At 38.6% G+C, this 72,089-nt stretch overlaps 1 pseudogene; it reads right to left on the bottom strand.

Moving 5' to 3' along the window:
• Positions 1-16,893: 16,893 nt before the first annotated feature.
• On the bottom strand, positions 16,894-34,476 carry LOC145795696 (TNF receptor-associated factor homolog 1a-like; annotated as a pseudogene).
• Between the last annotated feature and the right edge of the window lie 37,613 nt (positions 34,477-72,089).

The following is a 72,089-nucleotide window of genomic DNA, read 5'->3' as shown; positions in this document are numbered from 1 at the left end:
TAACTTGTAAATTTCAACGAGTGTCAAGCATATTCCTTATTCCTGCTTCCTGTCCCCTAATGTGAACCTAAGTATCATTTATGTTCACATTAAGCATGCAACTTCAATTTTTCCGAAGTCTAGTTCAAACAAAGACTAGCCGAGGTGTTCGACCTTGGTTTCTCTATTAATCAAAGTAAAGCGGGCTTAGTTCCATTCTAAGTTTAACTCTATCGATATAGCAAGCCTAGGTTAATTCAACTTAGTTCAACTCTATTATATGCAAGTATAATTCAACTCTGCCATATAATAAGTCTAAGTTACTCGTCATGTTTCATTCAGAAACATCGCCAACTTAGTTCAACTCTATTATATGCAAGTATAATTCAACTCTGTCATATAATAAGTCTAAGTTATTTGTCATGTTTCAATCAGAAACATCGCTAACTTAGTTCAACTTTATTATATGCAAGTATAATTCGACTCTGCTATATAATAAGTCTAAGTTATTCGTTATGTTTCAATCAGAAACATCGCCAACTTAATTCAACTCTATTATATGCAAGTATAATTCAACTTTGCTATATGATAAGTCTAAGTTATTTGTCATGTTTCAATCAAAAACATCATCATAGGACTGGTCAGCCTTATCGCACAAATTTCAAATTCATAAAAATCAAACTAGCACTTTATTATTACTTCGGTTAATAAAATCATGACATAATCTTCAAAAAACAAAAGACTAACGATAAAAAAACTTCAAATTGCAAGTGTTCCAAGGTCCTGGCAACTCCTTGCCATTAGTGTCTTCAAGTCGATATGCCCCATTGTCGGCAATCAGGATGATTCTATAAGGCCTCTCCCAGTTTGGGCCAAGTTTGCCCTTCCTAGGATCCTTCTTGTTGTCGACAACTTTCCTCTGGACAAGGTCTCCACTTTTGAACTCTCTTGGGTTGACCTTCTTGTTGTAAGCTCTAGCAAGCTGCAGTTAGTATGCCCCCAGCCGAATTGCTACTCTCTCTCTTCTCTCCTCCAACAGGTCCAGATCTCGGGCCAGGAATGCCTCGTTAGTCCCATTCTTTACTCCTTCGGTTCTGATTCCAATTGATCTTCCCGGCGTAGTCCGATATGCCCAGAGCACATTGGGCAACTCCTTCACCCACTTCACTTTTACTGCTTCCAACCTCTTCTTGATCCCATCCAAGATAGTCTTATTGGATGCTTCTGCTTGACCATTGCTCTGAGGGAAACTTGGAGTGGAGTAGTTGTTCTTGATTTTGTACTTTTCACAGAAGTTTTTGATTAGCTTATTGTCAAACTATATACCATTATCTACTATTATTACCCTTGGGATCCCAAACTTGATGATGATGTTTTTCCATATGAAGTTCTTCACATCAATATCTCGAATCTTTGCAAGGGATTCAGCCTCTACCCACTTCGTGACGTAGTCAGTTGCTACCAGTAGACACTTCTTTTGCCCAATTACTTGGGGTAGTTATCCAACAAGATCCATGCCCCACTGGGCAAATGGCCAAGGGCTAGAGACTTGGTTCAAATATGATGCTGGTTGATGTATCAAAAGTGCAAACCTTTGACACTTCTCGCATTTGCTGACGTAGGCTTCAGCATCTTTCTGCATGTATAGCCCTATGAGCAAGTGATCTGCCTCCAGCATGGCTTCCACAGACTCCTTCATTAATCTCATACAGAAAGTCCTCAACCTAGGAGGGATGTACACATCTCAAAAGGGGTCCAGTGAAGGATCTCTTGTAGAGATGGCCATCTACTATTAGGCTGAACCTGGCCGACTTCAATCTGGTCTTGTGTGCCTCTTTTCGTTTGTCTGGAAACTTGCCATCTCTGAGGAACATCACTATTACATCCATCCAACTTGGACCCATCTCCACACATATTGCCTTATACTCTATTATTAGAGGTTCCACGCTTGGCCCTGTCAAGTAATCAATCATGATTGTCCTTGGCTCCCCCGACTTTATTGCACTAGCCAGGTTGGCCAAGGCATCGGCGTGACTGTTGTCATCTCGGCTAACTTGCTATAGCCAGCAATCTTGGAACAAGGAAAGCAATCTGACAACCTCTTTAACATAGGCTATCATTCGTTCATCTTGGGCTGCATACTCATCGGTTGCCTGATTCACAATAAGTTGGGAGTCATGGAAGACTACCACATCATCAGCTTCTATTACTGCTGCCAACTTTAACCCTACAATCAGTGCCTCATACTCTGCTTCATTGTTTGAGGCCTTGAATCCTAAATGAATAGACTACTCTATCATTCGCCCATCTAGCAATGCTAACACTAATCCTACCCCCGCTCCTTGACGGTTTGAACTTCCATCAACAAACAAGAGGAAGGAGTCGCCGATATAGAAATCGCAGGGCTTTGGTTTCTCAACTTTCTTCTGTTTTGCTAGAGTGGGGTTCTTGGGCCCTAGTTGGGTTTCTTCTAGCTTCTCTAGGCATCCCAAGTCTCGGCTCACCAGAGTCCGACGCGGGATGACTGTAGACACCCCATTTTTGATCGCCCTTATGACTTGGACGTCATCGCTTGGACACCCAATGATGAGTGTATATGCTTGTTAAATGCTCGAAGTCCTCAGCGGAATGTTACAGCTTTGAGCCTTCAAACCCTACACATCTCTTGCCTTATTTTTGGACCAAAACCAGAGATTTTCAAGCCTATAACCCCTTGTAGCCTGCCAGCCCCCTTTATTGGCTACCGACCATTACTGACAACTGATGTGGCCTGCCGGCCACAAGTGTGTTTTGCAGATATTTTTTTGCCAATTGTGCCAGCTGTTGGCACAGATGCATGCACCTTCTTATACGTGTATGTATTGATATTTCTGAGGGATTTCTTGGTTTTCTATATATAGGAGGCCTCCCCTTCCATTTTTAAGGTTGGAATTTTTAGAGCAAAAATTCTCTCTCTCTCTCTCTCTCTCTCTCTCTCTCTCTCTTACAATTTTGCCTATACACTCTTAACCAAACCTCTCCATCTTTGAGCTGGGGTACCTTTGAGCCTTGTTTGAGCTCTTGAGGGTGTGTTTGCCTTGATTTGTTGCCTAGAATTGATTCTCCTCTTCAAAAGGTATAAAGCTTTGCTTCTCTTCTTGCTTTAATTACTCTTTTTCTTACTGTTTTTTCACTATTTTTGGGCTATATAAACTCTGTATTTTTGGGCTAAAACTTGTGGTTTAAGGCCAATAAGGGTTGAGGGGTGGTTCACCCTTCTTTACACCTTACTTTCAAGGCCTTTACCCTTGTGTTTCCCACCTTTACACTATCTTTTTTTTAGCTTTTAAAAACTGATTTTTAGAGTTATTTCAGTGGCTAAAATCATATTTTGAAGTCCAAAATTGGAGGGGTTAGCCTTCTCTCCTTGTGTCTTGCTTACTAGCCTAGCATGTTCTATGTTTTAGCTTATTGTTTTAGCTATTTTTGTCTTAATTCCAGCATATTTTAGGACTTATTTAGCACTATTTTAGAACGGTTCTTAAGTGGTCATTGCATTTGAGCCTTGTATTGCATGCTTATAGTGTAATTGCCCTCATAGGTTTGGTGGTCTAGGCCTTAGCCACCATCCTGTTTGAGTTGATAATGTTTATTTATGGCTTTCCATACTTGTGATTACTTTTAATCACCTCTGTAACCTCCCCCTTTTCTTGGCTTTTGTTTTACTTTGAGAGTTGTTTCAAACCTGTTGTTCTTTTAAGCTTGAGATTGAGGTTATCATGCTTAATGATTTAATCCCTTTTGGGGGTTCATTATCAACGGCACGACATCTCTCTCATGCCTTAAACTAACTCTTGGTTTGACACTTCTTTCTATTAGAGGACTTAACTCACTTTTGGACTCAATTGATTAAAGAATTAAAAGGTAACTAAAATGGTGTAATAAAATTGGTGATTAAAAAATGATGCAAGATAATAATTTGGTTTGGGTTCATTCGGACGTTAATTGAATCCTTGAGTCTTGGATCGTTTCATACTCGTTAGTGATGTAAACGACTCAAGATTCATTATCAACTATTTCCCTTGATCATTCATGATAGGGAGGTGCTTTTCAGACTCTTATTTGTTGCATTTTTTGAACTTGCACACTTTGGTTCATAGGCCATCATACAATGAAATTGCATCCATTGATGGTTTGTGAACCATGTTTATTACTCCTTTGAGTTGTTTGATGATAAGAATGGGTGAGTTGTGCAAATAAACCCTTGAGAATACCTTGTTCCTACTCTATTTGCTCTCTGGTACAGCAAGAAAATCCAGTCATCAATGGCCAGCAGGCCACTATTGGTAGCCGGCAAGCCACCATTGGTGGACGGAAGGTCATCACTTCTAGCCTACCGGCCACCTGTGCAAAATCCAGCAGAGTACTTTTGAAACAGAACATAATTAGTCTTGAGGTGGAAAAACAGTATAAGTGTTCTACTATGTAATAGAGGCATTTAGCAGCAGAAACAGTGGCTTTTTCAGGTGGAAAGTCCACGCATGCATGAGCATTCCCCGTTTCCCGAAGAGAAGTAATTAGAAGTAGTTAATTTAGTTACTTCGTGTTGTAATTAATTAGTTAGTTAATTAGAATTTTGTAATTAATTAATTAGTGTAATTAATTAGTTAGATTATGATGTTGTAATAACTAACTAGAATAGTTAGCTTCATTTGGGTTTGTAACAGTTAATTAATTAGCTTAGCTTTAATTAGTTAGCTATTTTATTCATTCGGACCCTCTTGTGCGAGGGCAGTCAATGTTATAATGTGTATGTCTTCCAACCCCACGTCTTTCTCCCTTTTATTTACCTGCTGATGTTGGTTAGTTTAAGGCATCATGTTTTGTTTAGCATCTCTAATACCTTGCATCTACTTATTTTGCATGTATTAGGCTCGGTTCATCATTCTAACTTGTATTGATAGTTTACTGCTTCTTTGAATACATGCTTAGACCGCATGCTATCAAAATTCATCTATATGCCATATTAGTAGCTGAGCCTAATAATTGCATATCGTATGTGTTGCATTAGTCATGTTATATAGTTAGGATCATGCATTTTTCCTAACTCCTTCATCCTTTTTGGCTTGGAGTACTACGTGAGCTCTTTTATTGTTTTAGCATATCGCATGCGTGTGATTGTTGCCTTGTCTAGCATGCTTGTCATAAGGCTAAATGCTTAATTGGTAAACTGCTTGAATGTCTATGGATGAAGGCTAGTTGCTTGAATTAGAATAATTTGAATAAAGTTTATATGCGATCACTTTTTCAAGTGGTATATATTCGAAATAATTTTTGCAAACGAACATGAGCCAAATGTTCTAATTCTTACAAGTTAGTCTATATTTGTGTGCGCACTACATAGCAATGCTAGCCTAATAATCTGAATAAGAGCATATAACGTAAATAAGATTCATATCATGATTAGTAGAGGCCGATCTTTGATCGGACAAGCGGGGGTGCTCAATTCATGACCTTCCCCTCTCGTACCTAAGTTCCCGAGTTGAGACAATCTTGATGATGACGGACACGTGGCCTTTGGCACGAGTCATGGGTTTTCTAAATTTTTCAAAAATATTTAGGTGGCGACTTTGTATTTGGCAAAGCAGTCCATTTTTTGCAATTTAATTCAAAATCGATTTTTCTATAGATTTGCCGGATTTGGACTTTTTTGGTGTTTATCTATTTCACATTGCACTTGTGAGTTCGGATTCAAAACCGCGGGAGTCCAATATTGTAGGGCTTATTCATCTTCCGAAAGGAGCACGAAAAGTTGAACTACAATGGCACCAGGGGTGAACTCAGCCACGAAGTCGGCCAGAACTTGGCCTTTAATTGCTGTTCTGAGCTTAAATTCCAAGTCATATTGGCCCAGTACTACTGTACATCTGGCTACCTTGCCTGTCACATCTCCTTGCTGCAACAGGGACTTCAGGGGATGCTCGGTCAACACCACAATCTTGTGGGCTTAAAAGTAGTGATTCAGTTTTTTCGAAGTCATCACCAGGGCTAGTGTCAATTTCTCCAAGGGCAGGTACCTGGTTTTTGCACCTGCTAAGGTCTTACTTACATAGTATACCACCTTTTGTTCTCCCTCCTCTTCTCAAATTACTATCGCGCTTACTGCGTGTTCTAAAATTGCCAAGTATAGGAACAATTCTTCTCCAAGTACTAGATTTGACAGAACTGGAGCTGTTGTCAGGTACTTTTTCAAGTCGGCCAAGACGACTTCGCACTCTTCTGTCCATAAAAAAATTATGGCCTTCTTGAACAAACTAAAAAATGGTTTACATTTATCAAAACTTCGGCTAATAAACCTGTTCAGGACTGCTGCCTTGCCGGTCAAAATCTGGACCTGTTTGGTTGACATCGGGCTCTCAAAGTCAAGAATGGCCTTGATTTGATTTGGGCTTGCCTCAATGTCCCTTCTGGTAACCAAGTAACCTAGGAACCTACCGGATCTGACTCCAAATGCACATTTCGAAGCATTGAGTCGGAGCTGATATGTTCTCAGGATATCAAAATATGTCTTCAAGTTAGCCAGATGATTCCCAGGTTCTTTATTCTTTACAACCATGTCATCAATGTATACTTCTACTGTTTTTCCAATCAGATGTCTGAACATCTTGGTCACCAACCTCTGGTAGGTTGCTTCTGTATTTTTCAACCCGAAAAACATCACACTGTAGCAATACAGCCTTTTGGGGTGATAAATGCAGTCTTCTCTTCATCTGTGGGATACATCGCTATCTAGTGGTATCCCTTGTAAGTATCTAGGAAGCTCATCTTCCCATGCCCTGAAGTGGCATCCACCAACTGATCAATTATAGGTAAAGGGAAGCTATGTTTGGAACAAGCCTTATTCAAGCTGGTGAAGTCTATGCAGACCCTCCACTTGACATTCTTCTTTTTCATAACCACTGTGTTTGATAGCCAAGTAGGATAGTTCACCTCGCGAATGGCTTTGGCTTCCAGTAGTTTGTCCACTTCCTCCTTAATTGCATCAATATGCATTAATGTCGGCCTCCTTGCTCGTTGGATGACTGGTTTAGCCGGCCTGTCTACATCGAACATGTAGCATGTGACCTTGAGGTCAATGCCAGGCATCTCATATGGTGTCTAGGAAAATACTTCTATGTTGGCCCGTAAGAAAGTCTCTAACTCTTTTTCCTCCTTGTCGGCCAAGCCTAAGCCGAGAAGGAAAAAGCGATCTTCATCCCCGTTATGGACCAGAATTTTCTTCAAGGCTTCCTCGCTCTTCTCGGCTGGTTCTTTGCCGACATCATCTAGGATGTTCATGCCCTCGTCATCAATTTTAACTTTTTCTACCTCTCGCACATTGCAGATGGATTTCGTTATTGCCATGGAGCAATTCTTTGCCTGCACTTGATCCCCTCTGACTTCTTCAATCCCCTGCTCAGTTAGAAATCATAACAACTAGTGCAGCGTTGAGGGAACATCCCTCATTGCATGTAGCCACGGTCTTCCCAATATAGCATTGTAAGGGGAAGCGGTATCAATTATCGTAAATTCTACGCTAACATTCCTGGTGCCTACCCGTACCTCCAAATTTATTGCTCCTAGAGCCCATGTCGACATTCCATTGAACCTGACCATTGGGCTATTGGACTACTCCAAATCATCTCGGTGAAGGCCAAGCTCCTTGTAACATCTGACATACATGATGTCACAAAAGTTGCCTTGGTCGATCAGAATACGCCTTACCTGGTATTCTCCAACCTTGAGGGTCACTACCAGAGCATTGTTGTGTGGATGCTGCACCATATTTAGGTCTGCTTCAGTAAATGACACCATCAGTCCTTGGTACTTGTTTGTCCTAGGCCTGTTTTGCTGGACCTGATATACATGCTGGGAATACCTCAGCTTTTGTGTCTCTCCTCGCATATCATTCTCATTAACCCTCGAATGAATCACATTGATCACCCGAGGTTCTGCTTGTTGTGGTTGTGGCGGTGGTGGCGCCGTTGGTGCTGGGGAAAGCCTTGCATGCTCTTCCCTTATTGTGGCCTCATCTCTAGGTCCCTCAAGTGACCCTGTCTGACCAAATCTTCCAAGTGCGTCTTTAGGGCTCTGTACTCCTGAGTCAAGTGCCCATCTTCATTGTGGTAGGCACAGTACTTCCCAAGGCTCTTTCCTATAAACTCACTAGGAATCTTCTTCGGTGCTATATAATACGGCTGGTTCCTAATCCTTTCTATAACTTTATAAACCGGGATCCGGAACACAGTGGTAACTGCCTATGCAGCCCTTAGCCCTGTTTCTTGCCTGTTAAAATCAGTATTACCTCGGCCTCATTTCGGCGAGCCGTTTCTCTTCTCCTACTTCGACACCTTCGTTCCAGGCATATCCTCTTCTGCTCTTGCATATTTCTCGATCCGTGCCATATGAGGCTTCTCCATACTTTTTGGTAGAGTTTTTGCCAGTGACTTCTGAAGCAGGCATTCATCCTCCAAGCTGTTCTTAAAAGACACGACCGCCAACTCTTGGTTGCACCCCGGTATTCGATTAAACACCTCATAACACCTTTTGGGATAAGCCCTGAGGCATTCACCCTTGCCAATTTTCAGAGCCTAGTGGCTGCGACTTGTTTGTAACAAACCTGGCCACGAACATCTCGGTTAGGCCTTCCTAACTCTTCACAATTCCTTTCGGCAACTTGTGAAACCAATCCGATGTGATTTCCCCAAAGGATGAGGGGAACACCTTGCATAGGAACTGTTTGTTCCCGGTATACAAAGTCATTGAATTCAGATATAAGCCGACATAAAAGTTCGGATCAGACTTACCTTCATAAATTTGGAACCTCAGCATATGGAACCTTTTTGATGCCTCAAACCTATCCAACTCTATTGGGAAAGGCATTCTCGGCTTGACGGGTGATGTGACCTCGGTATTCTGCCGCTTCCTGTGGAGGTAGTCCCTCAAATCCTCCTTAGTTCGACTAGGAGCTCGACTGTCAATAGATTTCAGTCTTTTTGGTGCGCTACTTCTGGTGTCGTTGTGTGTCCTTTTGGACTTCTTTTCATTCACCGTATCAAAACACAGGCCCTTCCCCTAAATATGACCGGGTTCTTTGATATAAGTTCCCCTAGTTCGAGGCGTCCTCTGCGAGTCACCTCTGATCGACTCTCCTTGCTCGATATCTTGTGAAGGCCGATTTGAAGGCTCATTTTCCTTGCCAAGCTGCGGGACTATTAGGATTGTTTTCTGCCCCCTTTTCTGGACATCAGTTATGGTCCCTGGCATCGACGTGTCATGCAATGGAAATGGTGGTTGCATGACGTTGTTCTGCATCATGAAGTCGACAACCGATTGTAGATCTACCAACTTGTTGGTCATTCCCTTCATGTCAACGTCCCTTCTCAGGCACCTATCATTCCATACCTGGAGGTCGCTTTCGTTGTAATACTCATCTCGGCCTGGTTTCTTCGAGACGTCTCCCTTTTTGCCGACGTCCTTATCCCCGGGATTCTGATCCCGTGTTCCTTCATTATGGTTTTTTTCCTTGACATTAAAATCGGCATGTTTACCACTCCCACTAGGGATGTTGTCCCCAACCTTTTCTCCTTGCCCATTATTGGCCATCTATTCTCCCTACGTTTCCATAGACGATGCCAAATTGTGGGTGTTGATTTTTGACCACACAACCAAACAGGGAACTCAGTTGGAGAGCACCGGTAGAATAAATTAAGCCCAACAACTTGCACGAGAAGATGAGAATCCGGCGGTGGTTCATCTACCTAGGGGCACTCTGACAATCAAGTCAGTGACCTATATCTCTCACAGATAACAAATAGTGTTTAAACTCACAGAACTTATTGCTCACAGTATATCACACATACTTAAGACCCACGGGGATGCCCTATTTTTATAACCAACACTGACCTGATCCTTGTAGAAGCCTCGCTTTAGTGGACTCAGGCTCAATGCTCATCCTGAACTCTCACACTACAAGAAAAAGCACTATTGGCGACTAAAAAATCGCATTTCATCGTTGAAAGTATAGCATTTGGCGACTAAAAATGCATTAGTAGCCAACAGTATAGGTTTTTAGCGACTCAAAAAATTTAGTAGCCAAAAGTATAGGTCTTGGCGACTAAAAATATGTTTGGTCGTCAATATATGGCTTTTAGCAACTAAGAAAATTTTAGTAGCCAAAAGTAAGGCCTTTTGGTGACTAAAAATAATTTAGTAGCCAAAAGTGAGGCATTCGGCGACTAAAAATCTGTTTGGTCGCCAAAAGTGAGGCTTTTACCGACTAAAAAAATTTTAGTAGCCAAAAGTAAGGCCCTTTGGCGACTAAAAAAAAAATTAGTAGCCGAAAGTGAAGCATTCAGCGATTAAAAACATGTTTAGTAGCCAAAAGTAAAGCTTTTTGGTGACCAAAAAGAAGTTTAGTCTTCAAAAGTGGTAATTTTAGCGCGGGAATTTTTTTTTTAACAACTAAAAAATAATTAATAGCCAAAAGTATAGAATTGGCGACTAAAATTATGTTTAGTCGCCAAAAATAGTCTCCTTTTTTTCTACTAAATAATTTATTTTTACATAAATTATGTTCAATAAAAAATAATTATGTTTATATATATACTTTTATATTAATACGGGTTTAAGTACTATATAAATAATATATGTTGCATATATAACTATATGATGTTATGGAGGCGTAGTAGAAGGAGTGTGTTGTATAAGGTTTATGGTATAGAAGGTTGATGGTTCGAATCTACACAAGAGCAGGGTGTAACTTTTTTTTTTTCGGAATGAGCTTTTGGCGACTAAATCTGTTTGGTCGCCAATTCCTTAAGTATTGACGACTAAAACATTAGTCGGTAAATGTATAATTTAAAAAAATATAATTGACTATTGGCGACTAAAAATTTAGTCGCCAAATGTATAATTTAAAAAATATAATTGACTATTGACGACCAAAGTTTTAGTCGCTAAAGACCTACTTTTTGGCGACTAAAAGTTTTTTAGTCGACAATACCTTTCCCGACCGTTTTCCAATTACCAAACCGGCGACTAAAAAATTTGGTCTGGGAAACTTAAAAATCGACTTTTGGTGACTAAAAATTTAGTCGCCAAATGTGTTTTTTCTTGTAGTGTCAGCTAGATAATGATAAACTTCCTAAGAGTTTTATCTTTCACCAAGGATCCTCTAGAGTGAAATTTTTTTAAAGTTTCCTAGAGTGCTACATTGTGTGGCTGAGATTTACTGGCAAGTCATATCAGAAAAATTGATGTGACTTGCCAGTAAATCACAACCACACAATGTAGTACTCGAGGAAACTTTAGGAAAAAATCACTCTAGAGGATCCTTGCTCCTTATCTTTATCCAAACTGAGATTCTCTCATGTTCTAGGACTCTTGTCCCTTATCCGCTCATCTCGGATTCTGGTATCTCTGCAAATAACCTCGACCTAGCCAAGATCATCTCGGCACATGACCAGGCCATGTGGCATCTCGGCTGACACTCCGACTTGGTCGCGTGCTGTCATTCACAAAATTTGTTCCTACAATGAGTATCCAACTGACACTACAATAAATATGAGTTTTAGAAACCAAATATTTTGGTCTCTAAAAGTGAAAATTTTGTTACAAAAGACATTTAGAGATCAATTTCTATCGTCATGAAGATAATCGCTAAAAGGTCATCCCAAAAAGTCTAAAACAAGGCTTTTAGTGACAAAATTTTGAAAATGCCACTAATAAATAGGCTTTTAGGGACAAAATAATTTGGTCTCAAAATAGTTTATTTTTTGAGACAAAATTTGATTCCAAAGGCATAATAATTCATCACTAATATTTAATTTTTGTTGCTAAAAAATAATTACGGCACTTTTCGCAACAAAAATATTTGGTTCCTAAAAATAATTTTATTCCTAAATTTTGGTTTCTAAAATTTTAATTTTTTTGTAGTGTGAACTAATTTTTTTTTTTTATCAACAAAGATTTTTTTATTAATAATAATCAAAACAAAGGAATAGACATCAATAAAAAACCATGGGAAATAAAATATATTGTAAGTTTTACCATGAATATAATATGAGCATACCAGAATTGACTAGGCTAGCTATATGTGGTCAGAGAATATAATAATATATCCACCAAATGTTGCATGGTCAATTTTAAAGCAATAGTGTTTTCCTTCTCTTTTACCAAACTCAAACCATCTCAGTTTTAATACGCAATTTATACTTATCTTAAAAAATAATAGTTAGTAGCCATCTCATGAATTAGAATCCACTAAAGCTGTATTTCAATTATAGATTTATATAGTATAATTTGAAAATAGAAGAGGAAAAGAAAAGGAAAAGGGAAAAGATGAGAATAATACGAAAGAAACATAAGTTAAATTTTTCTTCTTTTTTTTTTTTCTTTTTCTAAACTCCCATATAAATTTATGATCTAAATACAACATAAAAATAAATATTTGAAAACTTTGAATTCAAATTCCTCGCTATCTAATGGGCAGAACCCATTTCCCAAACAGAGAATTGCCAACAAAATTGTTAATCATGAGTCATAACATATGATTTTTTCTCTATTATGATCTTCCATTTTCTCAGCAACCAAACGGAGAAAATGAGATAAGCAACATATGCCAAACAGCAATGTTAGGTATCATGAAAAACCTTTCATGAAAATAATCATGAAAGTTTTGTGACCCTTGGATTACACTTAGAATAAAGCACCACACACTAATCAAGGTAATCTAAGGATTATAAATTTTTCATGATCATTTTCATGAAATTTTTGTCATGATCCCTAACTTTTTCCTATGCCAAAACTCAACTGAATTAAGAGTTTATATACTCCTAATCATACAATGTTATGAGAATTTCAAAAAAATGAAATAAGGAACAACGAAACAATAATTTTGAAGATAGAAAAATATCTTATTATGGTCTCTCACACCGTAAACAGACGGTCCAATAGGCAAGCCAGTGAATCAAAGAGAGAATTTTCATATTGTAATCCAAAAATGATTGAAAAATTAGATTTATTCTCATAAACTTAGAATAAATGTATATATACAAAATCAACAAACAAATATTGATGAACGAATTACAAAAAGAAAAAAGAAAAGAAAAGAAAGAAAGACTAAACTAAAGGTTGAGTAAACCCTAGTTTCAAGCTTCTGACATCAAAGTTTCGTCATCGTCATCGTCTTTTTCAATGGCGATTGAGCTTTATTTTCACTAAGTAGCAACACCAAATCGAGCCATGAGACGTGGGTAAGTGCTGGCATGAGGCAAGGCATCACCGGCAAAGTTCTTCTCTTGAAACGGACAGGGTGGTCCATTGCTGCCGGGGATGTGGGTGCAACCAGATGGCCCTGAAGGAGGGACAGGTACCCTATTAAGTGATGCCATTACCATGGTGTCTCTATTTTTCCCCACCCCTTTGTGTTCTTCATGCAATACCCTACTAGCTATGCTTGGTTGGAAAAGTAGAAGAACAACAAGCATGGATATTACAACACTACTAAGAACCCTCATTTTTGTGTTAATTTTGAACAAATATGAGAAGAAACAATAATGGTGAATGCATGAAGGAAAGAGAGAGAGAGAGGATGTTTATATAGAAAGATTGAGAGTTTCCTTCTTCTTTTAAAAAAAAATAAAAAAAATTTGAGGTTTTGACTGTTGACTATGAGGTTTCTTGGGTGATATAAATTCTATTGAATAGGTCATGAGGAATAGAGATTTTTGTTCAAGTTGAATCCCTAGTTTTTGTTCTCATTTCTTACCAACTTCCTTTGTATTAAAGTATATCTATGTGTAGGATGATGTAGCATGTGATTTAAATATTGAAATGGTCTTTTTACAGATCAAAGAGTTGAAAAATCATGTTATTACAAAATTTAAGACCAAATGATGTGGAGTGACATTTTTTAAAATACAAGTCACTTTTTGATGAATTTTTCTCTTTTAATTGATAAAATTAAGAAATTTCACATCATTCTGCATTAATTTTACGTATAATTTTTACTGTTTTCATAACACTAGCAAAAAATTACTTACCAAAAAAAAAAAACACTAGTCAGAGTTTGATTATTTCTTATCCTTTGTCGATTGGTTTGATGGAAAATTGGTCCTAGTTAGAGGAAGTTCTTAATACTTTATGGTTACTTGGGCTTGAATAGATTTGAAGTCTGATTTGAAGTGTTGGTGAGTTTGTTAAGTTTTTAAGGAGATTTTATATATAAATTAATGTAAAGAATTGGTAAATATAAGGAGATGAGGTCACCACACAAGTCATTATCGGAGTCATTGCCTTCTCCAAACGGAACTCTCTCTCTCCCTCTCCCTCTCTGGCACATTTTAATAGGATAGGAATAGATTTAAGGTTGGAAATGGAGAATCTAACTAGGTTTGGAATGGGGTGAAGAAAGCTAATATACTAGATTCACTACAAAATATAAGAGTTTTAGAGGTCAAATTTTTTAGTCTTTAAAGGTTAAAATCTTGTTGCAAAAAATATTTAGAAATCAATTTCTATCGTCGTGAGGATAGTCGCTAAAAGTTTATCCCGAAAAGTAAAAAATAAGGCTTTTAGCGACAAAATTTTGAAAATATCATTAATAAATACATTTTTATAGACAAATTAATTTGGTCTCAAAATGGTTTATTTTTTGAGACAAAATTTGGTCCCAAAAAGATAATAATTCATTACTAATATCTAATTTTTGTGGCTAAAAATATAATGACACTTTTCGCAACAAAAATATTTAGTTCTTAAAAATAATTTTATCCCTAAATTTTAGTCTCTAAATTCTTAATTTTTTTTATAGTAATTTGACCAGATTACATGTATTATTTTTGAAACATTCATACCCCTTTATCTCTTTACTTTACAAATTCACTAAAGATCAATGTCGATAAACTTTTCAAGTTTGTTTGCTCTGACTTTTATTAGTCATGTGAAATTCATCGTCGAAAATGTACATTCTAAAACTAAACAGAAGAGGGTGAGGGCAAGGTGGAGGGGGTGGAGGGTGGATAAGCAAGCAAATATTCAGTAGTGCGATTTGAAATTTAGCTTTTTTTTTAGTAATTTTTTTATGAAATGAAAAAAGTTAATGTGTTTGGGAATAAATTTTTAGTGAGTTTTCTAGTTATATGAAAAAACTTGATTGCCTATGCATAAAACTTACTTTTTGTCTTAAATTCTCATTCTCTTAAGACCATTGAGCACATAGTGATCTTTTTACACTGATACTTGATAGGCTTTGACAATCCATACCAAACACAAGTTTTTGTGTTTAATTTTTAACTAACTTTTCAAATGAGAATGAATGCTCGGGTCATTCTATTTGCACACCACGCATTTTCTCACTATCCACCATTTTTCAATTTTTTTTAATTGCCATTTTGTCCCTCAACAAAATTATCAAAGAGGACTTGAATACAATAGTCAACAACATCTACCAATTCACAACTCCTCTTCGTCACCTCTTCCACCTACCCTTCTCATTCCCCTCCGCAACCCCCAACTGCTGTAGGGTGAGTAAAAGAGAGAGAGAGAGAGAGAGAGCACAGGGCAGCGCTACTGCAGCTTGACGACAATGACCCATCCTTACACATTTGCAGCGCCACCGCCAACAAGGTCGTGATTGAGAGAGACAAAGATCGCAGATTGTGATCACGATTGTAAGAGAGAAGCAAAAGTAATAACTGACGAGGATAATGGTTGCAGTAATGCTGACAGCAACGGTGGCTAAGGTTTGTGGTTGGGGAAGATGAGGGTCTTGTATTAATTGAGAGGCAAGGGAGGGGTGGTGAGAGTCTCCGAAGAAGAAGAATGAGGAAACTGGGGAGGGGGACGACGATGGGAGGGATAGTAGTCGCCGATGGTGGACGATCAAAGGGTGAAAGAGTTGGGTAAGGGAGTGGACAACAGTTGCAGTGGAGATAGTTAGGGTTAGGATTTGCAAGAGAAGATAAGGATAATTTGGTATTATTTGAAAATTAGCGGGGTGTGTTGAGACAACATCAAAATATTCATGTTGTGTGATGTGTGAACCAAGCAAATGATGTGTAATGAAGCAATCAGTGGTGTGAAAATAAAATCTCCCTGAATGCTCACCCCCTTGCCATACCTACCCCTACGGAAACAACCAATCTACCATTTTTGTTCTACATTTGTCTCCTCCCTATCACTTACAGATGATTGTTGATTAGGTCAATTGTCTTCACCAACAGTCTTAACTGAACGCCCACTCCATACCCTCTCGGACTGTCTACCATAGACGACCATCAATAACCCCTTTTTTATTTTTTTGCTTGACAACTATTCAATGTCAAACACTAATCAAATTAATCTCAATTATTTATTTTATAAGAATTTTATAAAAATAAATAATTCAAATCTATTTGTGATATAATCACGGCAATCCCGTGTGCAACACTGAATAAAAGCAAGTAGGACCAATAAATCTATTTTTTAACTCCTTGAAACATTAATGAAATCTGTGTCCCCCTGTCCCCATAAAATTTGGTGGGATTCTCAAGTCACTAAACCAACGAAAAGCATATTTTGTAATCAACCAAAAAAACAAATCTATTTAGACATAAAATGCTTTCTACTTTTAAAAAATATAAAATATTTTCTGAATTAAAATCTTACCCATAACACCATACAACTGCCACTACCACCACACCCACCATCGTTGCTACCACCACCACCACCACACTTTCTCCACCTCTACCCCGCCATTGCAGCCACCATCCCACCACCACTAATACAACAACTAGTACATTAATTCAAGGACACAACCAAACATAATAAAATGTTTTCTCCAAAAAATATTTTCTGAAAAAAGTATTGAAACCAATGGAGAGCATAAAATGGTAGGGGAAGTAGAAATCAACAAAGCAAACCTAAAAATGTGGTTCAGATTAAATGAAATTTAAAAAGTTATGAGCTTAGGGGTCGGCTTTCCAAACTCAGAACCCTCCAAGACAAAGAAACACCGCAAAGCCACTTTTTGCAACAGCTAAGGCTGGAAACAAAATAACAAAGAAATAAAAAAAAAAGGCAGAATCACTCTTTACAAAATGTTTTTTTACCCAAATGGTTACAACCTCACTCCAAATCTAAACAGCAACAACTTCCCTGAAATGCAATTATTACACCGGATTATAGCCTCAATCGACTAATTCACAGCCAGTCACCGTCAATAGTTTCTTCTCAATGACCACTCGCAGGCCGGAATACAGTATAACCATTATCACTGCACGCCAGGTTTGAATAGTCTGGAATATGATATCTGTAGCCATCACCCCCATCTGTGTTCCTCATGCTAAGATAGGATAGATCAGAACCACCCATCTGCCACTGGTTCGGAATCAATCCATCGATCTGCCCGTTTGCATAAAACCGTTGATTTACTTGGGGAATCATATCCCGTAGCGGATCATAGTGGCTGCCTAACGAGCTGTACCCACGTTGGAACCCATGATCATGATAACTTCGTGTTCGCTCAATATTGCTAGAGCTCGTTGAGGGGGCCATGTCATTCGACATACCAATATTCCTAGGGAAAGTGAACTGCCGATTCAGATGGTGAGGTCCATTGCCAAAATTTTGAAAGTTCATGTTCGCCCTAGCCCCAAGCGCCATTCCATGTTCATCGTCAAGTAGGTCATTGATTATGTCGAGGTGCGGAAACTCATCAGCGAATAAACCTTGGCTCTGACGTCCTGATGATATAGATGCCGGAAACTCAGTCGGGAAGTGATCCTGGGATCGGCTGTGTACGGGCTTGTAGAAATCAAGGCTATGACGGTTATGAATGTCGTCGTGCATCGAGGAACCATAGTGTATGCTTCGGCTTCCGTCCCTTTGAGGGGGTCACTCCATCTATTGTGCAACATATCATGATTCACCATTCCGAATGAAAGGCTTGGTTTAACCAAGTTCGGTTCGATCCTTTCAGAACTGTGGGGTAAAAACACTGGTGCCGACTTCATGTTGGACGGTTGTGGATACGACTGTAACGGGTTTACTGCAGAACTTGGAGACTGAGGTTGAGTGAAACCGGTGGAACTCTCCGAAACAGGAGTTCCCATTATAGCATTTCGATAAGACTGAGGAACGTAATTCTGTGTCGCGGGTGATGGGTCCGGACCCAACCGCCCGGTTGCAGTCACTGAACGCGCTAAAAGTGGGGTGTTTGAACCACGGAAACAACAGGAGTGGGTGGCTTAGGTCCCGGAATAATCGGAGCACGTAAGGGCCGTGACATGGTGGGCACTTGTTGCACTGAGGGCTTTTCGGTTGGTTTTGGAGCGGCATTTTTACGTGTATCAGATTTCAATGCAGGTGTAATATGAGATGAATTTATCGGCGGGGCCACTCTCTCCGCTCGTTGGGAGATGTCTGATGATGGTTTCCGAACCGAAACCGGATCAGCAGCACCGGGGGTCTTTGATTCTGACTTCACCTTAACAGCGCTGTGTTGGAGAAGTTGTTATTTTAATTGGTTTTTTTAGTTTTTGATTATTTTAGGAGATTAAAATCTTTGTATTTAGAAAGATAGTTGGATTTCTTTATAGTAAAATATGATATTTGTGAAAGAAAAAATGAAATGATTATAAATTTAATATGACATTTTGTCTGAATTTATTTTTCTATTTTTTAACCAATTTTGTCTTTTAGTGTTTTTTAAGCAAAAACACTTCCCAAACAACCCCAGCATATGGCTGATTTTTGGAAGAACAGTTAGGAGAGGAAGGCACGGCCGTTGGCTTTTCTTTTGATGGTCCTTCCGTATCGAACTGATCTTTGATGCTCAGCTCTCTTTGCAGAGAAACAACTTCATCCTATTACACAAAAAAACAACAAAGCTTGTCAGCTCTCATGAAAATCCAAACCCAAGGACCAAAAATGAAGTCAATTGAAACAAGGCAGCAAAGCAATGCCTAAATGGAAAAGGAGATGCAATAAAAGAACAAAACCAATACATCACGGTCCATCTAAAAGGAGATGCAATAAAAGAACAAAACCAATACATCACGGTCCATCTAAGAAGCACAGCCACTTTTAAAAAAGTAACATTTCCGACACAACATGATACCCATTGGACACCTCCTAACAATTGTAAGAGACATGTCCAAACTTGTCATACTATTTTTTATAAAATTTTCTACACTGGGATATACTTCAAACATTCAGATAATACATGTATCTAACACTTTGACACACACGAAACACATTATAAGTTTAAATAAATATTGGAATCCAATGGTGAAACAAAACTAATTTACGTTTATACCTATTAGATTTTAAAAATTATTTTAAATTAATATATGACATATAATAAATATATAAAATTATATATTTTACATGTATCACATATCATGTCCTACATTTTCTAAAAATTTCCTTGTTAGCATATCCTTATCATGTCTATATCGTGTCACATGTCTGTGCTTCTTAGCTTTTCATAATTAATTGCAAATTTTACACATATTTGCCTTCTATGCAAATCCCTTTCAGTTTACATATCCTTGTTACTTGAACAAAAGGAATGATAGGAATACCACCTTCTTCACCACATGCTGCTCAAGCTCCTTTATCCGATCCTGCAAGGAGAGTACAACAGCCTCGGACTCAACTTCAGCCTGGCAACTTCCAGATGCACCATTCGGCTGTGCCGCATCTGTTATAGCTTCTGAAGGCTGACTGTGCGCTTCATTGGCCGAACCAGTCGCATCACTAGTTGCCCTGCCTCGCTGGATCCTTCCTCTACAAAATTGAACCAAATATATCAAAATATAAAGTAATCTTGTCAATGTGCCCCTACAACAAAGGAAAGGTAAATTTACCTGCTCGGTGATTTTTGGTTTTTTTGGTTCAGAAAATTCCCTTTGCAAGGCCCATTCATTACTACCGATGGAACCGAGTCTGTGGAACACATTGACGAACTATCATCCACTATAGAAGGGCCATATCGTTCCATCGCTCCATTTTGTACAGCTGAAAGGCCACTTACTTCGCTGCTGCTGGCGGCCTCGGTGGGAGGATGAACTTCCGATTTGTCGGTATCCCAATTGACAGGGCCAGTGTCTCTGTCTTCTGAATCAGGCTAAAGTATCTCGGGAAGACAATCTGCTGAATCAAACACATCAGAAACATCTTCCAGTATATCAGCCTTTTAAAGCACAAGTTTTGCCTCCTCGGTCGTGAAATCTTTCCTTTCATCACCCGGGCTTTCTTGTTGGAGTTTGTCTTGGATTGCTACACCAGGCATGCCATCCCTTCCTTTATCCTTCCCCTTGTGATTATTTCTTTTTTGTTTTCCCTGCAGCATAGAATAAACAAGACAGTGCAACTCAATCCGAAGGAAAGACACAGAGTGCCGTTTTGGGAACTTTCGAAAAAAGTCACGTTTTTTATCCAAGGTCTATAAGAGGAGCTAATTTAGGCCCACTAAATTAATTAGGCCCAATAGTCCAAGGTTGGTAGGTCCGAATTTATCGCAAGTCCAAGATTGGTGGGTTCGGATTTATTGTCATCGAACGGGCCGAATCGCCCTAAGCCTTGAAAGGATTCGAATCCACGAACTTAGAGACTGGGCTCGGACTCGAAAGGGTTCAGATTCACGAATCTAGAGATTCGGAGCACTTGGCTTCGAACGGATTCAGACGCAATCTAGAAGCCGCTTCATGAATGAGTCCCAGAACACTTGCGGGCTTGGAGCTTTCCGGGATCTACGCACCAGAACCATGGGCGTAATGGAGTTCGAACAAAGGACCCGATCCCGAGGACGGTGAGTGGAGATAAATTCACTCCTCGATTAAACTAGCCTATACCCGGGCCGAGGTGGCACGACTCCGGGGGGTCCATGAGACTCGGCAATATTTAGCGGCAGGACGTCCTCTGGGACTACCCCTGACCCTTTGGGATGATTGGAGACCATTGGTTAGGTGTGTGGCTAAGAAGAAGGGTTCGCCGAGGGGTTGATCTCCTTTTCGAGGTTTCTCTCATCCTCGGACAAGGTGGTTAGAGAGAATATTCCCTATGTGCCTTGCACGTGGGCTCCATCCTACATCATGAGGTGCGTATAAATAGCACCCACCCATAGCTTTACAAGGGACGGATTTTGGAGATTTAACTCTTGGGAAAAAACTAATTTCCCTTCTCCATTATCAACCTTGAGAGTGAAAGTAAGAGATCCATGGGAGAGCCTTGCCATTATTCTCTCTCTAGCCACTTTACCTTCTTCTTCACCCTATCCCTTATCTCCATCATCTCCTTTACTCTTGTGTTTTTAAGTTGAGACTATTGAAGAATCTAAGCCTCTCATCATCTTCTAGAGAATTCGAAGTTGTTCTTCAAGGATCTTCGAAGATCTTCAAATTTTCCAACTACTTTCTTGAACTCTCTCATACATTTGGCGACTCTGCTGGGGAGGCGGATTGGTTAATGGTCTCAACAAGATCTGGAATCCACACAACTCCAACAAGGATGGAGGGAGAAGATGAAGTTCACCAACAAGGATCCTCTAATGGTGGTGATGACAGGACTATGGCTCCAGATCAACCACTTTTGCTTGAAGTCATTCAAGGACTTCAAAATACTCAGCGGGAGATTCTCACCACTCTTCAGAATCTCACTCACACCATGTTGGTGATGAGTTCTAATTTTGCACTGCCGCCAAACGGAAATCAAACTGGTGGTGGAGCTATTCCCGTTAAAGTGCAAAATCAAATCCAATGAGAAGTAGGCCCCAGTCAGCCTTTGGCTCATGGCAACACAGCGGCAGTAACACATGCTCAAACCACAATGGGCGGCAGCAGTTTGCCCATGACCGGGCTCCATGGCGTGCCAAGCCAAGATCCAATGGTGACTAGGGGAGGTTTTGGTGTAATGAATGGAGCTTCGGTGACTATTGGTGTCCAGGAAAACATGAAGGGCATGATGGCGCAAAAGGGAGCTCTGCCCGTACCTAATCTTGTTACGTCACTAGTAAATGTTACCCAAGCACCAAGCGGGCCTCCTTTGGTGCCGACAACAAATTTGCAAGCACAACCCGATATAGCGGCGCCATGCGGTGGACTTTACGAGCCTCAATTCAATATCCCATCACCAACTGGCTTGTCTATAGGCGCTGATGGCCAGTATCATCAAATGTCCTCACCAATGATGAATTCGCAGCACCAGAATGGCCAAGTCGCCCCTAACTCAGTCTTCGGGTCCATAAGCCAAGTTTCGGGAATACCACCATCAAACTCTCTCCCTCAACAGTTTCTCACTCTCGCCGATGTACAAGCCATGTTCGATCTCGAACAGGGCAAGAGGACTTTACCCTCTTTGCCTGATCCGGATGTCAAGCCGCCTTACTCCATTGAGATGCTGAGCTATCCATACCCTGAGGGGTATATAGTGCCGAAGTTCATCAAGTTCGATGGCAAACAAGGAAATGCTCGAGAACATGTTGTGCGATTCATCGAGACTCTGGGTATTCATGGTTCAAACCACGTCCTCTGGCTAAGAGAATTCTCTAAGTCCCTCACCGACCGAGGATATAGTAGGTATGTTAATTTGGCCCCAAACTCTGTCCGAAGTTGGGAGGAAATGGTTAACAAATTTCACTCTAAGTTCTTTCAAGTGGCGGAGAAGGTGACCACACTTACATTGTGTAAAGAAAAACAGCAGGAAAGTGAAGACATCCTTGACTACGTTAAAAGGTTTCAGGACAAGGCCGTGGATTGCCATGATGCAGTACAAGGTGGCATTGAGCAGGTACAAAATGTTTCTAGTTAATCACAAGCTACCCACCTTCTCGGCATTAATAGAAGCAGCTCGGAACATTAGCATTCCTGAAGCTTAGGAGTCCAGATTTAAGGCCAGTTACAAGACTAGCTTCAAATCGTCTCGTGGACCTATTGTTGTTGCTGCCTCTGCACCAGATACCCAAAAGTCACAAGGAGGAGGTCATAGAGGCCAGAAGAGAAAGCAATATAATGGTGAAAAGGGAAATGTTTCTTATCCATGTGGAATCGAGGAAGTAAAAGCTCTAGTTAAGGAATTGGTGGCCGATGGAGAGCTAAAATTGCCTTATGTCGAAGAAATACCATCAAAAAAAGACCGTGAGAGCCCTGAATTTTGTGTCTACCATCGTACATTGAAACATCCGACAGAGAAGTGTTGGACTCTCAGGAAAATCTTCAGAGATAAAGTCGAGGCAGACGAATTGAGGTTCAAAAAGCAAGGGACTCAAGATATCCGAGAACAACCATATCCTCAGCACCAAGACAAGGGCAAGAATGTCGCTATGAGAGCTTATGAAGTCCCGATGATTGAGGCTATCGCCAATCACTCATGTCGACGATTCCTTTGATCCAGAAGGAGGAGAAGGGTACTACGAAAGAGGAGGACACCATGTTTATGTGGCATCTTATTTTGAGGAGACCGAGGAGATGGTTAACTATGAGCCTCCAAGAGTGGAAAAAGATCTGGATCACTATGCCAAAACCTTGCAAGACTGTGTAAAGTTCAAGCAATTCTTCGACCAGCTTGGACTTTCCAGGGAGGCAAGAACAAAAATCACCAAGTCTATCATCAATATAGCTGAGGCACACCATGAGGAATGCATGTCGACCGAGAGATCTATTCCGAGAAAGGCAAAAGAGTAATCTAGTGCCATTACTTTCCCCGAGACTGATCGGAAGTATCCCTATTCTCACAATCGCCCGCTTTACGTCACTGCTTTTATTAACGGGGTTGAGTTCAAAAGGGCATTTCTGGACAGCGGAGCCTCTATCAACATTATGACTCGCGCTACTCTAGAAAAGGCCAGAATCCCTGAAGAGCGCATTGTGAAACAGCCGATAGTCATCACTGGCTTTGGTGGAGAAAGGAGAGTTACTATAGAATGTGTAACAATTGATTTAGCCGTCGGAGAGATTCACTCGGCCACCAAGCTCCATATTATCGACCCCGAGGCAAATTATCACATCATTCTAGGGAGGACCTGGATGCATAGATATGGGGCAGTACCATCAAGTTATCATCAATGTGTTAAGGCAAAATGGGGAAAGAAGACGGTGACAATTCAAGCTGCAGAAAGGCCTTTTGAGATCCATGAAGCTCATTATTCTGATGCAATTTACTTCACCAAACTGGCTGTCGAAGAAATTCCCACCACTTCTAAGCATCGGGGGGTAAAAATTCCTCGTTGGGAGGATATCAAAGATGACAAGGAGCCAAAGGCAGAATCAAGTAAACGGGCAATGTCTCGACCAGAAAGTCCGCCTATTCCTTGGAAGGTAATGAAAGTCTAAGAAAGGGGCAAGATGGTGTATTATTTGTGAAGGTGCGTGTAGACGACCCCGAACGTCCCGGGAGGATGAGTCCCGTTCTGTTCATTTGGGCTCACTATAAGTTCGGACTCTCAAATTGTCACGGTTCTCAATCTGAACCAAAGAGTCCAAATCCGGCAAATCGTTTTGAGAAAACAGATTTTGAAAGAAGTGCCAAACATGGACTGCTTTGCCAGATACAGAGTCGCCACCTAAATGTTTTATTTTGGGGAAATTTAGGAAACCTTGACTCGTTTGCCTAAGGCCACGTGTCTGTCACCACCAAAGTTGTCTCGGCTCGGGAACTTGGGTACGATTGGGGAAGGTCACTTCGTGAGCACCCCCACTCGCCCGATCAAAGATCGGCCTCTACTAACCATGATATCTAGTTTTGAAAACTTTATGCGTTCTTATTCCGGTTATTAGCCTAGATTTATTATGTGATGCGCACAACATACAAGTATAGACTGAATCGTCTGAATTGGAACAAAACATTTCATTTTTATTTTTGAAAGTGGTTTGATGGTGCTACCCGTAAGTAGGCTAAGACGTGGATTTGCCACCCTTGGGTGGGCTTAGAAAAACATGATTTTGCCACTTATCTAGTGGGCTTAAAACTCACAATCAATGCATTTATTCCAATTCAAATAATTCAACCTTCACCCACAGGCATTCAAGCAGTTATATCATATAAGTATATAGCCTCATGGTAAGCATGCTATCATGGTAGTCACTCACACGCATGCAAGGATGCTAAAGCATAAAACTTACCGAGTACTCCAAGCCAAAACAGAAGCTAATTAGAAATCCATGCATGATCCTAACTATACATAAATGCCTAATGCAACACATGCAAAAATGCAACTATAGAAGGCTCGGCTATTCTAAAGATGGCATGCGAAATGCCACAACTAACAAACTTGGAATTGAAATATAATGCAGTTAGTATGATGCGCCGAGCCCGGTGCATGCAAAACAGATGAATGAATGCAAACATGCTATCATACTATATGCTAATTGAAACATGCCCTAATCTAACCATCATAAGCGGGTAAATAAAAGGGAGAAAGACGGGGGGTTGGAAGACATACATCACACACACGCACACTTATTACAACATTGCCCTCGCGCAGAGGGTCCGAATAAATAATACAGTCCCAAATGAATAAATAATACAGTCCCGAATAAATACAGAATCCTAATTAATTAACAAATTAATCTAGGAAAGCAGTAAATTGGCACGCAAATCCATAGACCGCCTCAGCTCTGTTCCAAATGATGAATGATGCATGCTCGGGTTGCCTTGTGCGGAGAATCCCTTGCGATGCCCCGGTTTGCCTCTGTTTGCAATTATTCTTGGGATGCGTGCCAGGCTCTGGAAGGTTGCTGGTTTCTGATTTGCTGCAACAGAGAGCAACGAAGGGGCATGGCAAAGTATTTTCACATATGTATGCATGACTACTCTTCAGGGAGTGTAGTCCTCGATCCTCGTGCTACCAATCACGCATCTTGATGCATGATGGCCGAGAAGTCGAATTGCATGACTCAATATGAAATGAATGCACATATGGACACAACAAGGCCTAGACTCCATCATGGATAATCCGGAGTGTCGGCGACCGAGAATTGAGACACGTTCCGTCACTCGGAGTACGAAACGTCCCTCGTTTCCCGTGCTTGGGCTAACTCCTATCCCAAGCACAATGCAATATGCATGACATGCATGAATGCAATCCTAACATGCAACCTAGCATACGCAATGCTATGAAATGGCACACACAATGCACGATGCAACAAGGCATACACAATGCTCTAACATACAACCTTGCATACGCAATTCTATGAAATGAAATGGCATACACAATGCATAATGGGCTTACACTAACATGAGTGGACCTCAGCCACACTCACATCAGTAGCCATAAGATGAAGATGAGATGACGAAAATGCGTGCACACATGCACGCAAACCGAGGACCGAACCTAAGGCATTAAATGCCACTCTACCAAAACATGGCAAGGATGAAGCATGACATTCAAACATGTAAATTCCAGCACTAAAATATGATGCTAAACAGCCCCGAAACATGGAAAAATGGCACCCGATGCACGAGATGAAACCCGAAACTCGAAACTAGGCACATGGAATGACTTATGGCTATACAAAGCATGCATTATTTGATCATGAAGCATGAAGACAGAGCCAAGGCAGTCCCAAAACATGAACATTTCCAGTTCAAAGCATGGCCAAAAGATGCTAGCATGGTGGATAAAATAGCATGCAATCTTGACTAGCAATCATGGTTTACATGGCAAGTATATGAAGCAAATGTAATCTCACCAAACCAGCAAAAATCAGTGAATGAATCATGTGAAAATAAGCCCAAATAACCACTGATATACAACCATAGTATGCAAAAATAATGAGTTACTTTGGAGGGCCATGCAAGGAGTTATTAAGCACATGCAAGGTAGACATTTAGCATGGCATAAAAAACTATGAAAATCAAATATGGTAGTCCTAAAACTCACCAAATTGACCCTGGAAAGTGACTTCGAAGCATGCAAGGTAGGGTCTCTTTGGAAGGCCAAAAGGGCCACCAAACAAGAGAAGGAGAGAGGGGGTCACCCCCCTCTAATCTTGTCTCTCAAAACAGTGTTCCAGCCACTGAAAATCCACTGGATTTCAGTGGCTAGAAGGCCAAACAAAGCATGCAATTGGGGCTTAGGTGTAAGGCTCAAAACAAGGGACAATCAAGCATACAAGGAAGCATGTGACCTCAAATAAAATAACGCCCTTAATAAAACATTAAGATTATGTCAAAACAAGCCTTTTTCCAGCTTATAACAAGTCTCAAAAATGAACATAAATAGGGCTAATCTATCATGCAAAAATGGCCCTAAAAGAGAGAATAGGGACAAGGGATAGCAGCTGGCCCCAAACAGTGAAGAGCCCTTCAACAAAGTTGAATAGGGGCTCAAAATGAAGCACTTTACAGTTTACATCAAGTCTCGAAAATGAACAAAAGTGAGGCTAAAACAACATGCAAGAAAAAGGCCTAAGAGAGGGATAAAGAGACAAGTGGTAGCAGCTGGCCTCAAACAGAGGAGAGCCCTTCAACAAAGTTGAAGAGGAGCTCAAAAAAAGACATTTTACAGTTTATAACCAAATCCAAAACAGCCCACAAATAAGACTAAAATACCATGCAAAAATAGGCCTAAAAGAGAGATTAAACACAAAGGGTAAGGAGAAGACCTCAAACATCAAAAAGTCCTTCATCAAACATGAAGAGGAGCTCAAAATATGAATATTTACAGTTCGGGTCGGAGCCCAAAAATGCTTTCAAGTATGGATTATAAATGAAGCAAAAGAATGCAAGTTCATGAAGAGGAGCTCAAAATATGAATATTTACAGTTCGGGTCGGAGCCCAAAAATGCTTTCAAGTATGGATTATAAATGAAGCAAAAGAATGCAAGTTTAAGGGAAATGTGTGTTTACCCTTGAAAAGCAGTGAACCAATAGCTTTTGGACCAAATTTTTGAGCTTCCAACCTCTGCAAATGGCCTCCAAGTTACTGGAATAGAGTGTGGAGGCGTGGTGCTATGGGTTGCAGTGCAAATGGTGCAAGACTCTTAGGGTTTGGAGGGTTGAAGGAGAGAGAGATGGAGGATTGTATGTAATGGCTCTAAACAATTTTTTGTAACCCTTAGAAATGAAGTAGGGTGCTGGTTTTATAGAGGGAGAGAGGTTAAGGAAAGGGGGGGGAAACAAATTCAAATTTCCCCCCCAAAAGGCAGCCCCTCGAATACAGAATCTGGGGGAAAACAGCTGGCACAGCCAAAATACATTTGGAGAGAGGATCATGGCTGGCCAGGTTCAAAAGGTTCAAGTGGCCGGCCGGCCAGGGATCAAAAGGGTCAATCAAAATTGCTGGCAGGCCACCCCAAAAAGGTGGCCTCCCATGTGTGCACAACACAAATATGTGGTCAAAACCCAGAAAATATGAACCAGAAGAGAGAAAAGCCAACTTTTTAGAGGGATTCAAAAGGGTCAGAGATAATTACTGGCTGGCCTATTCATATTGGTGGCCTCCCAGGTGTGTACAACACAAATATGGGGTTTAGGGCTAAAGAAAGTGGCCCGGGAGTGGTTAACATTAGCTCTCTAGTGAGGAAAACGGGCGACGGAGAGCGATAAAGAAATAAAACTGGCTTTTCAGAAAAATTGCTGGCCTCCCACCTTCCTACAAGCTTTCTAACAATAAAAATAGGGTCTCCACCAAAAATGAACCAAAACGGATGAAAAACGGAGGTTTGGGGACCGAAACGCGCAGCCTGGGGCCCCGAAAATGGGCTGTTAAGCACCGGAGGTGGCATTCGACCACGAAGTTGGTCTCTCGGGCCACAGTGTTGCTCAAAAGGGAGGAAATAAGGTGTGTGCCAAAAACTGGAGCAAACGGAGGTGGTTAAGCGGTCCCGAACAGAGGCACACGGCCGACGGCTCCGAAAACCGAAAACTGGCCTACGGCCACGAAACGTAGCCTACGGCCACTGAGAGATGGTCTACGAGACCTCTCCCTCCCATCGGGAAGAGAAAACGGAGAAAACGGGACCTGGTTCGTAAACCGAGGAAAAACACGAAAGAGCCCGAAAGTCCGGAGGCAAGGCTCGCAGCCGAGACTCCGCAATCTCAGAATGAGCACAATATGCAATATCACCGAGCGCTCAATCAGTGACGTCTGAGTCTTAAGGTCGGTCAAAAATGGGGTGTCTACAGTGCGGGGAGTCGGTTTCTTCGACCACTGACTCCGAGTCAAAAGAAAAGTCTCCCGACAATGACATAGTAATAAAGCCTGAAGTGGCTCCAGAATGCATGCAAGATGGGCCGAAGCCTCAGCCCGAACAACTTATTGAAATAGATCTGGGTGATGGACAAGATGCACCAAGGCCGATATTCATAAGTTCGAGCCTTAGCCCAGAAAATTGGGAACAGTTGTTAAAGTTGATAAGCCGGTATTCAGATGTGTTCGCTTGGTCATATAAGGAAATACCCGGACTAGATCCTGACCTAGTCTCCCATTATCTTGATGTGTTCCCAAACTCCAAGCCAATCAAGCAAACTGCTCGAAAATATCATCCGGATCTCGAAGAGAAGATTAAGGAGGAGATTGAAAAACTTCAACAAACAGGTTTCATCCGGCCAATACAGTACCCCACATGGGTGGCAAACATAGTGCCAGTAAAGAAGAAGAATGGTCAAATCAGAGTTTGTGTAGACTTTCGAGATTTGAACAAATCTTGCCCGAAAGATGAATTCCCTCTACCACAAATCGACACCCTCGTGGATGCCACCTCGGGACACCAGATGTTCTCATTCATGGATGGATTCAGCGGATACAATCAGATTAAGATGGCTGAAGAGGATGCAGAAAAGACTGCCTTTAGAACACCTCTTGGAAACTTCTTCTATACAGTCATGCCTTTCGGACTCAAGAATGCCGGAGCAACTTACCAAAGGGCTATGACTGCAATCTTTCATGACATGATCCATCATAAGGTGGAAGATTATGTTGATGATCTAGTGGTGAAATCCAAGAAAGAAGAGGACCATCTCCGAGACCTTGAGAAGGTATTCAAGAGGTGCCAGAAATTCAAAATGAGGATGAATCCTCTCAAATGTGTTTTCAGGGTGACGACCGGGAAGTTCCTCGGGTTTCTTGTACATAGGCATGGTATCGAGGCAGATGAAGACAAGGTCAAATCTATCAGAGCAATGCCTCCCCCGCATTCTCAGAAGGAGTTAAAGAAGTTCCTCGGGAAGGTGTCTTATATTTGGAGGTTTATTCCAGCACTTGCAGAGATCTCTGCCCCTTTCGGCTCATTGTTAAAAGGAGATGCCAAGTTCGAGTGGAACCAAGAGCACCAAAAGGCCTTCGAGAGAATCAAGGCGGCCTTGACCTCGCCTCAGACCATGATAGCCCCACAGCCCGGGGTACCTTTAATGTTGTACCTAACCTCAACCCCCAAGTCCATAGGGGCATTATTGGTCCAAGATGTAGACGGAGCAGAACGCTCGGTGTATTACATCAACCGGAAGATTCGAGGAGCAGAAGTCCGATATACTCCGATAGAGAGACATTGCTTAGCTTTGGTATTCACCGCCCAAAAGCTCAGACATTACTTCTTAGCACAGCAAATTCAGATTGTTACTAAAAGTGATCCAATCCGATACCTCCTCAGCAAGCCTGCTTTAACCGGGAAGGTGGCAAGATGGTTATTAGCACTGGGTGAATTCGAGATCACATGTGTAGCTCCCAAGGCAATCAAAAGCCAAGCCTTAGTTGATCTCCTTGCTCAATTTCCAAGTGCTGACTATGAACTAGTGAATGAAGAATTAAGAATGAGAGGTGCATGCAGCTATGGCTTCCGAGGAAAGCTTTTGGACAATGAGCTTTGACGGAGCAGCAGCCGGAGGGAAAGGAGGAACCGGGATAGTCCTTACAAGCAAAAGTGAGGAAAAGTTATATTTGTCTTATAAACTAGATTTCCATTGTTCGAATAATGAAGCCGAGTATGAGGCTCTTATTTTAGGCTTGATAACAGCTGAGAAGCACAATATCAAGAAGATTCGAATTCGGGGGGACTCAAAGCTGATAGTGAAGCAAGTTTCAGGACAGTTCGTCTTAAAGGAGACTGCCTTGGCTACATATCGAACAACAGTCCAAAGGCTTCTTGACAAATTTCAGAAGGTCGAAATAGAGCATGTGCCTCGCTCCGACAATAAGTTTTCAGATGCCCTCGCAACATTAAGGGCAAGAGTTGATATCCCAGAGGAGGAGGCGACAATTATTATCAAGAAGAGAACAGAGTCTTCAATAATACCCGAAGACAAAGACCTTCCGGAGGACTAGAGAGGAGAAGTCCTCGAACAACTCAGAAGCAAAGTTGGAAAACTGACTATGGCCAAGCTTGCCCAATTCATAATTATTCAAGGTGAACTTTACTTCCGAGGAGGTACCGGATTCCTAGCTCGGTGTGTTGGCCAACAAAAAGCAAGCTTCCGATTACAATAGATCCATGAAAAGTCTTACGGGGATAGGGATATCAGTCTGTACAGAAGGACCCAAAGAGAAGGTTATTATTGGCCCGAGATGGAGAAGGCCTCGAATCAACTACAGAAAGAATGCCCCAAGTGTCAGTCATACATTCGGGAGGATGAGAGTTGCTTTGAAATTGATGCCCCTGACTGGAGACAAGTCTACATTGACTATCTCAGAGAGGGAACACTACCTGAGAGCCCGAGGGACATTGCACACCTCAAGAGGAGAGCGAGGCGGTACTTTCTTGATCTGGACAAGCTTTACAGAAGAAGTATTGAGGGCACTCCCCTGAGGTGTCTCTCCAAGGAGGAGTTAGATCTAGTCCTCGGAAGAGCCCACGAGATTGAACATTAAGGAGGGGCTCAGCTATTCGAGCAACTTATACACCTTGGGTATTACTGGCCGACCATGGAGTCAGATGCGTCCTATCACGTGAAGAAGTGCCAGACTTATCAGAAACATGGAAATTTGATCCATGCTCCAGTTGTAGACCTGCATAGTATCCGAACGCCATTGCCGTTCCATACCTGGGCTTTTGATCTGATAGGGCCCATCTCCACACCTTCTAAGGGGTACAAATGGATTCTCACAGCTACAGAATTAAGCACAAAGTGGGTCGAAGCAATCCCTCTAAAGAAAGCTACGGGTCCCGCAATCTCGATCTTCATCAGGAAAATATCATTTGCCGGTTCGGAGTGCCAAACACCATCTTCTCGGACAACGGAACACCCTTCATAAACAAATATGTGAAGACTCCTAGAGACTTACCAAGTGAAGCATCACAAATTCACACCCTACTATCTAAAAGGGAATGGGCAAATGGAGACCGCAAACAAGACACTAATAAGGATTCTGAGCAAGATGATAGATGAGTTTGGGGGGACTTGGTCCGAACAGTTGATAGTAGCCCTATGGGCGTATCGCACTTCAAAGAGAAAGCCAACTCAAGCAACTCCTTACTCCTTTGTGTATGGGTCCGAGGCAGTGTTACCTATAGAGTTGGAAACACCATTTGCTCAAATGGCTCTCGCCTCGAGGATGGTACTGGAGCCTTGAACCACCAGATTGGAAGCATTAGAGGAAAAGCATGACAGAGCTGCAAAAGTCACGGAAAGGTATCATGAGTCCATCGCCCGAGCCTATAATCAGACTGTGGTGCCAAGAAAGTTCGAAGAAGGTGATCTAGTATGGAAGATTGTGGACCCAATCATGTGAGGACAACCCTTACCCAAGTTTTCACCAAAATGGGAAGGGTCCTACAGGGTGGTTCAGGCAAGCTCAAACGGGTACAACAAGCTTGTAAGGGTTGAAGATGGCTTCCGAACTGGCCCACTCAATGCAAAGTTTATCAAGCATTACTACCCATAGTTAGACTCATATATGTTGAAATTCATTTTCATTTTCTTACTTTGTCTAAAGTTGTATTTCCCTTATGTTATGAAGAAGCTGGTTTTCTTTATAAAGTATGTTTATCCCATCACCTGCAGTGAATATATTATATTTTTGTCAAGAAAGTTAAAAAATTAATGAGAATATTTCAGTTTTTATAAACATGTGTATGTGATTGTTCTTTCTATTGTATCATTCGAAATAAATTTTTTATCAAGTAGAATGAGAAAACAATGCAAAAATATCCAAACAGCAAAGATTTTGTCATTTCATTGCATTGTCCTAGATAAAACATTTCTATCGAAAGGGGCAAGAAAGTAATGATAAAAAAAAAAAAAACTTAATCTCTCCTAAAAACTCCCTCGAAGAAGCTGCCCGTCACATCTACATTCGGAGGAAAAACAGCAGAGTGTGCCTCTAAAGTCTCCAAGGCCCGAGCATAGCCTGACTCAAGTTCACGAAGAGTTGCCTTTGTCTCATCTATAGAGGTCCGATAAGAGGCAAGCACAGACAAAATTTCCTCCCGATGACTGGCGTTCGAAGCTATATCCAGGCGCTTCCGAAGCCATGATAAATTCACTTGGTGACGCTCCATGTCAGAGATCCCCTGATACACTGTCTCGACTACTTTCCCATTAAGGTCACACAGTCGTTGCCTATCCAAGCTATATAAGATAGTGGCAAAAGACTCGAGAAGAACAGTCTGAATGAGTAGACATTGGCAAGCAAATGAAGCAAAGGTCTCTGGGTAACTCGAATGCACAAGCTGTAGAACTGAAGCAAACTTAGGAGCTACCCAATAATGGAGAAATGATACTTTGCTAGAAGCCGAAGGAGGAATTGGGGCCGGAAAGCTACTAGCCTCCGGAATCTCTCGAATATCTATCGAGTTAGATGAACCACCCGGAGGGGTAACTTCCAGTAGAGGTCCCGAGCCCGAGAATGCAGAGCGATAAGGGAAAAGACCAAAAGCATCATTATCAAAGTGGAAATCGCTGAGATTCAGATCCAAAACATTCGAAGGAACTGGCGATGAAGAACCTCTAGCAGTCGTCTCAAAGGCAGCTGTCTCCCCTTGAGAAGGAGAACCACGAGGAGTCACAAAGAGAGTCAGAGCGGAGTCCGAGGCAGGTGAAGGCAGGACCCTGGTGGCAGCTAGCACTAAAAAAAAGATAAGGAAGTCTTATTAGGGGCGGGGAACAGTAAAGCCATTTGAGTAAAGATTTCTCACAGATGGAAGTACATGACAAACTTCAGAAAGAAAGATTACCATAAGGAGAATCATTATGCAAAGCCGGAGCAACTGAAGGGCTCCTAGCATCAACAAAGTCACTTGGCCGTACAGAGGGCACTTGATCGATCTCAATATCTAATGAAGCCTGAACAATAGCAGTCATCCCTAAAGAAGGAAGGAGGGCCGGAGGATGAAAATCACCATAAGTGCCAGAGCGAGTCTCAGAGATTTCTAATACATCCACCTCCACACCATGCAAAGAGGCGCACCTCATCTCTACATTGCTCCTAGAAGCATGGCCTGCAGCATCAATTTTTGTGGCATCAGTCCCTTGAGCAATCTTAACATCAGAATGGTGAGCCTCGATAACCTCGTCACCAAGATAGCGCTCCTCCTCAGTTACGACAGGACGGTGACGACGCATGCGCGGGATAAGGTCACAAAAATGATCGGAGGACTCAGCCTCATCATCATCATCATCATCTATAATCGCTATACGAGGGGTGCGCATCTTCACAAGTCTTGCAGACAAAGGGAGGGTGTCGTCCAAGTCTGAATCCGGCCTGGTGGAGGAAGCATGGCCAGTAGCCACGGTACTGAGAACGTCAGCAACCACAGGGTCCTACACAACAGGGGAAAATAAAAAGTGTTCATTTAAGAAAGTCTAGTCGCAAGAAGGAAAGTAACTTCAAATAAAAAAAAAATAAAAAAATTCGGGTACCTCATGAAGCCTTTTAGAAAGGCGAGGAGCGGAAGGACTGGCATCAGAAGCCCTCTTGTGAGCCATCTTCTTAAGGCGGGTTGTCCGAGGACCAGAGGCCTTATTCAAAAGGACTAGCTCTGGAGAAGTAATTGCCAAGCTAGAAGCTGACGCCCGAGCCGAAGGGTTAGTTGGAGCAGATGAAATGAAGAAACTCTCGTACATGTGATCAGATTTCCAGCTCTCGGGCAATTGAAGAGAAGAGTCCTTCTTATAAATCGGCGGAGGCAAACATATGGTCAGTCTGCTCTGGACAAATTCAATAAATGCATTGATATTCTTCGCCAATATCGCCTAAAAGAGGGGGTGAAACCCCCTACTCGGCTCAAGCCTGGCATCGTCAAAGAGCCGGATATAGAAAGCATGGTGTGTACAAGTCCGCGACTGAAGCGCCCGTAGCTCTCCAAAAATGATAATAAAGGAGGTGCTGGCCCCGAGGCACATTGGTCAAACCCGAATTGACATGCTACACGGTCAGGTCTATAAACGACACTATCAATGCCTTCCTCATGCCATATCGGTAATGAACTCGGATGGGTCATTATCAGCATATCAACAAAGTGTGCAGGGATGTTCTTCGGCAAAGAAAAGGACACCGAGCGGGAGGAACCATGATAGATAAGTGGTGTTGCCACACCCACCGGTGGGCATACATACGGCCGTGCCACAAAGCGCCGGGGATCATCCACTAGAGTATTCAAGGATAAGGTGGAAATGGTACGTGACCAACGTGTAATCAACGGCTGGCAAGACTTCGCTTTCTCAAATGTCCGAGACCCGTTAGTACCGAGCACGGGGATACTTTCTTTATCTACTATCTCCCGAAGAACCTTTGCCTCGAATACAATCGGAGTGGGGGCAAACTTTGGAAACCTCTCAAAGAAGAAACAAAACAGGAGTTGGCTGTAAATGAAGGAGACAGGCTCATATCGACCCACGGAACGAACCATGTCTCGATGTAGTAGATCCAGCCGGTAATAAAGATTCCAAAGAAATAGCAGAGCCAAAGGAATCCGATTCCCTCTGAAGAGCCTAACTGCCAAGGGGAAGACAAAAGGATTGAGAGAATCCGGAGGTGTGCTCGGAAGAATGAAGAATGAAAGGAAGCAAGCCAGAAATCCCAAGAAATAAAGCCTAGAGCCATACATCGGGCCAGCCTCATACTCCCGAGAATCGGGGCCAGCATCTCTAGCCAAGGGCTGAAGATCCTTGAAGAAGTGGCGGATCCATGCTATATAGGATGCAGGGTCCGTCCTTACTCGACTGGTCCTCCTCGCTGAACCATCAAATACAGAACTCCATCGGCCACAAGCTTGAAGATTTAGCTTCAGAGATTGGATCAAAGAATCATCTTCGGAGGGTGTCTGCTCAGGGTCGAAGGCATCAGGGCCGGTCAGTTCCAAACGCAGCAACATGAACACATCCTCGAGGATGGGCCCCATCTCGTGCTGGCCAAGTATAAAGGTGTGTGTCTCGGTGCTCCACCGAAGAGCCATGGCTTCAAGGCTGGCATTGTTGCGACGGATGGATAGAGATCGAGATATTTTCACCAGGATCAATAGCCGGGCCTCCTGAAACCGCTGATAGAGGCTCCTATCCGAGAGGACATCATCGACCCACTCCTGCCAACCAAAAAGAGGGTTTGAGAAGGCCTTGAACTGAGGATAGTAGTATGAAAAGTCCCATCGCTCAATCCTAACGCGTAGCATCGAAGAAGGAGAAATAAGGGCCTTATGTCCAGAGTCAGTGTCCTCAGTGAGACATAATGGAGCTCCCTTCGAAGTCAGAAGAGAAGTGGTGGAGGTAGCCGCCCGCCAGAAGGGGTCCTTTCGGCCAAAATAAGGAGATTTCCTCCACTCAGACGCTGGAGGTACATCCCTCTCTTTCATGAGAGCCGGTTCTGATGACCCCGGGACAACGGGTTTCTTTCGAGAAGACATATGGCTAAAATAACAGGTATAAATAGCAAGGAGTTGACCGTATTAAAATTCAGAATATTGGAATTAAAGCAACACATTCGAATGAAATTTTGGCATAAACTATTCGTTTCTCAGAGAATCCATGAATTCAGCAAATTCTACGAGGAATTTTTACACCAACAATTCAGGCACGATGTCTACTCTGCTATGGGTCGCAACAATCAGTCATTTTTATAATAAGATTTACATGTAACATGATGGGTTTATCAACAAATTCAACCTCGGACGTCATCAACAATTCATTTTCTCGAGTATTTTTCAAGCTCAACAAATTGTAATACCAATGGGTGTATCATCAACATGCAGATTTCAAGTTTCTATCATCAATAAGAGGTGCAATTTCATAGGTTGTTTTGTGATGAAGTTCAACCAGGTCATTTTCTCAAAATCACTACGTTCCATATTAAAGGTCCAATTTATACGGGGCTCAAAATTTGGACAGAGTGAAGTTCAATAGCAAATTTCAGGCCCAAGATCCGAAGTATTTTACATTTCTCATCAGTAGCAAGATTCAATCGATTGTCATGTGAATTACAAGAATATTCCTCCCAAGTCAATGTTAATTGCTCAATTCAAGTGGCAAGTATTCTATTACAAGTGCAAAATTCAGCAGCAATGGTTCAATTTATATATGCAATAGCCCAGAATTTCTTTGGCAAATTTCAAGTCAGAAAAAACCATTTAAATAAATCCCATAGCCTATTTCAAAAACTGCAAAGCCCAAACAAATTCAGGCTTCACATTGGAATTTCAAATCACCAATATTAAGGCTTAGTGTATCAAAGTCTTTGAGCTAAAAAAATGGGAATTAGAAATTCTGAAAAGCTTACTCTACAAAAAGCTTACACCAAGATTGAAATATATATTTATATATATACTTACCCACAGATTTGACGGAGTAGATTTAAGGCAACAATGACAAAGAAGAAGCTGAGAAATAGTGCCAACCGAGAACCGCGGCTGGAAGCAGTGGCAAGACTACAAACGTGAGACACATACACCCAAGGCCGACGCCGAGATGAGCAGTGCTAGGCAGGCCCACACACACGTCGTGTTGAAAGGACAAACGTGTGTGGTTGGCTCTGGATAGTCGAAGCCGGAAGCAAGAGTGGTGCCACAGAGGAGTCGGCAACCACACATGTCACGTTGAGTGGGCAACGTGTGTGGTCTACGTTGGAATAGTTAAAGCCGATGGCGGAGTTCCAGCAGAGAGAAGCCAACAGTGATTGGCGGTGGAGTAGCAGCGGAGTGAAGCCAACAGTGAGCGGTGTTGGGCAGTCGAGGTAGGCGTCGCGGGTGATGTCGTGGAGACGACACCGTCAATGGCTCTCGAAAGCCAGAAGCAGCAGTGGTGTTACGAAGACGTCGGCGTTGGTGCTATTCAGCAAAACCGAGCTCCAGAGAGTCTTGGTCTCTGAGGAAGTTATGTTGTTTGGCTCTGCAATAGCAATCAATGTACACACAGCTTCAGCCTCTTATCTGTTTTAAAAAAAATGTGTCATTAGAATCATAGATGTTGAAATAAGACTTTTCAAAAAAGCTGCCACAAAATAAATATATATATATATACAAGAGGAAGAGGTTCAAGAATGGTGGAAATATAAGCTGAAATCAGAGAGGTTTTACAGACTGTGGTCAATAAGAATGGTGGCACGAGCAATAGCTGAGACCGAAAGTAAGCAAATCGACGTCACGTTGAATCGTCTACGCGTTCCGCATTGATTAATTACGGATGGAACCAGCAAGTATAACACAAAACTGAGAGCTATGAGATCTGAGCTCTGGAAGATATCACCGGACCAAGAAGACGTCGAGTTGAATGGTGTTTGGCGAGACCACGCATGCCGCGTTGAGAGGGCGGCGTGTGTGGTCGGTGCTTGGCAGTCAAGGCTACCAGCAGCGACGTGAGTGGGTATAGCTGGACAATCGAGGCCAGCGGCAAAATTACAGTAGGAAGATGACAATAGTGATTAATGCTGGACAGTCTCGGCCTACAGTAGCAATGGCTCGCCGAGGAATCGACGTCAGCAGTGGTTAGCAAAACTAGGCTCCGGCAGATGCGTGGGTAGACTGAAGTGAAACACCAGTGGTAAGCAGCAGCTTGGAGCGCACGCCTGCAGCAGTCGCGACGTTGGGACAAGTCGGTGGTATTGCTCGAAGCTGTGATAGCAGTCGGTATGCAAACAACAATGGTCTTCAATGCAAGAAGCAACGCTGGTTTGTTGAAGAAGAATGCTAGCCTCTTGATCTAGAGAGAGAATAGGCTGAGAAATGGGTTTGGCGGCTGAGAAATGGGTTTGGCGGCTGAGCTAAAGTTTGTGAGGTTTAGGGTTTTGGGCCCTTTCCTTAAATAGAAAAAATGGAGCATTATCCTTTGAATATTCCCTTAGCATATTCTAAACATGTATATATATATAATTGGTCTGTCGTGTTTGCCAAACAACAAAAGAAAGAGACGTGTGTGAGCCTTGTTTGTTAAGAATATAAAAAAAAAAATGAAAATGAGTGCTTTATTTCTTCTTTTCTTGGAGTAAAAATATACATGTATATTTTCTCAAATCTTCTAAAATATCAGTGGCATGAAAAAAAAAAAAAATTATCCGTAAATTACAGTGCGTCATCAACTTTGTCCGTAGACCTTGTCAAGACAATATTTTTTTTTTTTTTTTGGGGACGTGACGCAAAGCAGTGCCGAAGAAATGACACTATGCATGTCCGAGAAATTTAAAATTTCTCATACATGCAAGGGGCAAATGTAAGAGGAGCTAATTTGGGCCCACTAAATTAATTAGGCCCAATAGTCCAAGGTTGGTAGGCCCGAATTTATCGCAAGTCCAAGATTTGTGGGCCCGGATTTATCGCCATCGAACGGGCCGAATCGTCCTAAGCCTTGAAAGGGTTCGAATCCACGAACTTAGAGACTTACTCGGGCTCGGACTCGAAAGGGTTCGGATCCACGAACCTAGAGATTCGGAGCACTTGGCTTCGAACGGATTCAGACGCAATCTAGAAGCCGCTCCATGAATGAGTCCCAGAACACTTGCGGGCTCGGAGCTTTCTAGGATCTACGCACCAGAACCATAGGCGTAATGGAGTTCGAACAAAGGACCCAATCCCGAGGACGATGAGTGGAGATAAATTCACTCTTCAGTTAAACTAGCCTATACCCGGGCCGAGGAGGCACGACTCCGGGGAGTCCATGAGACTCGGCAATATTTAGCGGCAGGGCGTCCTCTGGGACTACCCCTGACCCTTTGGGATGATTGGGGATCATTGGTTAGGTGTGGCTAAGAAAAAGGGTTCATCGAGGGGTTGATCTCCTCTTTGGGATTTCTCTCAGCCTCGGACAAGGTGGTTAGAGAGAATATTCCCCATGTGCCTTGCATATAGGCTCCATCCTACATCATGAGGTGCCTATAAATAGCACCCACCCATAGCTTTACAAGGGATGGATTTTGGAGATTTAACTCTTGGGAAAGAACTAATTTCCCTTCTCCATTATCAACATTGAGAGTGAAAGTGGGAGATCCATGGGAGAGCCTTGCCATTATTCTCTCTCTAGCCACTTTGCCTTCTTCTTCACCCAATCTCTTATCTCCATCATCTCCTTTACTCTTGTGTTCTTAAGTTGAGACTATTGAAGAATCTAAGCCTCTTATCATCTTCTAGAGAATTCGAAGTTGTTCTTTAAGAATCTTCGAAGATCTTCGAATTTTCCAACTACTTTCTTGAACTCTCTCATACAAGGTCCAAAAACGCAAGTGGCCAAAAACGCAACAAAATTGGTTTGGGAAGTTATAAAAATGCAAGTGTGAAATTACAAATTGGGGCCTATGACAAAAAAATAAAAATAAATAAAAAATTTCTTATGTTGAGTAAGGATATTTTGGTCATTTTAATTTGCTTTGACACCGTAAACAAATATTAAACTAAAATGTCAAAAGTCAGCTTTTTTCCAACTTCCCAAATCACTTTTCAAAAAGCTAAAAAGCTTGGTAAAAAGCCAAAAACTAGCTTTTTAATAATTTTTCAAAACACCCCAAAAAGTCTTTTAATAAAAATGCAATCATTGTTTGAGTAACACAAATGGTCGTGTATTTTTTTTTTTTTAATCAACAAATGGTGGTGTATTGGTTGAGACAAGTTTTGAAGCAATTAATTAAATAATATCATTATTAAAAAAAAATAAAACACGTTTGACTTATGTAATAAATTAAATTTTTAATTTTAATTTTAAATTTAAATTTAATTTTTTTTTATTTTTATATAAACTCCAACATTTTACATTGGGAATAAGGAAATAATTTTTGAAACGGTCTTGTTAAATTTTGACTTTGATAAATTGTTTAGCACCCCATTGTTGGATACTTAGAAGCACAATTTGACTTTCAATTAAAAAATATACTGTAATAAAATAATTCACGAGTCTTATTTTTCTTAGACTCAAACGCGAAAGTTTCACATTTGCAAACCCTATTTATTTTTATATCTAATGGTAAGAGAAAATCAGACAATGCAAGTTATTTTTGTAGATTTTTTTTTGATAATTTAAACCGTTCATTTTATATAACACGTCAAGCAAATTATCTATATTGATAATTCGGTTGATTAGATAGCCACAAGTTCAACTCACAAAACCATGCAAAAAAACAAAGATGGTTGATTTCTAAAATCATATATTTGAAGGAAAGAAATAATTGAAAAGAAGCCTAATGCCTTTAATACCACAACTCCTATGATATTATTTAATCTCTTATTTTTCTTCATTTAATCCTCTATATTAGTATTAAAGTTATATTAAGTTCTTACACCACGATAAACAAACAACGGACCAATAATATATGTGACTTAGTTGTTTCCAATCTCTTATTCGTCTCATTTTGAAGTGAATCTATCTCTCTCACATTTTATCATATTAATGAGGCTATTAACCATGTCATAGTATTCTTTGAGCCTTGGAGCCATAGACCTAAATTATCTGGTCCTTTTAAAAACATAGGTGGTGCTCAAGTGGTGGAACAAATGGAGGCTGACTTCACAGAGGAGGAAATCAGAGAGGCAATCAAGAGTTGTGAGGGCAATAAGTCCCCTGGTCCTGATAGGTTCAACATGCCATTTTTTAAGAAGTGTTAGGGCACAGTAAAATATGATGTGCTTCAATTCATGAGAGAATTTCATCAGAATGCAAGCTTGGTCAGAGGACTCCATAGTTCCTTTATTGCACTAATCCCAAAAACTGATAGGACATCTGGATTGAACGAGTATAGGCCCATTAGTTTGATTGGCTTTTTGTACAAGATTCTTGCTAAGGTGCTAGCAAATAGGATTAAACAGGTAATGCCCAGGATAATTAGTGAGGTTCAGTCTGCTTTTTTAGGTGGAAGGCACATACTAGATGGGCTTTTGATAGCTAATGAGGTGATTGATGGGTGGAAAACATGTAATAAAAAAGGCTTGGTAATCAAATTGGATTTTGAAAAGGCGTATGACTCAGTTAATTGGGAGTTCTTATTTTTCATGCTTTCAAACTTTGGCTTTGGTGAGAAATGGATGAGCTGGATGAGAACTTGTGTGTCTTCTACTAAGATCTCTGTCTTGGTCAATGGGTCTCAAACATCCAAATTTAATCCCCAAAGGGGTCTGAGGCTAGGTGACCCATTGTCACCATTTCTTTTCAACATTGTAGCAGAGGGGCTGAATATCTTGTTGTGTAGAGCCAAGGAGTTGGGATTCATAAAAGGGGCTGAGGTGGGCCGTAATGGTGTGATAGTTTCCCATTTACAATTTGCAGATGACACTATTTTGTTTTGTGAAGCTAACTAGGTGGAAGTGGTGAACCTCAAACGAATTTTGAGATGCTTTGAGGTTTTATTAGGCTTGAAAATAAACTACCACAAGAGTGTCATTTGTGGGGTGGGCGTGGATGATAGGCTGATGCAAGCTTTTGCCTCTAGTTTTAATTGTCTGCAACAGAAGCTACCTATGAAATATTTCTTATATAAATTTAAGAAAAAATTGTCTACCTGGAGGAGAAGGGTGCTTTCTTTTGCTGGAAGGTTAACTCTAATCAAATCGGTCATGACCAACCTACGTATTTACTACTTATCTTTGTTCAAGATTCCTGTAAGGGTAGCTAAGGAGATTGAAAAAATCCACTCAGCCTTCCTTTGGGGTGGATCTGATCTTAGAAGGATGGTGCATATGGTGAAATGGGAGGTTATTACTAAAAATAAGGCTCTTGGTGGATTGGGGGTGAAAAGGATTAGAACTTTAAATGAATGTTTGTTATTAAAATGGTGGTGGAGGTTTGGGTCTGAGCATCAATCTTTGTGGAAGGCAGTGATTTGCAGGAAATATAATATAAAGGGTGGTAGATGGTTACGAAGCTTGGTTGGAAGATGATCTAAGCTGTGGTCTGATTTAATGCATAATGTCTTGTGTAATTCAAATCGACATAATTACTACCCTAATAATGCCAAGATTATGTTGGGGAATGGAAGGAGATCACATTTTTGGTTAGATAAGTGGGCAAGGAACGTATGTTTCAAGAAGGAATTTCCCAGGTTGTTTTCCTTATCCACTAACAAGCAGGGACTGGTAAAGAGTTTTTTTCAGAGAATGGGTGAAGCTGGCAGTTGGAAAGTGGGTTTCAGAAGGGCACTACTGGCTTAGGAAGAGTAGGAGGTTAGTAGATTTTACACTCTGCTTAATACTGTACCTACACCTTACAGTAACAAAACAGATGAATTGATCTGGGAGGCAGACACATCAGGGATGTTTACTGTTTCTTCAGCCTATAATTGGTGTGAGTCTTTCCTTGGGTTTAAGCTGGATGTGGCAGGATCAATTTGGAATAATTATGCTCCTTCCAAGGTGCAATTTTTTGGGTGGCTGGCTTGGCAAGGTAAGGTTAAAACTTCTAGTTTTTTGCAAAGAATCGGTATCCTTGATGGGAATGCATCTATTGTCTGTGTGTTTTGTCAAAGCGAGGTAGAAATAGTGGATCATATTCTTCTTTTATGCCCTTTCGTTTGGAGGCTTTGGTCAAACATCGTAAAATGGTGGGGTTTCCAGTGGGTTATGCATGGCTTTTGTTAATGGTGTGCTGCAGTGGTGGTCTGGGAGCAGAATGAAAAAGTTGGAAAAGAAAATTTGGGCAGTTATTCCTTTAGCCATCATGTGGTCCATTTGGAAGCACAGAAATGAGTGTGTGTTTCATGGCATACAACCGAATTGGGATGAACTGTGTGATATAGTGAAGGTGAGAGTAGCAATGTGGTTGAAGGCTTCTTCAATGGATGTGGTGTTTTCTGTTACTGATATGGTATTTAATTTGCAACAAGTGCAGTACTGCATCAGAAATAGTGGTTGAATCTGCAGTGAGTTATGTTCTGCTGTTGGACTGCTAGGCAGATATGCTGGACTGTTCTTGACTACTTGTAGACACCCCATTTTTGACCGCCTTTAAGACTTGGACGCGACTGATGGTTTTGAAAGATGTGCAGGGCAAAGGTTCAATTTCTTCGGCAAGGAAAGAGAGTCAAATCTCAACTTCATACCCCTTTTTGGACCAAAACAATCTTGATCAAAATATTTTAGACCTTGAAACCCTCTCTTTCAAAAATGTTTTTGAAATAAAGTTTCTACGATGTCCCGACGCTCGCATTTTGTTAAATGTCGCGCTTTTCGGTAAACCGAGCGAGGACAAAGTGGAAATGAATGAAGGAGAGATGAACTCTTTTGAAAAATCTTTCAAAACACCTTGTTTAGGGGTTTGGAGTTGAAGAAAAGAGGAGAGGAGAGAAGAAAACAAGGTTGGGAGAAGTTCGGCATGGATCCGGGTAGGACCGAATCTGCGCGGCTTCACGGAAACTAGCATAACTTTTTCCACAGGAGGAATTTTAATGCAAGGTTTGCTCCATTGGAAAGATAACTTCCGGGGCTTCAATTTGGACACTTGAATGGCCACCATTGGACTTCCCAATCACCGGTCGGCCACCTTTCTTTCCAGAAGAACCATTTTTTGTTCTGAAAAGTAGCAGGCCGGCCACCTATTTGGTGAATTGCCTTTTTTGCCCTTTTGAGCTGGCTGGCCATGATCCTTGTCCCAAGTGCATTCCAGCCATGTATTTTGTTTTGCACGTCACCCATGTCCGAGGGTTTGGCCTTTTGGGGGGGAAACTCTAATTTGAAATTCCCCCTCTTTTCTCCACTCCTTTGCCTATAAAACCAGCCCCTCCCCTTTAGTTTTAAGGGTTAGAAAATTTTGGTTTGGAGCTCCTACATTGTATCTCTCTCTCTCTACACTCCAACCCTCAAAACCTCCCAAACCCTACACCATTTCTACACCACCACCTAGCACCACACCACCACCATCCATTCCAGCCACTTGGAGCTGTTTTCTAGAGCTAAGGAGCCACCAAACTTGGTCCAAGAGTTGTCAAAGGTTTGGTCTTCAAGGGTAAGTCTTCTCCTCCCTCTTTCTTGCCTTATTTTGCTCAATATATTAGCCATACTTCCTTGCATATTTGGGCTCCGACCCTAACTGAAAATAGCATTATTTTGAGGTCTTTTTCATGTTTTTTTAAGGGCCTCTCTCTGTTTGAGGCTTCCTTTTTACACTTGCTTCTTTACCTCTCTTGTATGCCTCTTTCTTGCATAGTATTTTAGGCCTATTTGTAAATTGTTTTGAGCTTGGTTATAAACTGTAAAGTGGCTTATTTTGAGCCCTTATTCAACATTTTTGAAGGTCTCTTCACTGTTTGAGGCTTCCTTTTGTCACTTGCCTCTTTATCCCTCTTTTGGCCTTATTTTTGCATGTTTTGTTAGCCCCTTTTTCTTCTATTTTTGGGCTCTGGTCCGAACTGTAAATAGTCTTATTTTGACCCCCTCTTCATGTTTAATCAAGTGACTTTTGCTGTTTGAAGCTCCCTTTTTGCTCTTTGTGTTTAAACCTCCTTTTTAGGCCTTATTTTGTATAGTATTTTAAGCTTGTATGTGCACTGTTTTGGGTTTGTTCACTAACTGTAAAATACCATATTTTGGGCCCATATTCAACTTTGTTGAAGGGCCCTCCTCTGTTTGAGGCCAGCAACCATCACTTGCTTCTTTGTCTCCCTTTTGGCCCATTTCTTGCACAATAGTTTAGCCATACTTGTGTTTGTTTTTGTGGCTTGTTTTAAACTGTAACGTGCTTCATTTTGAGCCCCTCTTCAACTTTGTTGAAGGGCTCTTGGCCATTTGGGGCCAGCAGCTACTACTTGCTTCATTACCTCTCTTACGGAGCCATTTTTGCATGCTAGCTTAGTCCTATTTGTGTCCATTGTTTGGCCTTGCTTAAAACTGTAAATATGCTTTTTTTGGGACTGTCTTGATTCTTTCTTCACACTTTGTGTTCAAATAATGCATGCTTTGTATAGCTATAGGCCAATGCATATGCCTAGTTTTGTGTTTCGGGTCTCATTCCGTGTATCGGATGCCATGTTTCCATGTTCTGGGGCTGTTTTTGCATCATATTTTGCTACTGAAATTTTCATGCTAGTATGCCATATTCCATGCCTTGCCATGTCTTGTTAGAGTGGCATTTGTGCCTTAGGATCGGTCCTCGGTTTGCGTGCATGCGTGCACGCATCTCGAGTGTCTCATTTTCATCTAATGGCCTCTTATGTGAGTGTGGCTGAGGTCCACTCATGTTGGTGTAAGTCCATTATGCATTATGTATGCCATTTCATTTCATAGCATTGTGTATGTTAGGTTGTATGTTAGCGCATTGTGTATGCCATGTTATCTCGTGCATCGTATATGCCATTTCATAGCATTGTGTATGTTAGGTTGTATCTTAGTTGCATTTCATGCATATCATGCATATTGCATCGTGCTTGGGATAGGAGTTAGCCCGAGCACGAGAAACGAGGGACGTTTTGTACTTTGAGTGACGGAACGTGTCTCAATTCCCAGTCACCGACACTCTGGATTATCCATGATGGAGTTTAGGTCTTGTTGTGTTTATATGTGCATTCATTTCATATTGAGTCGTGCAATTCGACTCCTCGGCCATCATGCATCGAGATGCGTGATTGGTGGCACGAGGATCGAGGACTACACTCCCTGAAGAGTAGTCATGCATACATAGGTAAAAATACTTTGCCATGCCCCTGTGTTGCTCTCTGTTGCAGCAAATCAGAAATCGGCAGCCTTCCGGAGCTTGGCACGCATTCCAAAGATAATTGCAAACAGAGGCAAACCGGGACATCGCAGTGGATTTCCGCACAAAGCAACCCGGACATGCATCATTCATCATCCGAAGCAGTATCGAGGCAGTCCCTAGCTTGCATGCTAGTTTACAGCTTTCCTAATTTAATTTGTTAATTAATTAGGGTTTTATACATATTTGGACTGTAATTATTCATTTGGGACTGTATATTATTTATTCGGACCCTCTGCGCGAGGGCAATGTTGTAATAAGTGTGCGTGTGTGTGATGTATGTCTTCCAACCCCACGTCTTTCTCCCTTTTATTTACCCGCTTATGATGGTTAGATTAGGGCATGTTTCAATTAGCATACAGTATGATAGCATGTTTGCATTCATTCATCTATTTTGCATGCACCGGGCTCGGCGCATCATACTAACTGCATTGTATTTTCAATTCCAAGTTGAACACATGCTAGCTGTAGCATTTCATATGCCATGTTTAGAATAGCCGAGCCTGCTATAGTTGCATTTTTGCATGCGTTGCATTAGGCATTTCTGTATAATTAGGATCATGCATGAATTTCTAATTAGCTTTTGTTTTGGCTTGGAGTACTCGGTAAGTTTTATGCTTTAGCATCCTTGCATGCGTGTGAGTGACTGCCATGAATAGCATGCTTACCATGAGACTATGTGCTTATGTGATATAACTGCCTGAATGCATGTGGGTGAAGGTTGGGTTATTTGAATTGGAACAATTCATCAAATATGTGTTTTAAGCCCACTAGATAGTGGCAAAATCATGTTTTTCTAAGCCCACCCGAGGGTGGCAAATCCACGTTTTAGCCTACTTGCGGGTAGCACCATCAAACTATTTTCAAAATAAACAAACATGAAATGTTTCGTTCCAATTCAGGCGATCCAGTCTATACTTGTATGCTGTGCGCATCACATAGTAAATCTAAGCTAATAACCGGAATAAAAACGCATAATGTTTTCAAAAATAGATATCATGGTTAGTAGAGGCCGATCTTTGATCGGGCGAGCGGGGGTGCTCCCGAAATGACCTTCCCCAATCGTACCCAAGTTCCCGAGCCGAAGCAACTTTGGTGATGACGGACGCGTGGCCTTAGGCAAACGAGTCAGGGTTTCCTAAATTTCCCCAAAATAAAACATTTAGGTGGCGACTCTGTATCTGGCAAAACAGTCCATGTTTGGCACTTCTTCCAAAATCTGTTTTCTCAAAACGATTTGTCGGATTTGGACTCTTTGAGAGTCCAGATTTAGAACCGTGACAAATTGAGAGTCCGAACTGTAGTGAGCCCAATATCGAACGGAACGGGGGACTCGTTCCTCCGGGGTGCGTTCGGCGACGTCTACACTACTGCTGTATTGTTTGTTATGTTGTATTTGTGTTGGTTTGGGTTGGTTTACTACTGCTATGCTCTGTTTGTTCTGGTTGTTGTTGTATGCTATTGTATGTCATATTGCTTTGAGGTAGGGGAAGGGGTGCAGCTCATATGAGTGCAGGTCTGATGTAGTATGATACTAATGTATCTGACTTGTATGTTGCTGCTTGAGGTCTGCTGAATGGTACTCAGGTCTGATGTTGGTCTGCTGGTTGCCTTGTTGTATGCTGTTGTATCTGACTTGCATAGGGAATCCTCAGTCTGTGCCTTGTCTGTGGGTTATGCTTGTGGGTTCTGTTCTATTGTTAGTTATGTTCTGTTGTTGGACTGCTAGGCAGATATACTGAACTGTTCTTGACTACTACTGTATTGTTTGTTATGTTGTATTTGTGTTGGTTTGGGCTGGTTTACTGTTGTTATGCTTTGTTTGTTCTATTTGCTCTGTCAGTTCTGCTATCAGTTCTGCTGCATGTCAACTTGACAGTTAGGCTGCTGTGAGGCTGTTGATGGGTGGGTGCTCACTTGCTAGTTGCTGCTAAGTGCAGAGGCCTGCTGAGTGCAAGAGCTGGTGTTAAAATAGCCGCAAGATAGGAAGATACTACCCAATGATTATCTGTGTCATGTTTTTAGTATTTTGGTTGGCTTTGTTTCTGTGTCACTGCTCATTTGTGTTTTATCTGTTGGCTTTGTCAAGTTTTTAGTTTTTTGGTTGAGTTTTGGGTTTGGGTTTGCAGATTGTGGTTGGTTACTCACTAACTCTCCAATTCTTGGCGGTGTGCTAGCATATGATTGGGCGATCTTACCAATGCCAACCTAGTTGGAATTGTTTTGTTTCGCTATGATGCTCTTTGCACTCCTCTTCCCCTTCCCCCTCTTCTTTATTGATGTAATCCTATTTTCGTGTTCATCAATAAAGTCTCCATTTTCTTTGCTGATCAAAAAAAAAAAATCCCACAATATTCAAACAAGGACCACTGTTGAAATATCTTAATGGTAAGAGATGCAATTCATTTAAAATGAACCAAAGGTTGACCACAGAGGGCAAAGGGAGTTTCCTTGGCACAAAAGAATTCAATCTCATTTTTCTATACACATGCTCATGCACTCATTGAAAAAAAAAAAGCTATTTAATAATTTTGAACACTTACTAAATTTTATATTTTTTTAGTACGTAGAATTGTTATTTTTCATGAAAGTTGATGACATAACATGTGATATAACATTTTTAACATCAAACAAACAATGTTTGGTATTCAATATTCCATGTGTTTGATTAACTATAAACCGAATGGCTATTCAAACTACATACAATTCAATACATAAAAATAAAATAATATAATATATGCTCTAGTCAAAGAAAACCCCTTAACATTTGAACCAACAAATTAACTAAAACACATGTGCATGTAGCACCTGTATATCACATCTCCAACAACATTCCTATTACAATCTCCAGCTCAAATCTCCTTTCCTTAGAACAAAAAGTAAGTTTCCATATAGTTACAAACAAAGGGTTAGGTCATTTCAAGTTCAAATGATGGTTTCACATAGGTTTATCTCCACAACTTTATTCATTGTGACCATTTTATTCTCTTCAACTTCTTTAGTACAACTTGCAAAATGCTTGAGACCTCTGAGGGATCCTTCGGTGCTCATCCAGTCCATCCTTAGAGGAAATGTGCCGCCATCTGGCCCTAATCCTTGTACCTACATCCCCGGCCAGGGCACTGGGACCTGTCCATAGCGGTGCAAATGAAAAAATTATTAGGTATTCATACAATATTACTTGTGTTGTGCTCTTCATCAATGGAGTGTACACTATATGAGTCATCACTTAAAAAATGTAAGTTAGTTCTTTCCCACCTATAAAGTTTTTTGCTACATCATTGGTTAGGAGAAACAAGCGCACAATGACAAATGGGGTTAATAAAGATTCAAGCTCTTCATCTTGTACAACAATAAGTTTCAGCTGCACATCAATTAAGGTTTTAAATATTAGCTATTATATATCGTATCGGCCGTTATATATCGAAATTTCGAATTTTCATCAATATGCAGGCTGATACTGCCTGACATGTGACTGCATCACCGATACCGATATCCTAATACCATTATTTAAAACCATGATACAAACTTAGGAATATACAATAATTTTTTTTTTCTAGAGGTTTTATTTGTTTTAGTATTTATTTATTTATTTATTTTATTATTTGGGACAACCATTACAAGTTTGGTTGTACAACCATGTACACGGTGTAATTTATAACCCATTTAAATTTATTTATTTTTTAATATTTTACAGTTGTTAAATTTATTCATTTATTTATTTTTTTAACAGTTGTTGTATACCGATGTAGAAATGATAATTTGTTAAATTCCTGATGTGCATGAAAGAAATTTTTTATTTACGTTGACAAATGCATGGAATTAAGGCGAGGACACTTGTAAAAAATGACTCAAATTGAGAAATTTTGTCTAATGTTAGAATTCTTAATACCAACTGTTCTAAAAGTTTGTTTTAAAATTCAATCTGATGTCAAAATAATAAATAGATGATAGATTTTGTGTTTATCATGATTTTATATCTTGAGCTGCTATGGAGAGTGCTTTTGGATCAATATAATTATTCTCTACACATGTTTCAATATTGTAAAATGTTTAATTGGGAACTTGCAGCTCAAGATGGTTCACAATTGGGGCTTCTTTTTTTTTTTTTTTTTTTTATATTTTTAAATACGTCCAAGTAAAAAAAATACTAAAAAATACAAAAAGCGTCTAAAAAATAAAATATGCAGACTAGATTTATTAGTATGGCTCAGATCACATCACATTAATTTTTATTTATATTTTGGATACATTGGAAGGAAATGAAAATCGAATCCCAGTTGTTGTAACCACTGCCTCCGTTTGGGAAGTGGGTTGGCTTTTTGACTTTTTGACTTTTTGGCTTTTTTGGTTATTTTAGCCTGGGCTAAAAAGCTTGGTTTGGGAAGGGCTTTTTGGCTTTTTGGCTTTTTTGACTTTTTTTGTGAGAGAAGAATGTAATGATTATAGGTTGGATGTGATGTTTTGTTTGTTATGGCTAAAATAGCCTATTTTGTTTTTTGTGGCTAAAATAGCCAAAAAAACCTGAAAAAACCCTTGCCAAACACAGGCTGAATTAATCCTAGTGATTTATAACAGGGAAAATATCAAATTAATGCTAGTTTGAAAAAATAATTATAAATTAATGAAAATTTTTATAAATATTAATAATTAAAATTATAAACTTTTTCATGAATTTGTTATTATTTTTTGAAAAATCCACCTGATTGTAATTTCTTCTTTATAATACATTAAATTTAAATCTACACTATAAACATAATTTTCTAGATTTGTAGTTTTTTGTTAAAAAGAAAAAAGAAAAAACTAAAAAAGGAGAGAGAGAAATACAATATATTATGAACTAATAACATTTTCTTCCGTATTAATATTACGTGGGATCCATTCAACTAGGTATATTCATATATCAATAACACATTTTTTAATCATACATTATTTACCACTTCATTTGTTACATTACTCATGGTGATTACGCAGCCTACGTTTGACAAGATAGTTGAGGTTAATTTAACTTATTAAAATATAAAATATATTAAAAGTTAATAAGATAAAATATTATAGGATAAATTATGTAAATAATTTATGTAATTTATATGATATGTCAATTTGGTTTGTCCCTTAATTTAATAGATTGTGTCATTTTAGTTTAATAAATAACGATTGTTAAGTTAATTTAACGGAAAGTCAAACAATATGTCAATTTGGTTCATGTACTTTACACGATGTGTTAATTTGATCCCTATAGTTTCAATTTTCTCGATTTTGACATGGACTAAATAGACACATTGTAAAAAAATATAGGAATTAAATTGACACATTATTTGACTTTTTGTTAAATTAACTTAACAACCGTTATTTATCGAACTAAAATGACACAATCCGTTAAATTAAGAAACAAAATTGAACAAATTAAAATTACAGAGACCAAATTGACACATCGTATAAAGTATAGGGACTATTTACATAATTTTTCCAATATTATATTTAAATCATAATTATTTATTTTTTTCTCACAAAATTATAAAAAAAAATTAAAAGTTTATTTTAAACAAAACTTTTTTTTGTCAGGCTAAAAGAACCAAAAAGTAAAAAAATCAAGCTAAAAAAATTCTTTTCAAACAAAACCACAAAACGTGTTAGATTAAGGTCTATTTTGCCAATTACAAAAAGTAACTAATTAGTTTATTGGCTTATTTGAGTCACGTTACATTTCTTTGTTTTTTTACATATTTCTTTTTAAAAAAAACCAATAAGCCAAAAAAAAAATTCACTTCCTAAAATAGTCACCAAAAAAAAGTAAATTATTTTCTCTATTTTTCTAAACATCTTCTAATAAAAAGTTAAAAAATCAACTAAAATATTAATTTCTCAAAATAACAATAAATATAATAATAATAAATAAATAAACAATACTCATAACATTTTGAAGCGTAAAAATGACTCGTGACCCGTGGCCCTGGCCCGTTTAAGACCGTTTGGGCCGGGACTTGAGCCCAACCTGAGCCCTTAGGCTTGGGCTATCATTTTGAAACTCGGCTCGGCCCGTGGGCCTGGCCCCCGTGGCCCAACCCATCCGCCCGTTAAAGGTCCACTCAAGACCCAGCTCGCTCAAGATCCGGTATTTTTTTTAGTGAAAAATAGTAAAATTTTGTTAGAAAAAAATTTTAAAAATTTAAAAAAATGGTCAGGCTCGCCCAAGCCTGAGGCCAGGTTCACGCCCACCGACCCAGCCCGGCCAAGGACTGAATACCCCTAGGCCTGGGCCTAAAATTTTGACCCGTAGTCTGACTCGACCCAAATTTTGACAACAGCCCGTAAAATCCAACGTGGGCCAAATAAATCGGGTCGGATTAGATTTACATCCCTACATTTTGCGGTGTTAACACATGATATAGGTAGGTGTACACTGACGCATTTTTTTACCCATAATCACATGGGGTTCACATTAAAAAAATAAAAATAAATAAATAAATTGAATCCTCGTTTATTTTTATTTTTTTGGGGCTCCTCGTTTCTATTATTTTTAAAGAAGGAAATTATGCATTGCCCTTTTTACGTTTGGACATTTTCTTATTTTTATTCTTAAATTTTTTGTCTCTTATTTTAACAGTTTATGTTTTAAATTTTTTTCAATTTATTTCTAAAATTAACTTCTGTTTAAAATTAGGTAAAAAAAAAATATCACTCTAGCTACAATATGATATAAAAAAATATATTATTATATTAGAATTTAGATTTGTATCAAAGGTGTGAGTTATATATAATAAAATATTTTTATATCACGTGATTGTCAATGTATCATTTTTTGTTTAATTTTAAACATAAATTAGTTTTAAAAATAAATTGAAAAAAAACTTAAAACATAAAAAATAAAAAATAAAAAAGTTTAAAGGCCAAAGTAAAAAAAATGAACAAATATAAAAGGGCAAAATATTATGTTCCTTTCTTAAAAAATACAATGTGGCATGCCAATGCATATTTTATTTTCATTAAAATAGTTTCAACCAATATTTTAAAAATTGGATTGGTGGGTGAACCAGAAAAGCGATTGGGTGAATGGGTCACCGGTTCAACCGTCGATTTTTTCGGTTCTCTCTAAATAAGCCGGTTTTTAGCTTCGAACAATTTAGAGGGTATGTCTGGACTGAAATCCCGACCGGTCAACGATTCAACCGGCAGATCTGGTCCAATTTGCAAAACCTTGGTTTCAATCCACGAGAACTGCGACTTGCTACTAAAGTTGCATCAATACTTTCTTATTATTTAAAAAATAATTAAAAAAAAATTATACTAAGTGCACAAATCTCTTGTAATTTTATTTTATTTCTTTTTTTTTTTTTTGGCTTGACAAGTGATAAATCTAAGTCTGAGAAGCTAAATTTATGTTATTAAATTAAGCCAAAATAAACTATTTAAAACAGAATTGAACATTTTAAATTAGACGTCACCATCTTAATCTTTATTGAAATAGTGAATAGATTACTTTGGCCTTTGATTTCAATTAGTGTTTGGAGTTTGATATTTGGGTGACTTATTTTTGTGTTAGTAATTTAAAAAGAAAAAAAAAACGTTGGACTTTTAAATTATACTTGACAAGACGAATTGAAAATTTTAAAAATTTTAAAAATTCCAAAAACAATCTAGAAAAGACAAAATCCCCGCCTCCCCCCCCCCCCAACACACACACAAAATAAAGGATTTTTTTTTTAAACTTATTTTGGCTTAAATTTTTTTCCCAAGTTTTTCAAAAAAATTATTTTTTAGAATCGTTTGCACAAGATCAACCAAAAAAATTAAATAAAAAAATTAGACATAATTTTGAAAATATGTAAGACAAAAAAAGTTAGAAAAAAAAAAAGTGATTAATTTGGGAGTTTCCAAATAGCCATATCAGATTAAATTAACACGGTATAAAAAAATTAATTCATAAAATTGATATAATAAGAAATATAAAAATTAAACTAATACAAGTGGCAAATTATAAAAATTAAAAATCTAATTTGTTCAAATTATTATAAACATGTAAAAGGAAGGCCACACATGGTAAACAAGACCAATTCAATTTCATCTTCATATATGTATGTGCATATCACGCGATCATGTTGTTAATCCGGTTGGGACGTGGGAAACAAGCAGCCGAAGACAAAGTCAAAATCGCCTGGGTCAAGGCCCACCTTTATTCCATGTTACCATCAGATCTGTTGTTTACATGGACCTGTATTCCACAACATGTATCTTTTTAGTGATGTTGACTTTTCATGTGTTCATATCCATTTTGGTATAATTATTTTTTTGAAAACATTAATAAACGAGTAAATTATACTTAGTGGTCTCTATATTTTTTTAATATTATTTTGATTTTTATATTTTTAATTGATATAATTGTGATCTTTAATGTTAAATTTTGTGTCAATTTGATCTAATTAATAATGCTGTTAGTATTTTTGACTGAAAATAATCGCTGAATTAGTTGAGATTACCTCACTGAGATTATTAAATTTATAATTGTATTCTAAAAAACATGACACATGTCATTTATATGTATATTTTTCATAAAAAATGATAACAGTTGTAATTAATTGGATCAAATTGAAACAAAATTATAAATTCAATGTCAAAATCAAACCAATTGAAATTATAGGAATCAAAATAATACAAGGATCAAATTACAGGGACTACTGTCACAAATTGTCCGTAATAAACTTATAAATAAATATATTAGTTAGACACATTTGACAATTGACATTATTTATGTTATTTATGGGGGAAATTGAAATCAGTGAAGTCTTTTCAAAATAATTGCAAATTCATGAAAAAATTCATGACTTTAATTATTAAAATTGATAAAGTGTTCTACTAATTTACAATTATTTTGAGAAGACCCTACTTAATTATATAGTTATAGTCAGTTTATTTATTTATTGTTTGCCTTACACATTCTCATTATGCTGTAGAGTTTCGCATTCTTCCTTATTTCTAAAAACACCATATTTCATGATCTTCAATTCTTAATTCATCATTTTTTTTTTTTTTATTTCTGCATTGTTTTCTCTTATATCTTGGTGTAGCAACAAATAAGCTGTCAATATTGTAATCTAGCTCACACCACTGAAAGAGTTAATCTAGCTTTGTTTATTACTTGAAAATATTTGAGTTTGTCATTTCACATCCATTGTCCAGTATTGTAACAATCAGAGTACTATTCATATTGTTTATAATAATTTTTTTAATAAATTTACACCAAACACAAAGATTAATTATTGTGATCACTATAAGAAAAAACACTTTTCGTGACCAATATTTTGGTCGCGAAAAGTATCATATTTGGTCGCTAAACCTTTTCGCGACCAAAATATGTTGGTCGCGAGTTGGTCACTAAAGCCTCGTCACAGATAGTTTTTTGCGACCAAAAAAGCCTTTGCTCGCTAAAAGTGACCATTCGTGACCAACTTTTTTGGTCGCGGAAAGTCCAATTCATATTAGCCAAAAGTAAACTTTTAGTGACCAAAGATAAGTTGGTCGCCAAAAGTCAGCGTCTTAACCCAAAAAAAATAATTCTTTTGTGCTCCCTGGAACTTGAACTCCTGACCAAGGAGTCACCATGCACCCAATCCATTCTGCCACTCTGCCAATAACATATTTCTTGTTTATATTTGGCAAAAAAAATATATAACCATAAAAATTGGGTTATATATTATTTTATAAAAATGCCTAAATAGAAAAATAGCATGTAATTACTGTAATATCATTTTTTTTAAAATTTATCCCGCCATAACTTTCTGTGACAAACTGTTTTTTTTTGGTCGCCAAAGGGTAATCTTCCGCGACAAAAAAAGCCTCTGGTCGCTAATAGTATACTTTCCGCGACCAACTTTTTTTTTTGGTCGCCAAAAGGTGATCTTCCGCGACCAAAAAAACCTTTGGTCGCCAATAGTATACTTTCCGTGACCAAAATTTTTTTTTGGTCGCCAAAGGGTAAACTTCCGCGACCAAAAAAGCCTTTGGTCGCCAATAGTATACTTTCCGCTACCAACATTTTTTTTTGGTCGCCAAAGGGTATACTTTCCATGACCAACTTTTTTTTTGGTCGCCAAAAGGTAATCTTCCGCGACCAAAAAAACCTTTGGTCGCCAATAGTATACTTTCCGCGACTAACTTTTTTTTTTGGTCGCCAAAAGGTGATTTTCGGCAACTAAAAAATTGTGGTCGCCAAAAGTTAAATTTTAGTCGCAGAAAGTGGACTATTTGCGACCAAAAAAAATAAGTAATTGCCAAAAATATTTTTATGCATCAACGTGTTGTTCGTGGCACCATTTGACTCGTTTTTGTTGATTTAGCGGAGCAAACTATTTATATCACTTCACAAAAGCACAAATTTAAGTTGGTGCTTTTTCACCTTGAGTTTGAGGAGAATGTCAGTGTATATTATATGTATTATTATTGTATTGTCTTATTTACTGTGTTGACTTTATTTAAATTTCTTGGTTTAACACTTTATCTCAACCTGTATAAAGTCACTACAATAAAAATATATTTCAGTAATATTATACTAGTGGCATGTTCTTAAAAAATGTCACAAAAATAATATTTAGTGACATTTTTTAGAAAAATGTCATAGAGTCACAAACATACAAGGCTCTAGTGGCATTTCAATTAAAAAAAGTGTCACTTCACTACAACAAAAATGTCACTACAACAAATTTATACTTTAGTGACACTACACTAGTGGCGTGTTTTTAGAAAATGTCACAAAAATAAAAATTGACATTAAATGTTTTAGGAAAATGCCACAGAACCACAAACATAATGCTCTAATGGCATTTCTATAAATAAATGTCACATCAATTTTATGGCATTTTCTAAAATAATAACACAAAAAATTATGTTCGTGACATTTACCAACAGATGCCACTAAACTTTAGTAACAATGGCATTTTTTAAAAAATGTCAAGACACTACATAGGTACAAATTACTTTTTATGGCACTTAGGTGAAAAGTGTCATAAACAAATATTTTATAGCATTTTGAGAAATGTCACTAAGCCAAAAAATTTCCAAGCTTATAATGGCATTTTTGAACATTTTTGAAAAAATAAAAAATGCCAATATATTTTCTAAATTTTTAAAATGCAGTAAATGATTAAAAATAAATAAATAAAACTCAATATACACTACAGGAAAAAGCACATTCGGCGACTAAATTTCCTGACCAAAAAAAATTTGGTCCCTGAAAGTATAGCTTTTAGCGACCAAAACAGCATTAGTTGTCAAAAGTAAAAAATTTTGGCGACTAAACAAATTTAGTAGTCAAAAGTCTACAATTGGTGACTAGAACTAAGTTTGGTCGCTGATTATATGGGTTTTACCAACTAAAAAAATTTTAGTAGCCAAAAGTAAAACTTTTTGGTACCAAAAAAAATTTTAGTAGCCAAAAGTTTACAATTGGCGAGTAAAAAATAAGTTTAGTCACCAAAAGTGGTCATTTTTAGCGCGGGAGAACTAAAATCCTAAGGCGGAAATTAAATTTTTTGGCGACCAAAATTTTGGTAGCTGAAAGTGCATTTCGGCAACCAAATCCGATTTTGGTCGACAAAAGTTAAGTTTTTTAACAACTAAAAAATAATTAGTAGCCAAAAGTATAGAATTGGCGACTAAAAAATATTTTTAGCCGCCAAAAGTTGTCTTTTTTTTATTTTGCTAGTAAATAGTTTATTTTACATAAATTATGTTCAATAAAATAATTATGTTTATACATATACTTTTATATTAATATAGATGCATGTACTATATAAATAATATATATTACATATATAATCATGGAGTGCTATAGAGGTGTAGTGGGAAGAGTGTGATGTATAAGGTTTATGATGTGAGAGGTTGGCGGTTCCAGTCTCCGCAAAAGCGGATCAAATTGTTCTACAACGAATTATCGTCACAAATGTCACTTGATAGCGTCACGAATAGTGCCTACCATGACATTAAAGTATCACTAAAAGGTTTTAGTCTTGATGGTGTAATGACACTTATAAGTGTCACTAACTCTTTTTTTAATGGCGCTTGATAGTACCACAAATAATATCTACCATGATATCAAAATGTCATTGAAAGTTTTTAGCCATGATAGTGTAGTAGCACTTGCAAATATCTACCGTAGCACGGATACAAATGGCACTTGTTCAAAATGTCACAAGACTAAAAAATGTCATTAAATCAATAATTTTATAGCACTTTTAAATGTCACTAAATTAAAAAAATGTTGTAGTGAAGGCTCTTTATTTTTATTAGATATATTCATTTGACTTCTTTTTTTTTTAAGATTAATTTGACTTGAAGAGGCACAGTTTACTCTTAAGATTAATCAGAATACGTGTAAGTTGATACAGGCACCCGATTAATCATAAAAACAAAAAAATCTGTCAAGGCAAGCTCGTTGGCCAAGGCTTCCGCCTAAAATTTCGGCCTTGGGTTGGCTAAGTCCGTCATAATAGATGGGCTTGGACAATAGTTGCCATCATAAAATTTTGTACCTTTACAGCCTGTTACGAACTCCGTTTGGCATTCAAGTATTCCATGTGTGTTGATCTTAGAATATAGACCGAGGCAATTCAAACAAGCCAAGGAAAAGTCAACACATGAAAAATTCATCTATATGCTTTAGTCAAAAAAAACACACATCCAACATTTGAACAAACAAGTCCACTAAAACCCAAAGCCAATATAAACACATGTACATGTAACATCTATACATCAAATCTCCAACAACATTTCCATTACAATCTCTAGCTCAAATTCTTTTCCTTAGCACAAACAAACAACCCTTCAAATAGTTACAAACAGAAGGGTCATTTCTTAAGTTTAAAAGAGAAGAAGATGGTTTCTCATAGATTTCTCTTCACAACTTTATTCATTGTGACCATTTTGTTCTCTTCAACTTGTTTAGTACAGCTTACAGAAGCCACGAGACCTCGGATGGTTCCATTGCTCATCCAGTCCATCCTCAGAGGAAAGGTGCCGCCAACCGGCCCTAATCCCTGCACTTACATCCCTGGCAAAAGTACCGGTACTTGCACATAGCGGTGCAAATTGAAAAATTATTAGGCATGACTGGAATGTAAAGTAATAAAGTTTCGGCTGCCTATCACCTTTAGAATGATATAGGGGTCACATTTTTTTTTTCCGTGTTATTTGGGCAAACCATTACATCTTTTGGTTGTACACCCATGTACATGGTGTAATTTATAACCCATTTCGATTTATTTATTTTATTTTACAATTGTTTTGACGATATATACTAATCATGGTTTTAAATATTGGATTTTTATCCTTCCAAGATCCCTACACTTTGGTTAGTTTGTAACACATATCGGTACATAACAGATTCACAACTGATCAATTTGGCTAATTCAACTACTGTAAAATTCTTTTATGCTATTGATGATTATAAAAAAAATTCAAGACCACAACACAATATTTGATTTCCAATACGCATCTCTTGATAATTCCAATACTGTTACACCACAAATGATATTAATGTCTCATCATACCACTACTTATTTAAAACGATGTGCACAAATCAAATGATATTTTGTCATTTTAAATTTTAGGCATACATTCAGTGGCGGAGCCACGGCTGGTGCAGGGGGGTCACATGCCCCCCGTGGGTTTTGAATTTTTTTTTTTATAAACATAAAGAAAATATTTTAAATAAAAAAACTATAAAATATTAATGATATTTTTTAAATTCTGAGAATAATAATGGTTGTTTTTTGTTTATTGAAAATAAAGATATCACGATAAATCATATTATTATCTATGAAAATTTCAATATAATAGTGATGTCTATCATTATTGACATACAATTATAATTAATCTCAATGAAAATTTGGAATTTATTGAATTGTTAACTACATTTGACATGTGAGATTCATCCTCTATGTGTTTCTTTACTATTGGTTAGTGTTATCATATGTCAATGATGACGTGCTATTACTATTATATTGAATTTTTATTGAAATTTTGTATAAAAAATTATTTTATTATTATATAATTTATTTTAAAACTTATATCTATGACTTTTTTTTTTTTATATTGTCCGTGACATACTAATTACAAATAATATATATCTATATATATATTTATCTTTCTTGAAGTCAATCGTTAAAATTTATGTGAAATATTTTTGTAAAAATTTTCAATGTTATAATTAATAAGTGTCCCCTCTGATTTAATTTTCTGGTTCCACCGCTGCATGCATTCAACGAAATTGTTATTTACGTTGACAGATGCATGGTTTTGGTACGTAAATACTGTAATATATATATATATATATATAGGAATTAAGATGAAGACACATCTAACAAAGGTCTCAAATTGAGAAAAAAAAAAATTTTGGGGGGTCTAGTTAACATGAAATTTCAGTCTCAGTAACCTCTGTGTTTTTTGTTTTTCTTTGTATTTATTTGATTTCTATACCATGATGCTATATCTTTGGAGAGCTTTTGCATCAATGTAATTATTTTCTATGCATGTTTCAATGTGCTAGACGTTTAATTTGGAATTTGCAGCTCAAGTTGTCAACTAGAATTTTAGCTAGTAGCTATCAACCCTTTTTTTTTAATGTATCAATAATTGAAAAATAGAGGAACAAAAAGTTTTATAGTGTAAAAGAAATTGTCCTTTCATAAATTCGTAATTTTATTTGAGGTATAAATTTTTTTTTAGCCATAAAAAAAATAAAAATAAAATTATGAGTGTGACAAGCTAAAATTTCCATTAAATTTTAATTTTAATTTACTTTATTTCTTCTTTTTTGAGTCTTGACAAATTGCTTCTTTTGATTTACTTTTATAATCATGATTTAAGTGTGAAATTGTGTTTTGAGTTATGAGTTTTGAGTTGAGTTTTCAAAAGAAAAAAAATTGTTTAGTTATGAGTTTTAAAAAAAGTTGAGTTGTATTTTGAAAATTTTTGAATTTATATTTTTTAAAATATTTAAAAAAACTTCTCAATTTTATTTATTTAGCGTAAATATTTTTTATTGTAAATATTTATTTTTTTAATGTGTGTTGTATTTACTACATGTGTGAGCTGTATTTTTTTTAAAATATTTAAAATATAGTTTTTAAATATTTAAAAATTTAAAATGAGTTGTATTTTTTATTTTTTTTATTTTAAATATTTTATTTTATTGATATTTTTAAATTTTTTTTTAATATTTAATTTTTTTTTAAATTTTAAAAAAAAATTGGATCTGCCATATATATCTAAATTATAACAAATTACTTGGCCAATACTTGAAAAAATAACAAAATATTGTTTTCAAAAAAATATATATATAAAAAATATTTTTCTTCAAAAATAAAAATAAACAAAATATTTTTTCAAAAATATAAAATAAAAAATAATTTTAAAGAACAAAATTTTAAAAAAAAAATTTGATTTTTTTTTTTAAATAGAGTTTTGAAAAAAGTTTGATTTTGAATTTTGAAAAAAGTTTTTGAATTCAGTTTTGAGTTGTATGTTTGATTATGAATTTTAAAAAAAAATTTATTACAATCACGATCACATAACTAAACCAAACACTTGTTTTTTCCCCCACAAAATAAAGATTAATTAGTAGTAGTTAGATTATAACACATATCAATGTCTATTTATAAACTCAAACTTAAAATCTCACTCACTCGGAAACTGATCTAGAATTATTACTACGATGGTGTGAAAGTATGTTTAGAAAAACAAACTTTATAATTTTAAATTATATTAAATTTTATAATATAATATATGATATTTTTAAAATTTTGGAAGTGTAGTTGCCTCCCATCTGCACCCCCTAGATCCATGTTGACACCCTAGTACCCTCTTCATAACCACTTGAACAATTACCTAGATCTTGACAAATCATAGTCTGACCAGTTAAATTTCAAGTATATTTCAAAATTCTTCATATATAATAAATTGTAAAATTTAAATTAGCTAAACGAGCGTCCAATGAAAATTCATAACTATATATATTACAATTAATTATTTTAATGAAATATTTAAATGGCTCCTCACATGTTTAAAAAAGAACCCCTAAAATTTTAATAAATCAAACTTATGTTTATATGTATATATATTGTGTTCAAAATTTAAATCACGTGATATTGCTAAATCGGTAGAGACGTGGGAAACAGGCAGGCTAGATGCTCAAAGGGGCTCACCTTTGATTCGTAGTTTTACCTCACTTGTGTTTTACCTGACTTCGTCAAACATGCATCTTATTCTATTCTAATTTTAAGATACTGACTCTACATGATTATTTTTTTTTTTTAGAGGAATTATTTTTTTGTCAAATAATGAGAGCTTATTTACAAATATGGAAAACGATCCGTCCCACAAATTTTTCTCACAAAAGCACTTCTTATTGGTAAGAGGTTGTTATTATTATTATTACTTATCAACAAAATAGAAACTTTATTGATTAGAATTAAGGATCAACCTTACATCAAACATCAATAAAAGTAGAATTTAAAACGTGCAGTAGCATCATAGCACCACCCTCAACTCCCAATTAGGTTGGCAGCGAAGGGAATGCCCTATCATTTGCTACACAAACCTAAAAGAAAAGGTTGAAGAGTACTCAATCTAAAACAAGATAATCAAGAACGTCCAAGACCTAAACCCCTTACAGAATTACCGCTATAGAGAGAGTGAGTGAACTCTTATCAGTAAGAATTTGTGAAGGGATGTTTTTGTGGGAGAAAATTATCGGGATATAGCACTGTTGTACAAATATTAACTAAATTAAATTAAATTGATCAGTCAGCTATGAAGAGCAACCAACATTAATACAATAAAGTGACCTATAATGAAAAATAAAAAAATAAAAAACCTGAATAGGAAAAAAAATTAGTTAATGTTTTTTTTTGACAATAATTCACCTCTTGAAAATGTACGATAATAATCAATTGAATAAAATTAAATTTTTCTCTTATGATAAACCATAAACATACTGAAGGGAAAGAATTCACTCATGGTTGTTTATAAATAAGCACTCAACATATTCACCCAAAAAAAATAAGCACTCAAAATAATACAACCATCAATTAAGTAGATAGTTGTTGTGCATAATTAGAGATGGCAAAATATTTGAGACATCTAATTTATCATTTTTAAAAATCATCTTTAATGATGTGTCAGGCAAATGTCAATTTTTAATTTGTCAAATATTTTATCATGTGAGGTCTACCCATAATACCACATCATTAAGGGGTAGTTTAAATGTGGTAAATTAAGAGAATGTAACATTGTTGTTAAATATATAATTATGTATAATAAAAAATTGTAATTAAGATCTCATTATTTTATCACCGTGTGAGATTCTAAATATCTTTCTTGCAAATAAATATGTATTAATGTTGTGTTTGGTTAGAAATTTTAGAAAGGAATTTGAAAAAAAAAATGTGTAAAATTATATAAAAGTAAATATATTTTATTCACATTTTATTTATATTTTCTCTTTTTATTTTCAAATTTATTTCTAAATTTCATAACTAAATACAACGTAAGAGTGTTTATTTTGTTTTATTTTTATAATTTCTTAGAAGCTACTCTTAACTCAGATTTAAAGGGAAAGAGAATCACCTCAATGCTCCACATGGGTCTCGACTCACAGCCTCTAGGCACTAAGGGTAATGTTAGATTTTTAAAATGTTACTTTTAAATTTATGCACACTAATTTGGTAGAAGGGTTAGGTTTTAAATTTACGCACTGATTTGGTAGAAGGGTTAAGTTTTATTTGGTTGATTTGTAAATAAATTAATAATTAATATGCTATAGCCCACATTATTGAGTCTAAAATTAAGTGTGATATTTTAAGAAATCATCTATGCACTAAACTAGTTCAAGCAATTTTTTATTTTTTGTTTTTGGTTGGAAGTTATGAAAAGTATAACCCCACATATTTAGGAATGGGAGTTTACACTGGCCATAAAAAATTACTTAATATTTTAGGAATATCATTATAATATGTGCACATGATATAACAGACCAATAAAATTGCACACAAAAAATTGAATGAGATCAATATATTGTCTCTCGTTCAACTCATTATGATGGGTCTGGTAAGGATTTTGATCATTTTCATTGTGTGTGAGTGATTTTCCGATCACACTGCCCAACTCAGTATTCAACTAGAGAACACTGGCAGAATAGATGACACATGGCTAACCTGTAACAGAAAGAGAAGATTCCGGCGGTGGTTCGTCCACCCGGGGGCACTCCGACAATCAAGTCAATATATCTCTTAAAGATAATCAATAGTGTTTAATTCACTAGACAGAATATAAATTGCGTACCTTAGACCCACGGGGGTGCCTCTCTTTTATAGCTAACTCAATCCTAGTCCCAATAGAAGCCTGACCTCTATGGACTCCCGTTCAGTATATACTTTGGACTCCTCAAGAGATATGGATAGATTCCCTAAGAACATTATCCTTTTCCATCTTGAAGTCTTCCCTCATTCTAGGACTCTTGTCCTTTATCCGCTTTTCTCGGACTCCAATATCTTCGGAGATAACCTCAGCTTAACCGAGATTACCTCGGCGTCATGACCTGGACACGTGGCACCTCGGCTGACACGTCGGCATCACCTTGCCAGGTGTCGATACTCAAAAATATATCCCCACAACTGCTCCCTAGGTTCTATTACCTCGGCATTCTGAGGTGATGGAACCTATATCAGTACCTCATGCTCGTACATCGGTTTAATCCGAGATCATTATCGTAGGCCGACATGTCTTTTTAAAGATCAAGAATTTTGTGAGCTGTCGTGCACAAACAACTCAACTGTTTTAGCCACGTGTCTTCTTTTTATTGGATCGTACTTCAAACGTGCTTGTAGATCGTTTTTGCGCCTGTATGCGCCGCCTGACGGATTCGTTTTTCTAGAATCATTAATTTTCTTTTTTTGCGGCCGTTTCAAGTTTAATCAAAAACTCTTTCTTTTTCTCCCGTCTTTTCACTTTACTCTTTCGCGCCTGAAGCTCTTTCTCTCTCTTTCTTGCTTTACCCTTTGAAATCCTCCATTGCTCAAGCTTCCAAAGTTCTGCAGCCACCGGTGTTTGCTTTCCTTGACTAGGTTCGTGCTAATTCTCCGATCCGCCACTGTCGTCTGTCCTCGGCAACGTTTAACACCGGCTTCGTTCTTCCTCTGGTAATATACTATTCCTTCTTATTTCAGTTTCTTAATTTTTTCTTGAACTTGTTGCCATTACTGTTTTGCTTAAACATTCGATCTTGTGAATCATTCATCTGAATGTGTTTTTTCCACGATTTTTCCCTTGCCCATATCTTGAACACACGCACTGCTTCACCACTTCCTTGTACTTTTGCCACTGATCTTGGCCATATACTTCTTGTATTCTTTATGCTCTTGATAGACCATCTCTGTTCTTGATTCTGAAACTCCGTTCTTGTTTTTTGTTTTTTGTGTCTTTTCCAGATACGTGTCTTCAGTCTTTGTTTTCATAGATTTAGGTTTGGGATTTGTCTGTAGAACCCAGAATTTAGGGCAAAAACTAGAACATCCTTTACAAATTTCTGCACCAGCTCAAACCTAGGTTTTTGCCAAAGTCCCAATAACCTTTTTTTGATACATCTTCTTTCTGAAATCCAATACCTTTAGTTATCTCGATATCATGGGTATGTGGAAACATCGGGTAGACACCCCCTCCAAGCTAGAATTTTTTAGGCAAGAGTTTCAAATCCCAGCCGATGTCAATTTGAGGTTGGCTGGGGATGATGACTCCATCATGCCTACAAACAACTCCATGCCCTTCCCTGTAGTTGCATTTATTGAGTGTGGACTTCGGTTTCCACTTGACCCTTTTTTCCGTCAAATCCTTCACTTTTATAAGTTGAACCCAATGCAACTCGCCATCAATTCTTACCGAGTTATTACTGGTACCATAGCTTTAGTTAAACAAGAGAATGCCAGGATTACGCTTGCCGATTTCCAGTACTGTTATACCATGTGTCGCCTTAGAAAAGACACAGACTATGTCTATTACCTCAAGCCGAGATCCACTGAATATAAAATCGTAGCCGACCTCTTAGTATCTAACAAGGGAGCTGGAGATGATTACTTCATCGTCTCGGGCAATTGGGAGTTTCAGCCAAATAATGACCTTTATCTTTATCCCTTAAGCCGAACAGTTCTCGGGGAAAGAGCTGGTAAGGGCCACCCGTCATAAGTTTTCTTATCTTCTTGCATAAAGTTTTCAATATTCTGTTCTAATGTCTGAGTTGTTCTATCTTTGCAGTTCTTCCTCAGCCTCCAAAGAACTTCCGCCAATCCTTCTTTCCCAACAGGGATTTGAAGAAGCTACTGAACCTGCCAGTTCACAAACGGAAGGCGCCTTTGCTTCTTAATTTTATCCCAACCTATAAGTCAGCTTTGCCCGACGTCCGTAAGAGGAAGAAGAAAAGCCTCTCTCATTCTTTTGCCACAACTCCACAGACTGCGTCCACATCTCGGACAAATCAAGGGTCAACTTCCGATCCAGCTGATCAGCCATCAACCTAGGCTCCATACTTGATTCCAATATCACAATGCCGCTGCCGCCGACGCCGAACAGTTTCTACTGCCGAGATGGGTCACCCAAAACCAATTGGAAAAGATCTTCTGGCCAGCATTCTATCATCCGTTGACGATCAACCAGTACAAACCCAACCTCCACCGAAACCGAAAAGAATAAAGAAGGCTCAATCAAAGGCTAAGGTAACTCAGGTTGAGTCTGAAGATACCTTGCCTATCTCAAAGTTGGATGAGAGTGACAAACCTCAACCCTCTGCTGGGAAGAGGCGCTCTGAAGCCTAACCATCAGAATCCCCAAAATCCAAAAAGCCAAAGTCATCCTCCGCTACAACTTCGAGGTCTAAAAAGAATGATGCCCCCTGGTCCCCAAAAATTACTTTAGAGGATAAGCCAGTCCTTGCTACCAATAGTGCCGGTGACATAAATGTCGGCGTAGCACTCAGTACCGTTTTGCTTCTGCCCGGCGATCTTGATCGCAATGCCGAGCTGAGCGAATATGAAAATTACGCTCTGATGTTTCAACGCTCCGTCCAAGTAAGTATCTTCTACTTGGTAATTTTCTTCTTTCTTTTATGTACTTAGAAAATTTTGCAATAACTTTTACCTTGTGTTTTTTTCAGGTCATCCAACATGCCCACTCTTTTTCTGTTCAATCTTTTGAAAATCGGCAGAAGCTGGCCGATATGAAGAGGGAGTTCTCTTCTCTTCAAAAAGCCAACAAGAATTTGCAGTCAAAGATGAAAAAGTTGGAGGACCAAGCCGAGGCTGCAATCAAAGCCCAAATTGAAGCCGAAGAGAAAGCTGAATCTTCCGAAGCCATCAGAAAGTTTGCTGAGTCCCAAAGAAAAGAGGCTGAGGAGAAGATGGCCCAAGCTGAAAAAGAGTTTCAAGAAGCCTTGGCCACCAAAGAGGCTGAAATCAAAGACGCCGATGAAAAGGCGTACGCCCAGGGCATGGCCGATGTTACTGAGGCTTATGAAAAACAGGTGAAGGAGGCATGCAACAAGGGTTTCACCCTTGGTTGGATGTCCCTTCTGAAAAAGCTCAACGTTCCTGAGGACTCACCCTTGAGAAAAGCCGACGCCATTCCTCTTCCATTCCCTCCATCTCCACCTCTACCTCCACATCCAAGTCAAGATGTCGGCGAATCTGAGTCTGAGGATGAGGATGAGGCCTTGGTGAGAAAATCCAAGGATGTTGATGGGGCCAAGTCCCCTCTTCAGAAGGAGCAAGTCCTAGACTTGACTCAAGATGAGGAAGGTGATGAGGTTCCCAAAGATGCTGCTCATGAGAAGGTATCAACCAACATCCCCTTCACCAACAAGAGTATTGAAGAAACTTTGCAAGAAATTGATACTGAGCTAACGGCTGAGAAGGCGGCCAAGGTTGCTTCTCAACGATCGTCCGAGGTCCCAACCCGGCTCACTGTCGACACTGAGGAACCTTAGTTTTCATGTCTTTTCTTTTGCACTTTGTTTTTCTTTGTTTTTTGAAACAATGTAAGCCCTGCATATGGCCGATGTGCCTCCTTTTTGTTGAATGCTAATATAACTTTCCTTTACTGATTGCTTGTACTTTTGTCTTTTCTTGACTGCTCTGGCGTGATTCTATACTTAGAATATTCTGCATGTCTTTCACATACTCTTCCTTCTTTGTACAACTTCTCGGGGTGACACACCTCGGATAGACAAACTTTTTGGTTTTAATCTTAACTTGTAAACTTTTAACAAGTGTTGAACATCATACTGGTTTAACTCAACTTGTAAATTGTCCACAAATTTCAACAAGTGTTAAACAATGACTTCGGCTTAACTTCAATTTGTAAATTTTCCGCAAATTTCAACAAGTGTTAAGCAATGATTTCGGTTTAACTTAACTTGTAAATTGTCCACAAATTTCAACAAGTGTTAAACAATGACTTCGGCTCAACTTCAACTTGTAAATTGTCCACAAATTTCAACAAGTGTTAAGTAATGATTTCGGTTTAACTTAACTTGTAAATTGTCCACAAATTTCAACAAGTGTTAAACAATGACTTCGGCTCAACTTCAACTTGTAAATTGTCCACAAATTTCAACAAGTGTTAAGCAATGATTTCGATTTAACTTAACTTGTAAATTGTCCCCAAATTTCAACAAGTGTTAAGCAATGATTTCGGTTTAACTTAACTTGTAAATTGTCCACAAATTTCAACAAGTGTTAAACAATGACATCGACTTAACTTTAACTTGTAAATTATCCACAAATTTCAACAAGTGTTAAGCAATGATTTCGGTTTAACTTAACTTGTAAATTGTCCACAAATTTCAACAAGTGTTAAACATATTCTTCTTCTCTCTACCCCCTAATGTGAACTTGAGTTCTTCTTGGGTTCTCATTATGCATGTATTCTAGAGACAATGTCAAGTATCTTGAAAAGAGAACTGAATCTTTATTTATTTACTTCGGCAAATGGCAAAGGAACAAAGAAATTCTAATGATAGAAAAATTTCAAATTACAAGTGTTCCAAGGTCTTGGCAACTCTTTGCCCTCATTATCTTCAAGCCGATATGCCCCATTGCCCAGTACCGAGATGATTCTGTAGGGTCCTTCCCAATTTGGGCCAAGTTTGCCCTCTCTAGGATCCTTCTTGTTGCCGATGACTTTTCTTAAGACGAGGTCACCAATCTGAAATTCCCTTGGGTTAACCTTCTTGTTATAAGCTCTGGCAAGCTGTTGCTAGTATGTTGCAAGCTGAATTGCAGCTTTCTCCCTTCGTTCTTCTAGAAGATCTAGATTTAGGGCTAAGAGTACATCATTAGTCCCGTTCTCTACTCCCTGGGTTCTGATTCTTGGGATGCCAATCTCTAGCAGAATGACTGCTTCTGTGCCATAAGCCATGGCGAAGGGGGATTCCCCTATTGATCTTCTTGGCGTAGTCCGATATGTCCAAAGTACATTGGACAATTTGTTTACCCACTTGCCTTTTACTACTTGCAGCCTCTTCCTTATTCCATCCAGAATTACTTTGTTGGATGCTTCTGCTTGTCCATTGCTTTGTGGAAAGCTTGGGGTTGAAAAGCAGTTCTTGATCTTGAACTTTGCACAGAAGTTCTTGATGAGCTTCCTATCAAATTGAGTTCCATTGTCTACAACAATTGCTCTTGGAATTCCAAACCTGGTGATATTGTTCTTCCAAATGAAGTTCTTTACGTCCACATCTCGGATCTTGGCAAGAGGTTCTGCTTCTATCTATTTTGTGAAGTAATATGTTGCTACCAGTAAGTACTTTCTTTGTTCAGTTGCTTGGGGTAATTACCCAACGAGATCCATGCCCCATTGGGCAAATTGCCAAGGACTAGATACAGGGTTCAGGTTAGCAGCTGGCTGGTGTATCAAAGGTGCAAACCTTTGGCATTGTTCACACTTCTTCACGTAGGCTTTTGTATCTTTTTGCATGTAAGGCCACCAATACCCCTGGGTAATGGCCCTGTGAGCTAGTGATCTGCCCACAGCGTGGCTTCCACAAATTCTTTCATGGATTTCGTATAAAAAATCTTCAACCTACAAAGGGTGTACGCATCTTAAAAGGGGTCCAGTGAAGGATCTTCTGTAGAGGTGTTCCTCTGCTGTTAGACTGAATCTTACCGACTTTAATTTGATCTTGTGTGCCTCCTTGCGGTCGTCAGGCAGCTTTCCTTCTTTTAGGAATGCAACAATTGCGTCCATCCAGCTTGGTCCCATGTCTACGCACATTGCTTCATGCTCTGTGGTTACTGGTTCAATGCTCAGGCCCGACAGGTAGTCAATCATTATTGTCCTTGCTTTTCCAGGTTGTACTGCACTAGCTAAGTTGGCCAACGCATCCGCGTGGCTGTTATCATCTCGACTTACTTGAAGTAGTCGGCAATTCTGAAACAAGGCTGACAGTCTGATTACTTCTTTTGCGTAGGCCGACATTCTTTCATCTCGGCTGCAAACTCACCTGTTGTCTGGTTAACTATCAGTTATGAATCACAAAAAACTATTACCTCATCTGCTTGCACTGTTGCTGCCAACTTCAGTCATGCAATGAGTGCTTCATACTCTGCTTCATTGTTTGAGGCCTTGAACCCCAAACGAATTGGCTGTTCTAATACCTGCCCATCTGGGGATATTAATACTACTCCTGCCCCCGCTCCTTATCGGTTTGAACTCCCATCAACAAACAGTCGAAAGGAGTCGCCAATGTAAATGCTGCAGGGTCTGAGTTTGTCCTCTTTCCTTTGTTCTTTTGCCTTTGGCTGTGCTTCTCCTTGATTGGTTGGACATCGCTCATCGTGGCTCAACGGAGCCCGATGTTCGATGGATTCTGGTGTGAACTCGGCCACGAAGTCGGCCAGAACCTGGCCTTTGATTGCTGTCCTTGGCTTGTACTCCAAGTTATACTGGCCTAAGGTGACTGCCCATCTGGCTATTCTTCTTGTTAGGTCTCCTTATTGTGGTAAGAACTTCAAGGGGTGTTCTGTTAGCACCACAATTTTATGGGCCTGGAAGTAATG

The sequence above is a fragment of the Camellia sinensis genome, chromosome 7, assembly GCF_055761805.1.
Source record: "Camellia sinensis isolate YWXY chromosome 7, ASM5576180v1, whole genome shotgun sequence".
In the NCBI taxonomy this organism is placed as follows: Eukaryota; Viridiplantae; Streptophyta; class Magnoliopsida; order Ericales; family Theaceae; genus Camellia; species Camellia sinensis.
This window is presented reverse-complemented; position numbering and strand designations above follow the sequence as displayed.